We start from the raw sequence: 72,089 nt of genomic DNA, 5'->3' as shown, positions 1-72,089 counted from the left end.
AAGAATATTAATCAGGAAATTGTTGTTCCTTCATTGTGTCCCAAACCTTCTTCTCAGAAGCGTCTGTTGCATAACTTGGACGTGGTCCGTGCCCTGAAGTGTTACTTGCAGGCAACTAAAGAATTTCATCAATCTTCATTATTGTTTTTTTTTTCTGGAAAACGTAGGGCCAGAAAGCTACGGCTACCTCTCTTTTTGGCTGAAGAGTATCATCCGTCTGGCATATTAGACTGCTGGACAGCAGCCTCCTGAAAGAATTACAGCTCATTCCACTAGGGCTGTGGCTTCTTCATGGGCATTTAAAAACAATGCTTCTGTTGAACAGATTTGCAAGGCTGCAACTTGGTCGTCTCTTCACACTTTTTCCAAATTTTCCAAATTTGATACTTTTGCCTCGTCTGAGGCTGTTTTTGGGAGAAAGGTTCTTCAAGCAGTGGTGCCTTCCGTTTAGGTTCCTGTCTTGTCCCTCCCTTTCATCCGTGTCCTATAGCTTTGGTATTGTATCCCATAAGTAAGGATGAAATCCGTGGACTCGTCATATCTTGTAAAAGAAAAGGAAATTTATGCTTACCTGATAAATTTATTTATTTTACGATATGACGGGTCCACGGCCCACCCAGTCATTTCTAAGACAGGTATGTACTTATTTTTGTTAAACTTCAGTCACCTCTGCACCTTTGGCTTGTCCTTTCTCTTCTTAACTTCGGTCGAATGACTGGAGTGGAGAAAGGACAAGCCAAAGGTGCAGAGGTGACTGATGTTTAACAAAAATAAGTACATACCCGTCTTAGAAATGACAGGGTGGGCCGTGGACTCGTCATATCGTAAAATAAATAAATTTATCAGGTAAGCATAAATTTCCTTTTACAAGATATGAGTCCACGGATTTCATCCTTACTTATAGGATACAATACCAAAGCTATAGGACACAGATGAAAGGGAGGGACAAGACAGGGACCTAAACAGAAGGCACCACTGCTTGAAGAACCTTTCTCCCAAAAACAGCCTCAGACGAGGCAAAAGTATCAAATTTGGAAAATTTGGAAAAGTATGAAGAGACGACCAAGTTGCAGCCTTGCAAATCTGTTCAACAGAAGCATCGTTTTTAAATGCCCATCAAGAAGCCACAGCCCTAGTGGAATGAGCCGTAATTCTTTCAGGAGGCTGCTGGCCAGCAGTCTCATATGCCAGACGGATCATACTCTTCAGCCAAAAAGAAAGAGGTAGCCGTAGCTTTCTGGCCCCTACGCTTTCCAGAAAAAACAATAAATAAAGAGGATGATTGACAAAATTCTTCAGTCGCCTGTAAGTAAAACTTCAGGGCACGGACCACGTCCAAGTTATGCAACAAACGCTCCTTCTTAGAAGGATTAGGACACAATGAAGGAACAACAATTTCCTGATTAATATTCTTATTAGAAACAACCTTAGGAAGAAAACCAGGTTTAGTACGTAAATGCACCTTATCAGAATGGAAAATAAGATGAGTCACATTGTAACGCTGAAAGCTCAGAAACTCTACGAGCAGAAGAAATAGCAACCAAAAATAAAACCTTCCAAGATAACAACTTAATATCTATGGAATGCATAGGTTCAAACGGAACCCCTTGAAGAGCATTAAGAACTAAATTCAAACTCCAGGGTGGAGCAATTGGTCTAAACACAGGCTTGATTCTAGTCAGAGCCTGACAAAAAGACTGAACGTCTGGAACATCTGCCAAACGCTTGTGTAGTAAAATCGACAGCAGAAATTTGTCCTTTAAAGGAACTTGCTGACAACCCTTTCTCCAATACTTCTTGGAGAAAAGATAAAATCCTATGAATCCTAACTACTCCATGAGTAGCCCTTGGATTTGCACCAAAAAAGATATTTACGCCATATCTTATGGTAGATCTTTCTAGGGACAGGCTTATATGCCTGAATCAAAGTATCAATGACCGAATCAGAGAACCCCCGCTTAGATAAAATCAAGCGTTCAATCTCCAAGCAGTCAGCTGCAGAGAAATTAAATTCTGATGATGGAAGAGTCCCTGAATGAGAAGGTCCTGCCTCAATGGAAGCTTCCACGGCGACAGAGAGGACATGTCCACCAGATCGGCATACCAAGTCCTGCGAGGCCACGAAGGCGCGATTAAAATTACCGAAGCCCTCTCCTGTTTGACACCTGCAATCACCCGGGGAAGGAGAGCAAACGGTGGAAACGCATAAGCTAGGTTGAACGACCAAGGCATCTATCAGTTCGGCCTGAGGATCCCTTGACCTGGATCCGTATCTTGGGAGCTTGGCATTCTGACGAGACGCCATCAGATCCAATTCCGGTATGCCCCATCTGAGAATCAGGGTGGCAAAGACCTCCGGATGTTGTCCGACTGAAATCTGATAAATTTGGCCGAGGCCAAGCCTGAAGCACATTGAATATTGCGCTCAATTCCAGAATATTGATTGAAAGTAGAGACTCCGACCAAGTCCACACCTCCTGAGCCTTCAGGGAATTCCAGACCACACCCCAGCCTAGTAGACTGGCGTCCGTTGTCACTATCGCCGAAAAGGGTATGCGGAAGCACGTCCCTTGGGACAGATGATCCGGCGACAACCACCAAAGAAGAGTCTCTTGTCTCCTGATCCAGACTTATCGGAGGAGACAAATTTGCATAATCTCCATTCCACTGCTCGAGCATGCACAGTTGTAGCTGTCTGAGATGAAATTGAGCAAACGGAATGATGTCCATTGCCGCCACCATCAATCCAATCACCTCCATGCACTGAGCCACTGATGGTCGAGGATTGGACTGAAGGGCTCGGCATGTATTGAGTATCTGACTTTCTGACCTCTGTCGAGAAAATTTTCATGGATATAGAATCTATTAGAGTTCCCAAGAAGGGAACCCTTGTCTGTGGAATTATTGAACTCTTTTCTAGATTCACCTTCCACCCGTGAGTCCTCAGAAAAGACAGAACCATGTCTGTATGAGATTTTGTCAGATGGTAAGACGCCTGGATCAGAATATCATCCATATAAGGCGCCATTGCAATGCCCCACGGCCTGAGAACCGCCAGAAGGGACCCTAGAACCTTCGTGAAGATCCTGGGTGCTGTGGCCAACCCGAAGGGAAAGGCCACGAACTGAAAAGGTTTGTCCAGGAAGGCAAACCTTAGGAATTGGTGATGATCCTTGTGGATAGGAATATGAAGATATGCATCCTTCAAGTCCACGGTAGTCATATATTGACCATCCTGGATCAATGGCAGAATTGTTCGAATAGTCTCCATCTTGAAGGATGGGACTCAGAAACTTGTTTAGACTTTTTAGATATAAAATAGGTCGAAACGTGCCCTCTTTTTTGGGGACCACGAAAAGATTTGAGTAAAACCCCTGTCCCAGTATTGGAACAGGACGAATTACTCCCATAGTAGAGAGGTCTTTTACACAGTGTAAGAACGCCTCTTTATCTTGTCTACAGACAATCGTGAAAGAAGAAACCTCCCCCTTGGGAGAGAATTTTTGAATTCCAGTTGATACCCTTGGGACACGATTTCCAGTGTCCAGGGGTCCTGAACATATCTTACCCAAGCCTGGGTAAAGAGAGTAAGTCTGCCCCCTACTAGATCCGGTCCCAGATCAGGGGCCGCCCCTTCATGCCGTCTTGGTAGCAGCAGCGGGCTTCTTGGGTTGTTTACCCTTGTTCCAAGCCTGGTTGGGTCTCCAGACGGACTTGGCCTGAGCAAAATTCCCTTCCTGTTTAGCAGAAGAAGAAGAAGAAGAAGAAGAGGGGACTCCTTTGAAGTTCCGAAAGGAACGAAAATTATTTTGTTTACCCCTCAGTTTAGCTGTTCTATCCTGAGGTAGAATATGACCCTTACCTCCCGTAATGTCAGAAATGATTTCTTTCAAGTCAGGCCCGAATAGGGTTTTTCCTTTGAAAGGAATAGCCAAAAGCTTTGACTTAGATGACACATCAGCAGACCAAGATTTTAACCATAACACTCTACGCTCTAAAATGGCAAATCCGGCAATCTTAGCCGCCAATTTGGCAATCTGAAAGGCGGCATCCGTAATAAAATAATTAGCCAGCTTAAGAGCCTTAATTCTATCTAAGATTTCCTCTAAAGGAGTCAGTCTTAAGAGACTCTTCTAAGGCGTCAAACCAGAAGGCCGCCGCAGTTGTAACTGGTACAATGCAGGCCGCTGGTTGTAAAAGGAAACCCTGATGAATAAATAACTTTTTTAGAAGACCCTCCAATTTCTTATACATAGGGTCTTTGAAAGCACAACTGTCCTCAATAGGAATAGTTGTACGCTTAGCCAGGGTAGATATAGCTCCCTCCACCTTAGGGACTGTTTGCCAAGAGTCCCAGACAGTGTCAGATATGGGATACATTTTCTTAAAATTAGGAGAAGGTGAGAACAGGATACCCGTCTTTCCCATTCCCGCGTAATAATTTCTGAGATTCTCTTAGGAACCGGAAAAACAGAGTAAGTAAGAACCTCTAAGTATTTGTCCATCTTACACAATTTCTCTGGTGGTACCACAATAGAGTCACAGTCATCCAGTCGCTAAAACCTCCCGAAGTAACAGGCAGAGGTGTTCAAGCTTAAATCTAAAGGACATGGATGTCCGAGTCCGTCTGAGGTAACACTTCCTGAGTCGGAAAGTTCTCCCTCAGACAGAAGTTCCCTGACCCCCAATTCAGATCCCTGTGAGGGTACATCGGAAATAGCTAACAAAGAATCAGAGGTTGCAGGATTCGAATTGGCTTCTGTCCTGCTGCGTTTGCCCTGCAACACTGGCAACTTGGATAAAACCTCTAAGAGTGGATGACATAACTGCAGCCATATCCTGCAGAGCAAATGAAGTAGACGCGGTTGAAGAACCCGGCGTCGCTTGGGTGGGCGTTAAAGGTTGTGACACTTGGGGAGAAATTAGTGGCTGAGAAGCATCCTTAGACACACTTTCCTTAAAGAAAATCTGTTCTTTACATTGTAAGATCCTTTCAATACATGAGGGACATAAAGTAAGAGGTGGTTCCACAATAGCATCTAAACACAGAAGTACTTTCCTCAAGTTCAGACATGTTAAACAGACTAGCAATAGCAATAATAGTCCTTTACTTGATATATTGAGCTCTGAAGTCTAATCATATATTCAAAAAAAATTTAACTAAAAAGTGTACTGCGCCTTTAAATAATAAAAGCGCAACAATTTTTCTGCTATCAGTCAAAACAACGTTTGTAGCAATAAAAAAAAGTGCCCTTATGTTCCAAAGAAACTTAATATTGCTCCGTTTGTGTGTTATGCTATATTACAATTTTTGTCACACTTCGGGCCCCTGCACCTCGCCACAGCATTTCTGCGGCGCCTACCTGCCCCCAGATCACACTGATCCTCCTTGAGTAGCGCTCCTAAGTCTCTCTGTACCCTTTGTGTACAAACTGACTTAAGCCACACCGGAGCCCAGGACCTTGCTGCCGATCCGGATGAATACTGCACGGCTGAGCGCGCAAAATTAGGCCCCGCCCACCGTGGGCGTAACTCGAGCTGTACTGAGACCTGCATGGGAAGAAAAAACAACAATGTCGATTTCCCAACTTAACTCACTATGCAACGCCTCTGATACACACTTTAATAAAAGCGCAACAAACATTGAAATAGCTCTCTGCCAAGCCAGTTATGACATAACGACAGCCCTTAAGCAGCAACCACATCTCCCAGCATCAGCCCACACAGTATAATGCAAAAGTGAAACACCAAACACACTGATATTCTGCAGTAATCAAAATAAAAAGGGAATTCCAGATACACCATTTCCTTAAATATAGTGCATACTGATTACCCCTCCACAGTTAGGGAATAATGTCTGTCTGTTCTGATGCATCTAGTTTCCCCAGAAACAAATGACTGAACATACCTCAATGCTGCTTGTAGCATGACACGGTTCTCCACACTGAAGATGTTTCTTTACACTACCTTCAACCACTCTGTGGGAACCAGCAAGATCTTGGATGTTTGCTGAGATCATCAACATCAGGGCAGAAAATAAGATGTCTCCACTCCTCTTGAGATGTTATTGACTGACTATTTCTCCCTGAGAAAAATAGTACTCACTGGCACCATTTTAAAATAAAAAAACTTCTTGATTGAAGAATCTAAACTAACACCTCACTTTACCTCTTCCTATCACCAACACAGGCAAAGAGAATGACTTAAGTGGGAGGGAAGGGAGGAGATATAGATATAGATATAGATATAGATATCTCTGCTGTGGTGCTCTTTGCCACTTCCTGCTGACCAGCAGGAGTTATTCCCATAAGTAAGGATGAAATCCGTGGACTCATCATATCTTGTAAAAGAAAAGGAAATTTATGCTTACCTGATAAATGTATTTATTTTATGATATGACGAGTCCACAGCCCACCCTGTCATTTCTCAGACAGGTATTTATTTTTCTTAAACTTCAGTCACCTCTGCACCTTTGGCTTTTCCTTTCTCTAACTTCGGTCGAATGACTGGAGTGGGAGGGAAGGGAGAAAAAACCGTGGGCTCATCATATCATAAAAGAAATACATTTATCAGGTAAGCATAAATTTCCTTTTTATTGCTGGAGGTACTCCATCTTCACCTACCTGAAAGGAACAGACAGTAGATGTGTTATTACACACAGATTGTAAGACTGATCAGAATGCAATAACAAATCTAAACAACTACATTAATGAGCTGAAGAATTTAAAAATTGGTAGAAAGTTATTCAGGAGGCTAAGTTCCTTTGGTAACTTTAGGGACAGATTGGTGCTGCACCATTATGGCAAAAAAAAAAAAATGGAGGCAATAAGCACTATATATTAAGCACTTAAGGCAAGCTGAGGAAAGGAAAAAAATATGCCCCCTTTTTATAGCGTTGCATGGATATTAAAGAGCTAAGCAAACGCAGCCTAGGTAAGCATCAACTGTCAGCGCGCGCAAAATAGTTACCCATTTTATAGTGATAAAACAGCGTGCCATTAGAGATGTGCACGAATCCCACTTGCCTATGTACAGGGAGTGCAGAATTATTAGGCAAGTTGTATTTTTGAGGATTAATTTTATTATTGAACAACAACCATGTTCTTAATGAACCCAAAAAACTCATTAATATCAAAGCTGAATATTTTTGGAAGTAGTTTTTAGTTTGTTTTTAGTTTTAGCTATTTTAGGGGGATATCTGTGTGTGCAGGTGACTATTACTGTGCATAATTATTAGGCAACTTAACAAAAAACAAATATATACCCATTTCAATTATTTATTTTTACCAGTGAAACCAATATAACATCTCAACATTCACAAATATACATTTCTGACATTCAAAAACAAAACAAAAACAAATCAGTGACCAATATAGCCACCTTTCTTTGCAAGGACACGCAAAAGCCTGCCATCCATGGATTCTGTCAGTGTTTTGATCTGTTCACCATCAACATTGCGTGCAGCAGCAACCACAGCCTCCCAGACACTGTTCAGAGAGGTGTACTGTTTTCCCTCCTTGTAAATCTCACATTTGATGATGGACCACAGGTTCTCAATGGGGTTCAGATCAGGTGAACAAGGAGGCCATGTCATTAGATTTTCTTCTTTTATACCCTTTCTTGCCAGCCACGCTGTGGAGTACTTGGACACGTGTGATGGAGCATTGTCCTGCATGAAAATCATGTTTTTCTTGAAGGATGCAGACTTCTTCCTGTACCACTGCTTGAAGGTGTCTTCCAGAAACTGGCAGTAGGACTGGGAGTTGAGCTTGACTCCATCCTCAACCCGAAAAGGCCCCACAAGCTCATCTTTGATGATACCAGCCCAAACCAGTACTCCACCTCCACCTTGCTGGCGTCTGAGTCGGACTGGAGCTCTCTGCCCTTTACCAATCCAGCCACGGGCCCATCAAGACTCACTCTCATTTCATCAGTCCATAAAACCTTAGAAAAATCAGTCTTGAGATATTTCTTGGCCCAGTCTTGACGTTTCAGCTTGTGTGTCTTGTTCAGTGGTGGTCATCTTTCAGCCTTTCTTACCTTGGCCATGTCTGAGTATTGCGCACCTTGTGCTTTTGGGAACTCCAGTGATGTTGCAGCTCTGAAATATGGCCAAACTGGTGGCAAGTGGCATCTTGGCAGCTGCACGCTTGACTTCTCAGTTCATGGGCAGTTATTTTGCTCCTTGGTTTTTCCACACGCTTCTTGCGACCCTGTTGACTATTTTGAATGAAACGCTTGATTGTTCAATGATCACGCTTCAGAAGCTTTGCAATTTTAAGAGTGCTGCATCCCTCTGCAAGATATCTCACTATTTTTTACTTTTCTGAGCCTGTCAAGTCCTTCTTTTGACCCATTTTGCCAAAGGAAAGGAAGTTGCCTAATAATTATGCACACCTGATATAGGGTGTTGATGTCATTAGACCACACCCCTTCTCATTACAGAGATGCACATCACCTAATATGCTTAATTGGTAGTAGGCTTTCGAGCCTATACAGCTTGGAGTAAGACAACATGCATAAAGAGGATGATGTGGTCAAAATACTCATTTGCCTAATAATTCTGCACTCCCTGTATAAAGTGGACTGTGCTAACCGGGAGTGCGAGTAAACCAATGCACCGACATGCGCTAGTCCAACGGATCAACTAACCTGTATCTATGGGGCTATAACTAGATGTGTGCTAATCAGACGTGCGTTTTACTAGGACGCACTTACCCGACAAGCGTATTTAAGCATTTGGAACCGGCACAAGCAAAACTAAAATGCAACAAAATTTTGCATGCAAAAAGAGCAAGGGGAAGAGTGATTATCTGCCCCAGCGAACAAACATGCATACACTGCTTTTTTGTGGCGGTACTCACCGGTACTGAGTACCCCCACCTCTGCCAAAACAAAGGCAATATTTGTTATCATGTAAATACTTTAGTTTTACATTTAGTTTTTAGTAGGTATCTTTAGCGCTTGGTTTACTATATCCATTATATAAATACTTTAGTTTGCACAAGAGGGGGCTGGAAAATACAAACATTGAGAAAAGCAAAAGGGAAAAAAAATAATTTACAAAGTTACCGAGCAGAATATATCAATTAGTACTGAACCTTTGTTTCACATTCAAAAATACCCATAACATAGCTGTGAGTGTCATATATATCTCTATATCTATCTAAAAAAAAACACAATTTATGCTTACCTGATAAATTTATTTCTCTTGTGGTGTATCCAGTCCACGGATCATCCATTACTTGTGGGATATTCTCCTTCCCAACAGGAAGTTGCAAGAGGACACCCACAGCAGAGCTGCTATATAGCTCCTCCCCTAACTGCCATATCCAGTCATTCGACCGAAACAAGCCGAGAAAGGAGAAACCATAAGGTGCAGTGGTGACTGTAGTTTAATCTAAAATTTTGACCTGCCTTAAAATGACAGGGCGGGCTGTGGACTGGATACACCACAAGAGAAATACATTTATCAGGTAAGCATACATTGTGTTTTCTCTTGTAAGGTGTATCCAGTCCACGGATCATCCATTACTTATGGGATACCAATACCAAAGCTAAAGTACACGGATGAAGGGAGGGACAAGGCAGATACTTAAACGGAAGGTACCACTGCCTGTAAAACCTTTCTCCCAAAAATAACCTCCAAAGAAGCAAAAGTATCAAATTTGTAGAATTTGGAAAAAGTATGAAGCGAAGACCAAGTCGCCGCCTTGCAAATCTGTTCAACAGAAGCCTCATTTTTAAAAGCCCAAGTGGAAGCCACAGCTCTAGTAGAATGAGCTGTAATCCTTTCAGGAGGCTGCTGTCCAGCAGTCTCATAGGCTAAGCGGATTATGCTTCTTAGCCAAAAAGAAAGAGGTTGCCGAAGCCTTTTGACCTCTCCTCTGTCCAGAGTAAATCACAAAGCAAGCAGATGTTTGACGAAAATCTTTAGTAGCTTTTAAGTAAAACTTTAAAGCACAAACCACGTCCAGATTATGTAAAAGACGTTCCTTCTTTGAAGAAGGATTAGGACACAATGATGGAACAACAATCTCTTGATTGATATTCTTAGTAGATACCACCTTAGACAAAAACCCAGGTTTTGTACGCAGAACTACCTTATCTGTATGGAAGATCAGATAAGGAGAATCACATTGTAAAGCAGATAACTCGGAAACTCTACGAGCCAAGGAAATAGCCATCAAAAAAAGAACTTTCCAAGATAAAAGTTTGATATCTATGGAATGAAGAGGTTCAAACGGAACCCCTTGAAGAACTTTAAGAACCAAATTTAAGCTCCATGGGGGAGCAACAGGTTTAAACACAGGCTTGATTCTAATCAACGCCTGACAAAACGCCTGAACGTCTGGAACATCCGCCAGACGCTTGTGTAAAAGAAGACAGTGCAGAAATCTGTCCCTTCAAAGAACTAGCTGATAATCCTTTTTGCAAACCCTCTTGGAGAAAAGATAATATCCTGGGAATCCTAACCTTACTCCATGAGTAACTTTTGGATTCACACCAATAAAGATATTTACGCCATATCTTATGGTAGATTTTCCTGGTGACAGGCTTTTGTGCCTGTATTAAGGTATCAATAACTGACTCTGAGAAGCCACGCTTTGATAAAATCAAGCGTTCAATCTCCAGGCAGTCAGTCTCAGAGAAATTAGATTTGGATGATTGAAAGGACCTTGTAGTAGAAGGTCTCGTCTCAAAGGCAGAGTCCAAGGTGGAAAGGATGACATGTCCACTAGGTCTGCATACCAGGTCATGCGTGGCCACGCAGGCGCTATCAAGATCACCGATGCTCTCTCCTGCTTGATTTTGGCAATCAGTCGAGGGAGCAGAGGAAACTGTGGAAACACGCAAGCCAGGTTGAAAGACCAAGGCGCTGCTAGAGCATCTATCAGCGTCACTTCCGGGTCCCTGGACCTGGATCCGTAATAAGGAAGCTTGGCGTTCTGGCGAGACGCAATGAGATCCAGTTCTGGTTTGCCCCAACGATGAATCAATTGAGCAAACACCTCCGGATGGAGTTCCCACTCCCCCGGATGAAAGTCTTAGAAAATCCGCCTCCCAGTTCTCTACACCTGGGATATGGATCGCTGATAGGTGGCAAGAGTGTCTCTGCCCAGCGAATTATTTTGGAGACTTCTAACATCGCTAGGGAACTCCTTGTTCCCCCTTGATGGTTGATGTAAGCCACAGTCGTGATGTTGTCCGACTGAAATCTAATGAACCTCAGGGTTGTCAACTGAGGCCTTACAATTGTCCAATCTGGCCTGCGAAAGGTCATACCTTTGGACAGATGAACCCGAGATAGCCACCAAAGAAGAGAATCTCTGGTCTCTTGATCCAGATTTAGTAGAGGGGACAAATCTGTGTAATCCCCATTCTACTGACTGAGCATGCACAGTTGAAGCGGTCTGAGATGTAGGCGTGCAAACGGTACTATGTCCATTGCCGCTACCATTAAGCCGATTACTTCCATGCACTGAGCCACCGAAGGGCGTGGAATAGAATGGAGAACACGGCAAGAATTTAGAAGTTTTGATAACTCAGTCAGGTAAATTTTCATTTCTACAGAATCTATCAGAGTCACTAGGAAGGAGACTTGTGAGTGGGGACAGAGAACTCTTTTCCTCGTTCACTTTCCACCCATGCGACCTCAGAAATGCCAGAACTATGTCCGTATGGGACTTGGCAATTTGGAAGTTTGGCGCCTGTATCAGGATGTCGTCTAGAAAAGGGGCCACTGCTATGCCCCGCGGCCTTTGGACTGCCAGAAGCGACCCCAGAACCTTTGTAAAAATTCTTGGGGCTGTAGCTAACCCGAAGGGAAGAGCCACAAACTGGTAATGCCTGTTCAGAAAGTCAAACCTTAGGAACCGATGATGATCCTTGTGTATCGGAATGTGAAGGTAAGCATCCTTTAAATCCACGGTAGTCATATATTGACCCTCCTGGATCATAGGTAGGATGGTCCGAATACTTTCCATTTTGAATGATGGAACTCTGAGGAATTTGTTTAAGATCTTTAGATCCGAGATTGGTCTGAAGGTTCCCTCTTTTTTGGGAACCACAAACAGATTTGAGTAAAATCCCTGTCCCTCCTTTGGAACTGGATTGATCACTCCCATAACTAGAAGGTCTTGCACACAGTGTAAGAATGATTCTTTATCTGGTTCACAGATAATTGTGAAAGGTGAAATCTCCCTTGTGGAGGGGAAGCCTTGAAGTCCAGAAGATATCCCTGGGATATAATTTCCAACGCCCAGGGATCCTGAACATCTCTTGCCCACGCCTGGGCGAAGAGAGAAAGTCTGTCCCCTACTAGATCTGTTATCGGATAGGGGGCCGTTCCTTCATGCTGTCTTAGAGGCAGCAGCAGGCTTTTTGGCCTGCTTAGGTTTCCAGGCCGTCTTGGACTGAGCAAAAGTTCCCTCTTGTTTTGTAGCAGAGGAAGTTGATGCTGCACTTGCCTTGAAGTTTCGAAAGGCACGAAAATTAGACTGTTTGGCCCTTGATTTGGACCTGTCCTGAGGAAGGGCATGACCTTTACCTCCAGTAATGTCAGCAATAATTTCCTTCAAACCAGGCCAGAATAGGGTCTGTCCCTTGAAAGGAATGTTGAGTAATTTAGACTTTGAAGTCACGTCAGCTGACCAAGATTTAAGCCATAGCGCCCTGCGCGCCTGGATGGCAAATCCAGAATTCTTAGCCGTTAGTTTAGTCAAATGAACAATGGCATCAGAAACAAAAGAATTAGCTAGCTTAAGTGCTCTAAGCTTGTTAAGTATGTCCTCCAATGGAGTCGTTGTCTGTAAAGCCTCTGCCAGAGACTCAAACCAGAACGCCGCAGCAGCAGTGACAGGAGCAATGCATGCAAGGGGCTGCAGGATAAAACCTTGTTGAATAAACATTTTCTTATGGTAACCCTCTAATTTTTTATCCATAGGATCTGAAAAAGCACAACTGTCCTCGACAGGGATAGTAGTACGCTTTACTAAAGTAGAAACTGCTCCCTCCACCTTAGGGACCGTCTGCCATAAGTCCCGTGTCGTGGCGTCTATGGGAAACATTTTTCTAAAAATAGGAGGGGGAAAACAGCACACCGGGTCTATCCCACTCTTTATTAATAATTTCTGTAAACCTTTTAGGTATTGGAAAAACCTCAGTACACACCGGCACTGCAAAGTATTTATCCAGTCTACACAATTTCTCTGGCACTGCAATTGTGTCACAGTCATTCAGAGCAGCTAAAACCTCCCTAAGCAGTACACGGAGGTTCTCAAGCTTAAATTTAAAAGTAGAAATATCAGAATCAGGTTTCCCTGAGTCAGAGATATCACCCACAGACTGAAGCTCTCCTTTCTCAGCTTCTGCATATTGTGAGGCAGTATCAGACATGGACCTTAAAGCGTCTGTATGCTCTGTATTACGCCTAACACCAGAGCTATCACGCTTTCCTCTAAATTCAGGCAGCCTGGCTAATACCGCTGACAGTGTATTATCCATGAATGCCATGTCTTGTAAAGTAATCGCTATGGGCACCCTTGATGTACTTGGTGCCATTTGAGCGTGAGTCCCTTGAGCGGGAGTCAAAGGGTCTGACACGTGGGGAGAGTTAGTCGGCATATCTTCCCCCTCGACAGAATCCTCTGGTGATAAATTTTTTAAAGACAAAAGCTGATCTTTATTGTTTAAAGTGAAATCAATACATTTAGTACACATTCTCATATGGGGTTCCACCATGGCTTTTAAACATAATGAACAAGGAGTTTCCTCTATGTCAGACATGTTTGTACAGACTAGCAAGCTTGGAAAACACTTTAAATCAAGTTAACAAGCCTATATAAAAAAAACACAATTTATGCTTACCTGATAAATTTATTTCTCTTGTGGTGTATCCAGTCCACGGATCATCCATTACTTGTGGGATATTCTCATTCCCAACAGGAAGTTGCAAGAGGACACCCACAGCAGAGCTGTAATATAGCTCCTCCCCTAACTGTCATAGCCAGTCATTCGACCGAAAACAAGCCGAGAAAGGAGGAACCATAGGGTGTAGTGGTTATGTAGTTTAAATTTAAAAATTACCTGCCTTAAAATGACAGGGTGGGCCGTGGACTGGATACACCACAAGAGAAATAAATTTATCAGGTAAGCATAAATTGTGTTCTCTTGTAAGGTGTATCCAGTCCACGGATCATCCATTACTTGTGGGATACCAATACCAAAGCTAAAGTACACGGATGAAGGGAGGGACAAGGCAGATACTTAAACGGAAGGTACCACTGCCTGTAAAACCTTTCTCCCAAAAATAGCCTCCAAAGAAGCAAAAGTATCAAATTTGTAGAATTTGGAAAAAGTATGAAGCGAAGACCAAGTCGCCGCCTTGCAAATCTGTTCAACAGAAGCCTAATTTTTAAAGGCCCAAGTGGAAGCCACAGCTCTAGTGGAATGAGCTGTAATCCTTTCAGGAGGCTGCTGTCCAGCAGTCTCATAGGCTAAGCGGATTAAGCTTCTTAGCCAAAAAGAAAGAGGTTGCCAAAGCCTTTTGACCTCTCCTCTGTCCAGAGTAGACAACAAACAAAGCAGATGTTTGACGAAAATCTTTAGTAGCTTGTAAGTAAAACTTTAAAGCACAGACCACGTCCAGATTGTGTAACACAAGGATGGAACCACAATCTCTTGATTGATATTCTTGTTAGATACCACCTTAGGTAAGAACCCAGGTTTGGTACGCAGGACTACCTTATCCGTATGAAAAATCAGATAAGGAGAATCACATTGTAAGGCAGATAGCTCAGAGACTCTACGAGCCGAGGAAATAGCTACCACAAAAAAAAAAAAAAAAAAAAAAAAAAAAAAAAGAACTTTCCAAGATAAAAGTTTGATCCTTTAGAACCAAGTTTAAGCTCCATGGTGGAGCAACAGGTGTAAACACAGGCTTGATTCAAACTAAAGCCTGACAAAATGCCTGAACGTCTGGAACATCTGCCAGACGCTAGTGCAAAAGAATAGACAGAGCAACAATCTGTCCCTTTAAGAAACTAGCTGACAATCCTTTTTCCAAACCTTCTTGGAGAAAAGATAAAATCCTAGGAATCCTGACCTTACTCCATGAGTAACCCTTGGATTCACACCAATAAAGATATCTATGCCATACCTTATGGTAAATTTTCCTGGTGACAGGCTTTCGTGCCTGTATTAAGGTATCAATAACTGACTCGGAGAAGCCACGCTTTGATAAAATCAAGCATTCAATCTCCAGGAAGTCAGCCTCAGAGAAATTAGATTTGGATGGTTGAAAGGACCCTGAAGTAGAAGGTCCTGTCTCAGAGGCAGAGACCATGGTGGAAAGGATGACATGTCCACTAGATCTGCATACAAGGTCCTGCATGGCCACGCAGGTGCTATCAGAATCACTGATGCTCTCTCCTGCTTGATCTTGGCAATCAGTCGAGGGAGCAGAGGAAACTGTGGAAACACATAAGCCAGGTTGAAAGACCAGTGCGCTGCTAGAGTATCTATCAGTGTCGCCTTGGGATCCCTGGACCTGGATCCGTAACACGGAAGCTTGGCGTTCTGGCGAGACGCCATGAGATCCAGTTCTGGTTTGCCCCAACGGAGAATCAGTTGTGCAAATACCTCCGGATGGAGTTCCCACTCTCCCGGATGACAAGTCTGACGACTTAGAAAATCCGCCTCCCAGTGCTCTACACCTGGGATATGGATAGCTGATAGGTGGCAAGAGTGAATCTCTGCCCAGTGAATTATTTTTGAAACTTCTAACATCTCTAGGGAACTTCTTGTTCCCCCTCGATGGTTGATGTAAGCTACAGTCGTGATGTTGAACGACTGAAATCTGATGTACCTCAGAGTTGCTAACTGAGGCCAAACCTGAAGAGCCTTGAATATCGCTCTTAGTTCCAGAATATTTATTGGAAGGAGAGACTCCTCCTGAGTCCACGATCCATGAGCCTTCAGGGAGTTCCAGACTGCACCCCAACCTAGAAGGCTGGCATTTGTTGTTACAATAGTCCAATCTGGCCTGCGAAGGTCATACCTTTGGACAGATGGACCCGAGATAGCCACCAGGGAAGAGGATCCCTGGTCTCTTGGTCCAGATTCAGTTGAGGGGCCAAATCTGTGTAATCCCCGCTCCACTGACTGAGCCTGCATAGTTGCAGCGGTCTGAGATGTAAGCGTGCAAACGGCACTATGTCCATTGCCGCTACCATTAAGCCGATTACTTCCATACACTGAGCCACCAAAGGGCGCGGAATGGAATGAAGAACCCGACAGGAATTTAGAAGCTTTGATAACCTGGACTCCGTCAAGGTAAATTTTCATTTCTACAGAATCTATCAGAGTCCCTAGAAAGGAAACTCTTGTGAGTGGGGATAGAGAACACTTTTCCTCGTTCACTTTCCACCCATGTGACCTCAGAAATGCCAGTACTACGTCCATATGAGACTTGGCAATTTGGAAGTTTGACGCCTGTATCAGGATGTCGTCTAAATAAGGGGCTACTGCTATGCCCCGCGGCCTCAGGACCGCCAAAAGCGACCCTAGAACCTTTGTAATGATTCTTGGGGCTGTAACTAATCCAAAGGGAAGAGCTACAACTGGTAATGCCTGTCTTGAAAGGCAAACCTGAGAAACCGATGATGATCTTTGTGTATCGGAATGTGAAGATAAGCATCCTTTAGATCCACTGTAGTCATATATTGACCCTCCTGGATCAGTGGTAGGATGGTGCGAATAGTTTCCATCTTGAACGACGGAACTTTGAGGAATTTGTTTAAGATCTTTAGATCCAAAATCGATCTGAAGGTTCCCTCTTTTTTGGGAACCACAAACAGATTTGAGTAAAAACCCTGTCCCTCCTTTGGAACTGGATGGATCACTCCCATAACTAGGAAGTCTCGTACACAGTGTAAGAATGCCTCACTCTTTATCTGGTTTGCAGATAATTGTGAAAGGTGAAATCTCCCTTTAGCTTTGAAGTCCAGAAGATATCCCTGGGATATAATTTCCAACGCCCAGGGATCCTGAACATCTCTTGCCCACGCCTGGGCGAAGAGTGAAAGTCTGCCCCCTACTAGATCCGTTACCGGATAGGGGGTCGTTCCTTCATGCTGTCTTAGAGGCAGCAGCAGGCTTTTTGACCTGCTTACCTTTTTTCCAGGTCTGGTTTGGTCTCCAGACCGTCTTTGATTGAGCAAAAGTTCCCTCTTGTTTATTATTAGAGGAAGTTGATGCCGCACCTGCCTTGAAGTTTCGAAAGGCACGAAAATTAGACTGTTTGGCCCTAGATTTGGACCTGTCCTGAGGAAGGGCACAACCTTTTCCTCCCGTGATATCAGCAATAATCTCCTTCAAACCAGGCCCGAATAGGGTCTGCCCCTTGAAGGGAATGTTAAGTAGCTTAGATTTTAAAGTCACGTCAGCTGACCATGATTTAAGCCATAGCGCTCTGCACGCCTGTATAGCAAAACCAGAATTCTTAGCCGTTACTTTATTCAAATGAACCATGGCATCAGAAATAAAATTGGCTAGCTTAAGTGCTCTAAGTTTGCCAAGTATGTCATCCAATGGAGTCTCTACCTGTAAAGCCTCTTCCAGAGACTTAAACCAGTACGCCGCAGCAGCAGTGACAGGGGCAATGCATGCAATGGGCTGTAGGATAAAACCTTGTTGAATAAATATTTTCTTAAGGTAACCTAATTTTTTATCCATTGGCTCTAAAAAAGCACAACTGTCCTCGACAGGGATAGTAGTACGCTTTGCTAGAGTAGAAACTGCTCCCTCCACCTTAGGGACTGTCTGCCATAAGTCCCGTGTGGTGGCGTCTATTGGAAAACATTTTTCTAAAATAGGAGGGGAAGAGAACGGCACACCTGGTCTATCCCATTCCTTATTAATAATTTCTGTAAACCTTTTAGGTATTGGAAAAACATCAGTACACACCGGCACTGCAAAGCATTTATCCAGTCTACAAAATTTCTCTGGCACTGCAATGGTATCACAGTCATTCAGAGCAGCTAAAACCTCCCTAAGTAACACGCGGAGGTGTTCAAGCTTAAATTTAAATGTAGAAATATTAGAATCAGGTATCTTTCCTGAGTCATTAACATCACCCACTGACTGAAGCTCTCCTTCCTCAGCTTCTGCATATTGTGAGGCAGTATCAGACATGGTTCTTAAAGAGTCAGTATGCTCTGCATTTTGTCTCACCCCAGAGCTATCTCGCTAACCTCTAAGTTCAGGTAGTCTGGCTAATACCACTGACAGTGTATTATCCATGACTGCCGCCATGTCTTGTAAAGTAAACGCTATGGGCGCCCTAGATGTACTTGGCGCCATTTGAGAGTGAGTCCCTTGGGCGGGAGTCAAAGGGTCTGACACATGGGGAGAGTTAGTCGGCATAACTTTCCCCTCGTCAGATTCCTCTGGTGATAATTTTTTTTAAAACAGAATATGATCTTTATTGCATAAAATGAAATCAGTACATTTGGTACACATTCTAAGAGGGGGTTCCACCATGGCTTTTAAACATAATGAACAAGGAGTTTCTTCTATGTCAGACATGTTTATACAGACTAGCAATGAGACTAGCAAGCTTGGAAAACACTTTAAATCAAGTTAACAAGCAAATATAAAAAACGGTACTGTGCCTTTAAGAGAAACAAATTTTGTCAATTTGAAAAACAGTGAAAAAATGCAGTAAATCAAACGAAATTTTTACAGTGTATGTAATAGGCTAGCAGAGCATTGCATCCACTTGCAAATGGATGATTAACCCCTTAGTTCAAAAAAACGGATCAAAAAAACGAAATAAACTTTTTTTTTGTTTTTTTCTTTGTTTTTTTTTTTTTGTTTTTTTAACAGTCACAACCAACTGCCACAGCAAGCTGTGGTCCTACCTTCCCCAATAAACGACTTTGGAAAGCCTTTGAGCCCTTTAGAGATGTCCTATAGCATACAGGGGACTCCTGAGGGAAGCTGGATGTCACAGTTTGTAATTTTAACTGCACCAACTGTAACTATTATACTATAACAGTGGAAAGCCTCAGTAAAACTGTTTCTAGTCAAAATTTAAGCCAGCCATGTGGAAAAAACTAGGCCCCAATAAAGTTTTATCACCAATGCATATATAAAAACGATTAAACATGCCAGCAAACGTTTATATTGCAATATCATAAGGGTATTACCCCTGGGAGTAAGCATGATACCAGTCGTTCTTAAATCACTGTATTTAGGCTTAACTTACATTAATCCGGTATCAGCAGCATTTTCTAGTGTTTTCCATCTCTAGAAAAAATTATAACTGCACATACCTGATAGCAGAATAAACTGCACGCCATTCTCTCGCTGAAGTTACCTCATCTGTGTAATCCCCTCAGACATATGTGAGAATAGCAATGGATCTTAGTTACAACCTGCTAAGATCATAGAAACCTCAGGCAGATTCTTCTTCTATTTACTGACTGAGATAAAATAGCACAACTCCGGTACTATTTAAAAATAACAAACTTTTGATTGAAGAAAATAAACTAGCTATATTTAACCACTCTCTCCTACAATGTCCTTGCTTGTTGAGAGTTGCAAGAGAATGACTGGCTATGACAGTTAGGGGAGGAGCTATATTACAGCTCTGCTGTGGGTGTCCTCTTGCCACTTCCTGTTGGGAATGAGAATATCCCACAAGTAATGGATGATCCGTGGACTGGATACACCTTACAAGAGAAAACGGTACTGTGCCTTTAAGAGAAACAAATTGTCAAAATTTGAAAAACAGTGAAAAAAGGCAGTAAATCAAACTAAATTTTTACAGTGTATGTAATAGGTTGGCAGAGCATTGCACCCACTTGCAAATGGATGATTAACCCCTTAATGCAAAAAACGGATAAAAAAAAAACAAAATAAACGTTTTTTAAAGTCACAACTGCCACAGCTCTACTGTGGCCCTACCTTCCTCAATAAACGACTTTTGAAGCCTTTAGAGCCCTTCAGAGATGTCCTATAGCATGCAGGGGACTGCTGAGGGAAGCTGAATTTTAACTGCGTAATTTTAACTGCGCAAAAAAGCGCTAAAATAGGCCGCTCCCACTCATACTACAACAGTGGAAAGCCCCAGGAAACTGTTTCTAGGCAAAAATCAAGCCAGCCATGTGGAATAAACTAGGCCCCAATAAAGTTTTATCACCAAAGCATATATACAAATGATTAAAACATGCCAGCAAACGTTTTATATTGCCATTTTATAAGAGTATATATCTCTGATAGTAAGCCTGATACAAGTTGCTATTAAATCACTGTATTTAGGCTTAACATACATTAATCCGGTATCAGCAGCATTTTCTAGTCCCTAGAAAAACTTAAAACTGCACATACCTTATAGCAGGATAACCTGCATGCCATTCTCCCTCTGTTACCTCACTCCTCAGACTTATGTGAGGAGAACAGCAGTGGATCTTAGTTACAAGCTGCTAAGATCATAGAAAACGCAGGCAGATTCTTCTTCTAAATACTGCCTGAGATAAAATAGTACAACTCCGGTACTATTTGAAAATAAACTTTTGATTGAAGAAAAAAAACTAACTATATTTTACCACTCTCCTCTTACTACCTCCATCTTTGTTGAGAGTTGCAAGAGAATGACTGGATATGGCAGTTAGGGGAGAAACTATATAGCAGCTCTGCTGTGGGTGTCTTCTTGCAACTTCCTGTTGGGAAAGAGAATATCCCATAAGAAATGGATGATCCGTGGACTGGATACACCTTACAAGAGAAAAAAACAAACAAAAAAAAAACAAAAAACTTTCCCATAGACACTTGTCCACTATCATTAAGTAGCAGACAGCCAAACCAGTACTTAAACATCTAAAAGCTGAGGTAATGCAATAGGAGTAGAACATTGATTTGTAAAGGGAGGAAGAAAAACTAGTCCCTGCAACTAATTTACAGAGAGCCCATAAAGAATTTCCCATGGGGCAAAGTCATTGTATCACAAGACAATAGCACAAATACTTCCCTCTGACAACCACTGTACTCTAAAGGGGAACTGGGCTTCAATATGCTCGGAAAGCCCCTTTCACTGAAGAAATCAAGCACATTATGCTCAACCAGCTCCAATGGAGGCAAAGTAAAAACTGAGGTGTGTGGGAGGGGTTTATAGGCTTTTGGGAAAAGTGGCCTCCTCCTGGCAGGAATGTATATCCCATATGGTGACTGATCGTGGACTCGCCACCTATATGAAAGAAATAGATTTTTTGTAATATTATTGTGATGGATAAGATAAATAGGGACATGCATTCAGATCTCTTAAGGATATTTTTGTAGCAAGATTGATTCCTGTAAAAAGATCCTCACTCAAAGATCTGTGCAAATACAGATTTTAAAAGTGGGGATCTTTCAGAAGATTCAATCTGGCATCACAAAGTTCCGAAGGGCAATTAGCCGCTACTTTCTTCCACATTCAGATCTTCAAGAAAGTTCTGAATGCATATCCCTAATAGATAATCCCTTAATTACCCATTCCCCAGTTTTGCATGACCAACACTGTTATAATATACTTTTTACCTCTGTAATTACCTTGTATCTAAGCCTCTGCAGACTACCCCCTTATTTAATTTATTTTGACAGACTTGCATTTTAGCCAATCAGCGTTGACTCCATGGGATTGAGCACAAAGTTATCTATATGGCACAAATGAACTAGCACTGTCTAGCTGTGAAAAACTGTCAAAATGCACTGAGATAAGAGGCAGAAATTAGTATACATAGGTTTAGCTTTTGAAAAAATGAATACCAAGACAAAGCAAATATGATAAATTTGGAAAGTTGTTCAAAAATTACATGCCCTATCTGAATCATGAATGTTTAATTTTGACTAGAATGTCCCTTTAAGCCTGCCTTCCAGTGAGTCACCAACCAGGGTGCTACCGGTAATGTAAAATCCAGAAAATAGCAAAGCACTTTCAGGATTTGTGAAGCAACTCAATCTTTTTAATGTGATGTATTGAAGATATAACAGATCCCCTTCCTCAGACAGTCTGACCAATGGGGGGGAAGGGGGTCTAATATCCCACAAATCATCACATTAAAAAAAGATTGAAACAGATACTTGCTCCATTTATGCTATAGTTGTCTAATTATTGTTGCTGGGCAATGTTGAAATAGGTCTTAAAAAAAGGAAATAACCACAAAACGATTTTTAAAATAACTTTAATTAAAGACTTTTGCAAAGGTAAAATATTAAAACTTAAGAGATCAAATAACAGTTGTCTAATCAAATCCTAAGCGTGGTATTTAAAACAATATTCAGTAAGACAAAAAAGCAACCTTCATCTGCAGTTGTACAGAATAAATTTTACAAACATAATAAATAGATTCACCCTCCCTTCTATAGAACTGTATATGTACAACAGCAGTTGACAATAGTAGCTCAAAGTTCCCTCAATCCCATATAAAAACAAATCTAGGAACACCCTGATTCACACAAGAGCAGCAGAAAGTCTTTCACATTTAACAAAATTAAAGCTGCTCTATTCTCTCTCCCAGACAGGATTTCTAAAATTTAAAAAAAAAAAAAGAAAAAAAAAAAAAGAAAAATATATAAAATACAACAAACTGCAAAGAAAGTCTTTGGGTATCAATGGGGCAAATACTAGAGCTGCGAGATACAAGAAAGCTTCACCCTGTACCATGAAAGTCAGGAGCAGAGTTTCTTACTTGTGATAGAAGAAGTTCAATGTTCTGAGCGCTATGTCCTTAACAGTTATATGGCAGGATTCACTAGGCGCTATGCAGCTGTTGGAAACCTACCTAGGTAAGGCACAGTAAGAGATGCACCTTTGGTCCCATTTTGCAGCACAGTGGCATTGTTTTTCACAACTCTAACTGCCTTCCAAGTATCCTGTACAGAAGAGTGTCGTAACCGCCAAGCAGTATATAAAAAGGTGTCTCCCCGCCTTGATAAAATCGACAGTATTAGCCCCCGTAAACTGAGGGTCACTGCTTCTGAAAACTGAGCAGTGAACAGGGGAGACGATGAACAATGTCATGCAGCCAATCGCCACTTGCTTCCAATGAGTCACTTGCATATTATTAGGCACTAGTCAGAAGGCAGGTTTGAGCACTCCTCATTAAAGTTGTGGACCTCACACAAGCGTCATCATAGGTGAAGCTCACTAGGGTTGTAATGCACTACAGGAGAAAGGCAGCCATCACTGCAAATGGGCACAGTGTTTTTCAACAGTGTATGATCCACATGGGCAAATTTGGGATAATTAAAAACAAAAAAACAGCACTTTAAAGCAGATAATCCAAGACTGCAATAGCAAGTGGGCAGCCACAGTGAGCAGGAAATATACCGTTTATATTGCACTTGAATTCCACTGATTGTAGATTAAGCTGGGGGTTAAAACACAATCCATAAAAACAGAGCTTGTGGGATTTGCAGTAGGGAGTTTTCGTACAAGTGCAGAGACAATGCATTTAGAAGAAACAAGTATTTTGGTCAGTGCTAAAAAAAGCTTTGAAATATAAATCATAAAAAGTTTAAAATTAGATTGGAAATTTGTTGCAAAGCTCAAAACAAAAAAGATAAATACAAGAAACAGGGGAGGGTGGTTATCCATAAAAAAAGGCTCGATTTCAACGTTCCACAAAAGGGTAAATTTCCATATCGCGTGTAACACTAGCCTCTATTGATGTTGCCTGGTACAGATCACAACTTATTTTACCGTTAAATGATTGCAGGGCATTGCCGCCCTACCTGTACCAACACTAGTTTTCTGACACCCATGAGGTAACTGTCTTGGATAATACGTAACCTCTTTAAAGGCTGGAAACCTGTGGCACATATAGCTTCAGTCAAAATCAAAAAGAACCTGCTAAGTTCTGAGAATATGAATGTGTGTATATATATCTCCATCTTATATGGCTGATAACTCACAATAAATATTTTTTAATTAAAAATGCTTAACACTCGATGAGCAAGTAAGCAAAAAGGATTCAAAAGCACATAAAAAAATAAATAAAAAAAACACACAACTAGTATAGTGGATATGAACTTAGGTCTACAATCTTCAAAGCAAGGCTGCTAAATGCCCTATTTGCAATTTGTTTGAGAAAGATCATTTGCAATTGTTTCATTTAGAACAGCTACAGGCCAACTTAAAAACCAAAAACCTCTGTAGCCTACTACTGTGATTGGTTGACAAATGTCAGTTGACAGGTCCGGTTGGTGGCATTTTTGGGTCAGTGTCAGTGACTTCCAGATGCGCCAGCATAGGTTGAATGTAAGAGGGGGGCACTTATGCATGTTCTCGCCATTGCTTTTATGAGTGTCACTGTGTCCTGTAAGTCATCCTCTTATGTTCATTCCACTAATGCACTCAATGTCTAACGAGGCAAAGTGGGTGGCAATAGGAGCTGGGGTTCTCACCACTCCGCATCCCCAATGGCTTTGGAGAAAACAAAATCCCTTCCATTCAGATTCATGATTCCATCTTTGAGATGAAATTTCCATTTGTTTTTACTTCTGTGGATCTAAAAAAACAAAAATAAAAAAAAAAATATATAGAATTAACACGGAAAAGTTAAATATGAGCAAGTTTCATTGCTTAAAGGGACAGTAAAGTTAAAAAAAAAAATCTCATGAATTAAATAGGGCATGCAATTTTAAACAACTTTCAAATTTACTTTTATTACCGATTTTGCTTTGTTCTCTTGGTATTAGTTGAAAGCTAAATCTAGGATGTTCATATGCTAATTTTAGACCTTGAAGGCTGCCTCTAATCTGAAAGCATTTTGACAGTTTTTCACCACTGGAGGGCGTTAGAGTTCATGTGTTTCATATAGATAACATTGAGCTCAAGCACGTGAAGCTCCTAGGAGTCAGCACTGATTGGCTAAAAATGCAAGTCTGTAAAAAGAACTGAAATAAGGGGCAGTTTGCAGAAGCATAGATACAAGGTAATCACAGAGGTAAAAAGTGTATTAATAAACTGATGGGTATGCAAAATTGAGGAATGGGTAATAAAGGGATTATCTACCCTTTTAAACAAAAAAAATATTCTGGTGTTTACTGTCTCTATAAGTGTAATCTTGGATTATATTAAACCTTCAGTATATAGTTCTTAAAAAAAAGTTAAGATCTAATTTTTGTGCACACAGCGAGGCTCCGTGTGCACACAGCGAGGCTCCGTGTGCACACTGCGAGGCTCCGTGTGCACACTGCGAGGCTCCGTGTGCACACTAAGCACACAGCGAGGCTCCATGTCCCTTTATAAACAACTTTCTAATTTACTTCTAATACTTTGTTGAAAGGCATACAAGCAGCAAAGGATACCAAGAGTACAAAGCAAAGCACTACTGGGAGCTAGCAGCACACATTTGTCTAATGCAATCTGCTTACTAGATGTGTTCAGCTAACTCCCAGTTGTGCACTACTGCTCCATCAAAAGATACCAAGAGAGATAAGCAAATTTGGTAGTAGAGGTAAAACGGAAAAGTTGTTTAAACTGCTGTTTGAATCATGAAACACATTTTGGGTTTCATGCCTCAACATATTGGAACTGTGGGTATTAAATGGACACTGAACCCAATTTTTTTTCTTTCGGGATTCAGATTTTCTAATTTACTCCTATTATCAATTTCTTCGTTTTCTTTATCTTTATTTGAAAAAGAAGTCATCTAAGCTAAGGAGCCAGACAATTTTTGGTTCAGACCTGGACAGCACTTTATTGGTGGATGAATTTATCCACCAATCAGCAAGAACCCAGGTTGTTCACCAAAAATGGGCCGGCATCTAAACTTACATTCTTGCTTTTCAAATAAAGAAAAATGTGATAATAGGAGTAAATTAGAAAGTTGCTTAAAATTGCATGCTCTGAATCACGAAAGAAATACATTTGGGTTCAGTGTCCCTTTAAGCTACAACCCACTGGATACAGGGATTGTCTGTACTGTTTCTTAACGTCAGCCTTCAAGATACAGACTTTTAGATTACTTGAACAAAAGTGGTCGATCCGCTAATATAATCCAACCTGAAGCAGGGTGATCCTAAAATTCTGTCTGTGTCCTGAAGGCTAAGAAGTACTGCCTTATAGATTTCCCCTTGTCTTTCACACAAACAGCCAATGCAGGAAATATGTGGACACAACTGAAAACGTACTACCATACCAAAAAAAGCCAAATCCACCAGCAGCATTCTTCTTCTGCATTTGGATCCTAATGAAGGATACGAATCCTCTTGTGTAACTAATATTTTGGTCAGTAGATAAAACATAAAAACCAACATGCCAAATATGAATGCAAACTCTTGCTAGTCGCAAGCACGGCTGCATTGTGCAGGGTTAACATTTCTTTACAGGTTCGTAGAACAAGGTTACCTGCCCAATGCATAGAAGGAATCTTCACAGATCAGTAATCTGAGGTTAGTTTATTGCTATGACAAAAACACAGGCGGGACTACATTTAGTTAATGACCCAGGGACACTAAGTGATGGTAAATTCCAAGCATATAACAAACGCTAGGATTTACCATCACTAAAAATCAAGTGGAGTTTAAGTTATCGGAAAAGTAAAAGGTGCTAAACTCACCCTTTGTGCTGTTGCAGCGCTAAACACATCGTCTCTTGTCGCCCACAGCACATCGATCTTCTACCAATGAGGTGCCTCATTGGTAGAAGATCGATGCACCGTGAGCGGCCGGAGCCGCTGAGTTTAGCGCTGTGCAATAGCACAGAAAGGATGAGTTTTAGCACCTTTTACTTGATTTTTAGTGATGGTAAATGCTAGCGTATGACAAACAAATAACATTTTAGGAATCAAAAGGTGCAGCTCACATACAAGGAGGGAAAAAACAAACAAAAACGTATCACCTGTAGACAAATGATCTGGGCATAGTTTGCTGTTAAAAGTCTAATAATTTTTGACAGGCTTTAGAATAAACAGAATCCAGGTATTTGGCATGTTCTGGTGCCTGGGCACAAAATATTGCAGTTTTACACTGGTCTCTACTGCCATCTGCTGGCAGATTAGCTAATAGCACAATGCAAGAAAAAAAAGTCACCAATTCTGCCTAAACAAGTGCAATAGTTATAAAGAACACACTATACGATTTTATTTGGTGTTTGAGGACTGGGTAATATATTGATAACGGATACTTGAACAGAAATTTAGAAGACTGTAAACCTGAAGGAGTGAGGCTATGACAAGCAACCAGTTGCCTTACCTTGTCATACTGGCACACCACAACATTTTCTGTGTCAAACAGCTCCTGTCCCTCCTCATCACTCACATCATCCTCACTGTTCAGAGGTTCCTGGAAAAGACAAATTAAAAACAAAACTTGATAACTACAACACTTGTTTTCTAGTCTTGCAATAAATACCAACCAAGTGTGAAAATGTTCTGAATACATTAACACCATGTTAACTACACTCCTCCCACCCCTTGCCTTATTTGGAGAAGCTGTTCACACTTATTACTGGAGTAAACAAGGCCTGCCACTCAATTTGTAGTGTGCGATTCCAGTTCTCAGAACTGGAAAACTTGACTATTTACCAAATTAAACTACAGACGGGGAGGGCAAATACAATTACTATGCATTCAACATTTTAGATTAATCTCAATGCTTCATATGCCTTAAAAAAAGGGAGCATTAAAGAGATATTAAGCCCAATTTTTTTTTTTTTAATTACCATTTTTTGGATCAGCACATTGGTTGCGTTTGCCGATTGGTGGCTAAATGTATTCCGTTTTAGGAGAATCTCTGTGTTGAATGTTTCAGACATTACCTCTTCCACTTGGCCATCCTCCCCTTCCTTTTCTTTGTCCTCTTCCTCGTCATCATCATAATCTTCATCCTCCTCTTCATCCTCCTCAGAAGAGGTGTCTCCTGCCCCATCGACCTGCAGAACAAGTGGCGCCTGATGCTGCCCCTGTTGCTGCTGCTGTTGCTGACTTGCCATAGTCATTTGCCCCTGTGCCTGGGCCTGAGCGGCAGACATGGTTGTAGGGATGACCTGTGCCTTGTTCCCTGTGAACAGGATCTGTTGGGGTTGGATAATCACACCAGTTTGCTGAGAGAGGCCTCCAGGCATTGGGGCCAAAACCTACAAAACAGTAGAACAAGTTAGACACCCTGCAGGCTGATGTCTTGGATCTGTACTTATGCAAATGATTCCTGTGTCTATTGCGCACCAATTTTAGGTTAACCCCCCATATTCTGGATTTGCTATTAGGGAAGACACTGATCTGCAGCTTTATTAAAGTGATGGTAAACCAACATTTATAGTAACAATATTTGTAATCAAAGTAAAGGATGGGCACTTTCAATCATAAAATGCATTGTAAACGCTTTTAATTACCCTTTCATGTTTTTCATATATTGCGCTGGTCCTCTGCCCTTAAGATACTCTGTCTTTACTGACGATTCATGCTGTAGCCAATTGTATTGCACCCCTTTGGTGTCCAACAAGGTAATAACAGCCCTGGTTTTGTTTGCACTTGCGTTATTAACTTGCTTGACGCCAAAGCGGATGCAATATGATTGGCTATGCTGCAGCATTTCATCGCACTATTAATGATTAATACAAATATTTGTAAATTTAAAATGTTGTTTGTTCGCTATGAAAGGGGTGGTAAGGTGAGAAAGTTAGGGAGCCTGTTAATAAAATGGCGTGTGCAGTTTATCACTCCGTAAGCCGGCGGAGAGATCAGGAAGATCTCCCTGTGACCAGCCTAGTAGAGTCTTTGTGCAACAGCCGGACCTCAATGACGGGCATCGATTATCACATACATAAATGTGTGTTTTGCATACACACCATAATGAAATTAGTGTGCACATGCCTATGCTTATCCCCAATTTATTTTTTTTTCGCCCCATATAGGACACTTTGTTCCCGTGTATAGGAGTATCCTGCATGGACTTTCCCCCTGTAGCTACAAAAGGACCTTCAACAAGCATAGATAATCATTTTTTTCAATTTTATTGTAATGGCAACGATCTAGCTTTTTAACTCTAAGAAGCTTAAAAGGACAGGATACCCAAATGTTGAAGCACTTGAAAGTTATGCAGCAAATAGACGAATCAACTGAATATCTCAAAGTTTAAAAAAAAAAAAAAAAAAAAAAAAGGGGAAGATATTTATCTCAAAATATCTTATGTATTGACAACCCAATGTAAAGAGACTTTAAACAGCCAATAAGAATGCTAGTCCCAGGACTTGCAAGAGAGCATGCATCTGGCATGTGCAGGCAGTGTCATGTTAGTAACATTTCTTAAACTGAAAAGGAAAATATGAAATCTCACAATTTTAGTGAATTCTCATGAGATCACAGCAAAGCATGACATTAACATTGCTGATGCCGATTGGCTCCCCACACCACCAACTTGGAACTGAAGTATAACTGTTCACAGAGTACTTATCCTGGTGAGCTGAAGAGAGAGGTAAAATATTCCATTTTTACATCGAGCTGCTCAGGTGGTGATATTTTCCGGTCAGCTTTTTACAGTTATGCTGCATTATTTTCAAGTGATTTAGCTTATGAGTATTATATCCCTTTAAGAAAACACATATCGGACTGCTTATTAATTGTGCTAACAAACGGTGAGACCATGCCTTTAATTTAGCACTCTCCAAATTTAAATGTGGACTTTAGGTAACATCCCCTTGCCCATATGGTAAATTCCTCAATTTGCCCCATTTATCTTGGTACCCTTTGTTAAAATTTAATTGCCCCCCCCCCCCCCGAAAACATACTGAGGTAGCAACAAAGTTCTCCCACCCGAGTATGCTCCCATAGCAAGGAAACACATTTAGATAGGACGTACTGGTTAAAAACGTAAGGTTTTAATTCCCATGTCCCATTAATAAGATGGTGTTGTGTAGTCATACATAGTCAATGAAGGTTTATCTAAAGTTCTCTCAGGCAATACTTTCTGACTTCCTTTTCTCCATTAAAACATGTAAAGAGTTAATGCAACGTTCATTTATTTAGGCTTTTACTCTCATATTTACTCTGGTGATGAACTGAAAACCAAAGCTTTATACAAAAGTATGTTTATAGGACAGTGGAAAGTCTAATCTACTAAACAGACAAGGTTGTGTTATCCAATGTGTATGTGGCTTTTTTTCATAATCATATAATTACCCCATAAGTAGGGAAAAAGGGGAGGAATCAGGATGGGCCCTATTAAAAACAGGCTGCCAATGAGATGATTCAGCACACGCTCACAAATGTTATTACATAAATAGAATGTGGTTTTGTTCTCAAAATTGTGTATTTGCATTTAGCACCGGTAGCAGGAAATACCCTGTGTCACCTGCAGTAACAAATCAGTAAAATGCTTACACTTAGAGCGTATTCCAATGACTGCTGTTAATGAGATGTTCCTGTGCTCTCAGGTTTAGTGGTACCACAGCACTGATAAGTGCATTAGCGGAACTGCTACAGATTTAGTACGAAGCATGACTGATAGGAAATGGCTTTCCGCATCCCTGCATTACATGGTCAGCAGATCTCAGACTTGTTATAAATAGGCGATGATACACAGGCTACATTAACTTCCAGGAAATAGAAAAATTCTGCTGTGGGTGCAGCCTGAGCTTGTGGTTTTCTACACCGCTGAAATTAAACCCAGTCTAGCCTATTCCAAGAAATCTCACAGCTGTTTAAAAGTAAAAAAGAGGGAAAGTCGTGAACAACCTAGTGTTGATTCTGAGAATGTTTGCGTGAACCAGCCAAGCAGGTTCCAATTGTAACAGATACTATAGTAAAATCTTGTATTTTTAAGAATTTAGTATAGATTGTGCGTTTTATATGGCTTCAGAGGCATTAAGCACTAAATACATTTCATAAGCATAGTATTGGGGTTATTCCCTGCCTCTGTAGTCATAGGTGCAGCCATGCTGAAATCTATCTTTCGCTACTTTCCAGTGTTGACCTGTTTGCAACGTGTGCATCAACTCTACTTCACAAGAGACTGAATCCAATAGCGTAAATAGATGGACTACGGTCCCACATAAGAATTTTGCTGTAAATGTAAGTAAAAAAAAAAATAAAAAAAAATGGTGATCATAAGAAAGGAAATACTTTTAAAAGATTAAGATTTGCAGAAACAGATTATGGAGGTTGAAACATCTGATCATGATTCTTCTGAGGAAGTCCTACAAGTACAGGGGGCTTTAGTATTAGATAATCCTGAGACTTTAGTTGCAGGGTCTTCAAAAAACGAGGAAGGTTTAGTTACCCCCAAAAAAATAAACAAAAACACAAAAAACACAGTAGGGTCAGGAAAAGAAAAAAAAGGACAGAAAACAGTATCATAGCAGGGCCAATCGGACACAAGTCCACAAATATGTTTGAAAAGTGTAGTTAAATCTATCCCAATATACATTGTCTAGCTCTGAAAGTTGAGCATGGGTTTAAACTATCCCCCACTACCCATTTTAACCTTTGACACATTTGTAAGAAAATGAACACTTAAAAAACATAATGATGTCGAGGAATGTTCAATTCAGGGGGATACCCATACTAACAGGTCTGAACAGAACCTGTTAGATTTCAGGGATCAATGTGTGGTACTAGATTTGTTATCACTAGAGGAAAATAATTTGGACATAGGAACTGATGTCAATTTCTTACCTACTCAAACTGTTTCTAAAGGTAGAAATAACTTCTATCCGGTACACACTAGGGGTAAAAGCATAGACATATTCCAGAGAACAATTGAACAGAAATTAGAATCTGACTAAAAAAACTGAATCGAAACAGAGAACTTAAATAAAGTATCGCAATAACCTCACTGGAAATTAATTCAAAGCTCTTACCACTCTCAAAGAGAATCACAACATTGTGATTAAAGCATCCGATAAGGGTGGCAATGTAATTATGGACAAAGAATATTACCAGTTTGAGGCTACACGACAGTTGAGACCGACATGTATGAAAAATTGGGAGAAAATCCAACTAAAAAAAGTTCAGATCCACTTTGGAAAGAATTTTAAATCTAGCTTGTCAGATTGGTGTCTTAACAGAGGAAGGAACAATTTTTGCCAATAGCGCCTAATATCCCTATTTTCTATTTCCTTCCTAAACTACATAAAGATCCTGTACACCGCCCCAGGTAGGCCGATCATATCGGGGGTTGACTCCCTTTTGGAGCCGATTGACACTTTTTTACAACCTCTAGTGGCAGACCTTTTAAGCTACATACGGGATTCTACCCAAGTACTAAATTGTATGCAGAATCAACAGTGGAAGTCTACATATAGATTTGTCACAGTTGATGTGACATCCTTGTACACCTCCATCCCTCACCACAGGGGGTTACAAGCCATTTCAAATATATTGGATAAAAGGTCTATCTATTCTGAAGATATTTAACATAATTATTTTATTTCGGCAGAGACATGGGCAAAATTTGCCCCCAGTTACGCCAACCTGTACATGGGTTGGTGGGAGATGCTCCATGTCTTTGCAGATAGTAGCCCCTTCAGAGACCATATTTATTTTGGCCGGTATATCAATGACCTCCTGTTGGTGTGGGATGGAGATGAACAATCTGTTTTCCTTTTTTGAATATTTGAATCATAATTATTTCAATCTAGGTTTTGTTGGTACCCAGCATAATTCCAAAATAAAAAAATTTTAGATATTGAATTATCTGTGAATTTTGAGAATTATACCTGACTTGCACAGAAAACCTACAGGGGGGAAACACGATACTTAACAAATCGTGTCACCCCAGACATATTGTAAGGGCGATCCCCAAGGGTCAATATATCCACACTAAACGGATTTGTTCAACTAATGCTTTATATGAACAACAATGTGATACATTAAAGGAGAGATTACTAGCGAGGGGTTACAATGAGACTTATGTACAACTAAAACATTAATAGATGATATCCCACGTAACTCACTCCTATCTTACAAAAATCATAAGGATAAGAGAGGGAAGAAAGATGTAAAAAAAAAAAAACAGATTAACCCCTTAACGACCGACGACGTATGCCATACGTCCTCAAAAAAAAAGCACTTAACGACCGAGGACGTATGGCATACGTCGTCGGTTTAACAGAGCACTGGAAGCGATCGAAATCGCTTCCAGCTGCTCTAACAGTATTGCAGGCTTGCCTTGAGGTCTAGGCATCCTGCAATACTGTTCCCGAGTGCCGGGACCGGATTGATCACTCCCCCACGAGTGATCACTTCCGGTTTCGCTCCACGTGGAGCCCGGCAGTGTTTCAGAGCATCGGAAGCGATCGGACACGCTTCCGATGCTCTGCTTGTTTGCTAAGTGCCTCGGTGGGTCGAGGCACTTAGTTAGTTATAAATTAAAATAAAAATAATAAAAAAAAAAAAAAAACGAATAAAAAAAAAAAAAGCCCTAAATAGCCCCCCCCCTCCCCCTTCACTAGGCATCCAAGATGGCGATGCCCAGTGCATCATGGGGCCTCTGGGGGTGTCCCTAGCCTGCATCATCATAGGGGCAAGCTAGGGTCACCCAATCTGAGCCTCCCACCCTAAAAAAAAAAATAATAATAAAATACCCCATTTGTCTGATCATGTCAATATTTGTAAATATTGACTATGATCAGTGTGGATCTCCCTCCCTCTCCTCACTTGCCATTTTGTTGGAGAGAGAGAGAGAGACCTGTATTTAGCAGAGAGAGAGATTTATTTCTTTTATTTGTCAAAAAATATAGAACCAAAGGCTCTTTTCAGAGCCATTAACCCCTAGCTTGCCAGTGATCACTATATATCACTGGCAGTAACATAGGTGCACTTTTTTTTTGCTGCATTTTGCTGTCTGTGCGTTTTTTTAGGGGTTAATTTTGTTGTTGTAATTTTTAAAAAACCCAAAGGCTCTTTTCAGAAACATTTAGTTAATTTAATTTAATTTTCAGAGCCATTAACCCCTAGCTTGCCAGTGATCGCTATATATCACTGGCAGTAGCAAAGGTGCACTTTTTTTTTTTGCTGCATTTTGCTGTCTGCATTTTTTTAGGGGTTAATTTTGTTGTTGTAATTTTTTAAAAACCCAAAGGCTCTTTTCAGAAACATTTAGTTAATTTAATTTTCAGAGCCATTAACCCCTAGCTTGCCAGTGATCGCTATATATCACTGGCAGTAGCAAAGGTGCACTTTTTTGCTAGTTAATTTAGTTAATTAATTTAGTTAATTTAATTTAATTTTCAGAGCCATTAACCTCTAGCTTGCCAGTGATCGCTATAAATCACTGGCAGTAGCATAGCTGTACTTTTTTGCTAGTTAATTTAGTTAATTAATTTAGTTAATTTAATTTTTTTTAGTAATTGTTTTCTGTGATACAAAAATGTCACAGAAAAGATATAGTGCTGAGGAGGCGTATGCCATCCTTGCGTCAGAGTCAGATGCCTCTATTTCTGACTCAGACCCCAATTTTGACCCTGCCATGTGCTCAGATACATCACTAGATGCAGTCTCAACTGATAGTGATGTATCTGTGGCTGCTAGCCCCCCTGCCAGCCCCCCTGCCAGAAGGAGGCGTGTTGCTGCCATTGCTGCTGAAGAGTGGGTAACGCCTCATCTCCAGAGGCCAGATATCCCACCCTTCACAGCAAATGCTGGCATAAATATAGATGTGGCAGGTTTTAGCCCCCAGCAGTTTCTGGAAGTGTTTCTGGGCGATGATATATTGGGGAACATTGTCGCCCAAACTAATTTATATGCCCATCAGTTCCGTGCTGCAAAGCCTGGAACATATTTGGCAAAGCAGCAATGGGCCCCCATCAATGTGCCAGAATTCAAAAAATTCTGGGCATTGACTATGCTGATGGGCATCATAAAGAAACCCTCCATTCGCTCCTACTGGAGTACTAGCCCCATCTGCTCTACCCCCATTTTCTCCCAGACTATGTCGAGGAAGAGGTATGAAATGATTCTGCATTTCATGCACTTCAGCGACAACAGCCTGTGCCCCCCTAGGGAGCATCCCCAATTTGACAGGCTGTATAAAATCCGCCCCCTGATAACCCACTTTTCTGCCAGGTTTGCAGAGGCTTATACACCTGGAAGGAATATATGCGTTGATGAATCCCTAATGAAGTATAAGGGAAGGCTGGGATTCAAGCAGTATATTCCTTCCAAACGCTCCAGATATGGGGTAAAGGTGTATAAGCTCTGTGACAGCGAGACTGGGTATACTCAGGACTTCCGGGTGTATGAGGGAAAGGATAGCCACCTTGACCCTCCAGGTTGCCCAGAACATATGGGAACCACTGGCAAGATTGTCTGGGACCTGATATTACCCCTAATGAACAAAGGGTATCACTTGTACTTAGACAATTTTTATACAAGTGTCCTTTTGTTCAAGCTACTGTATTGCTTTGATACAGTAGCTTGCGGTACAATTAAAAAGAACCGCGCAGGTTTCCCAGGACAGCTTGTACGCACCCGGCTACGAAGGGGGGAGACCTCAGCTCTGCGCCAAGAGGAGCTGTTGGCACTGAAGTACAGAGACAAGAAGGATGTATACCTTCTTACCACCATCCACACAGAGAGGACGGTGGCGGTTTCTGTACGTGGCAGAGCTGAGATCATAAGGAAGCCAGTGTGCATCAAGTCTTATAACCGGCATATGGGTGGGGTTGATCTGGCTGATCAGCTGCTGCAGCCCTATCTAATTATGCGGAAGACAAGGGCCTGGTACAAAAAGGTTGCAATTTACCTAATGCAGATTGCAACCCACAACGCTTTTTTGTTGTTCAAAAAAGCAAACCCCAGAGTTAAAAAGACTTTTTTACAGTTTCAGCTCCAGATTATTACAGGGATTTTGTACCATGATGCACCTGCTCCCCGGGCGGTGATGGGAGAGAGCAGAGTTGGGGCTACCCATTTTATTTTTAAAATCCCCCCTAATGCCACAAAGCAGAAACCACAAAAAAAATGCAGAGTCTGTACCAAGAGGGGGAAGAGAAGGGACACCATATATTACTGTCCTGATTGCCCTGGACAGCCTGCACTCTGCATTGGGGACTGCTTCAAGCGGTACCATACAATGGTCAATTTTTAAAAAAAATAAATACATTTGCTGTTACATATATATATATTTTTTTTGGTTATGTTTATAGTTAGATGTTTTTTTTACTTTTACTGTGCCAGATTTTTACATTTCACTACTCTATTTTTTTCTAAAATTGGGCCTGTTTTTTTTTTAACCAAAACCCCTGTCAAACCTATGCATGGGGGACATAGGTGTTCTCAGGGTGCCTTGCAGAAAACAACCTGAAGTATGTTTTTGTAATAACTTACAACAGTCTCTCCTAAATTATAGTCAAAAAGCAATGTGTCTGTAAAAATGAAAATTGAAAAATTACCACCATACACTTTCTCCAATTTTTTGGGCTAAAACGGTTGCTTCAAAGGCATCAAAGCACACCATATACAATACCTTGGGGTGTCAACATTTAAAAAATATACACTTTGAATGCAATAAATAAAAGTGGGGTATGCGATAGGCCCCAAACTAAAGATAGGCCTATCAGAAGAAATACTCTCATTTTTAATAACTAAAATCACAAGTCATAAAATTGTAACATAACCTTCCCAAAATCCTGGCAAACCTATGCATGGGGGGCATAAGTGTACTCAGGGTGCCTTGCAGAAAACAACCTGAAGTATTATTTTGCAATAACTTACAACAATCTCTCCTAAATCATAGTCAAAAAGCAATGTGTCTGTAAAAATGAAAATTGAAAAATTACCACCATATACTTTCTCCAATTTTTTGGGCTAAAACGGTTGCTTCAAAGGCATCAAAGCACACCATATACAATACCTTGGGGTGTCAACATTTAAAAAATATACACTTTGAATGCAATAAATAAAAGTGGGGTATGCGATAGGCCCCAAACTAAAGATAGGCCTATCAGAAGAAATACTCTCATTTTTAATAACTAAAATCACAAGTCATAAAATTGTAACATAACCTTCCCAAAATCCTGGCAAACCTATGCATGGGGGGCATAGGTGTACTCAGGGTGCCTTGCAGAAAACAACCTGAAGTATTATTTTGCAATAACTTACAACAATCTCTCCTAAATCATAGTCAAAAAGCAATGTGTCTGTAAAAATGAAAATTGAAAAATTACCACCATATACTTTCTCCAATTTTTTGGGCTAAAACGGTTGCTTCAAAGGCATCAAAGCACACCATATACAATACCTTGGGGTGTCAACATTTAAAAAATATACACTTTGAATGCAATAAATAAAAGTGGGGTATGTGATAGGCCCCAAACTAAAGATAGGCCTATCAGTCTCATTTTTAATAACTAAAATCATGTAACATAACCTTCCCAAAATCCTGGCAAACCTATGCATGGGGGGCATAGGTGTACTCAGGGTGCCTTGCAGAAAACAACCTGAAGTATTCTTTTGCAATAACTTACAACAGTCTCTCCTAAATCATAGTAAAAAAGCAATGTGTCTGTAACAATGAAAATTGAAAAATTACCACCATATACTTTCTCCAATTTTTTGGGCTAAAACGGTTGCTTCAAAGGCATCAAACCACTCCATGTATAATACCTTGGGGGGTCAACTTTTTAAATATAATCACATTTATGGAAAACAAATAAATTGGGGTATGTTAAAAGACCCCCAAAAAAAGACGATAGGCAAAGAAAATATGTTAAATGTGAAAAAAAATCACAAACACATGTCAGACATTTGGCATTGCACCGCCCAAACAAGCCACCAAACCTATGCATAGGTGGTATCACTGAACTCAGGAGATGTTGGTGACCACATATTGGTGTCTTCTTTGGTAGTAACACATAACAGGAGCTGTGAATCCATGTCTAAAGTACAATGTATGTGAAAAATAACACAAAGAAATGAATGCCCAATAGTTTGACAAAGACTAGTGGTTGAATTAGTGTATGGAAAGTGTTAAAACACCTGCATTTGAAATACCCTAGGATGTCTACTTTTCAAAAATATATGGTTTTATGGGGGTAAATTACATTGGCCGGCTTCAGAAATGTCTTAAATAGAACATGGGTGCATGGGATGTGAAAATGGGAAGTGTAAAAAATGGAATGTGCTTCCTAAAAATAAGGCCTTCTAGCCCCCAGAGAACCCAACACACCTATACATGGGTGGTATCACTGTACTCAGGAGATGTTGTTGAACACATATTGAGGTGTTTTTTGGCAGTAAACACATAACAGGAACTGAGAATCCATGCCTAAAGTACAATGTGTGTGAAAAATAACACAAAATAATGACTACCCAAAAGTTTGACAAAGACTGGTGGTTGAATTAGTGCATGGAAAGTGTTAAAATACAAGCATTTGAAATACCCTAGGGTGTCTACTTTTCAAAAATATATGGTTTGATGGGGGTAAATTCCATTGACCAGCTTCAGAAATGCCCCAAATAGGACATGGGTGCATGATGACCGATGTGAAAATTCCAAGTTGAAAAACTGGAATGCGCTTCCTAAAATTAAGGCCTTTTAGCCCCCAGAGAACCCGACACACCTATACATGGGTGGTATCACTGTACTCAGGAGATGTTGTTGAACACATATTGAGGTTTTTTTTGGTAGTAACACATAACAGGAACTGAGAATCCATGCCTAAAGTACAATGTGTGTGAAAAATAACACAAAATAATGACTACCCAAAAGTTTGACAAAGACTGGTGGTTGAATTAGTGCATGGAAAGTGTTAAAATACAAGCATTTGAAATACCCTAGGGTGTCTACTTTTCAAAAATATATGGTTTGATGGGGGTAAATTCCATTGACCAGCTTCAGAAATGTCCCAAATAGGACATGGGTGCATGATGACCGATGTGAAAATTCCAAGTTGAAAAACTGGAATGCGCTTCCTAAAAATAAGGCCTTCTAGCCCCCAGAGAACCCAACACACCTATACATAGGTGGTATCGCTGTACTCAGGAGATGTTGTTGAACACATATTGAGGTGCTTTTTGGCAGTAACACATAACAGGAACTGAGAATCCATGCCTAAAATACAATGTGTGTGAAAAATAACACAAAAAAAATGACTACCCAAAAGTTTGACAAAGACTGGTGGTTGAATTAGTGCATGGAAAGTGTTAAAATACAAGCATTTGAAATACCCTAGGGTGTCTACTTTTCAAAAATATATGGTTTGATGGGGGTAAATTCCATTGAACAGCTTCAGAAATGTCCCAAATAGGACATGGGTGCATGATGACCGATGTGAAAATTCCAAGTTGAAAAACTGGAATGCGCTCCCTAAAAATAAGAGCTTTTAGCCCCCCGAGAACCCGACACACCTATACATGGGTGGTATCACTGTACCCAGGAGATGCTGCTGAAGACATATGAGGGTGTTATTTGGCAGTAACCCTTAATATTATCAGTAAATGTATTCTTAAATTGCTATTTTTTCAAAAAATCAAATTATTTTTCCCCCCCCCCCCCAAACTTTGGCATAGATTGGTGGTAAAATGGTTGCATGAAAAAAGTCAAAATACCCCAAGTTTAATACCTTAGGTTGTCTTCTTTTAAAAAATATATACATTTGAAGGGTTATTCAGGGATTCATGACAGATATTGGTGTTACAATGTAACTATCGCCAATTTTGAAAAAACATGGTTTTGAAATAGCAAAGTGCTACTTGTACTTATTGCCCTATAACTTGCAAAAAAAGCAAAGAACATGTAAACATTGGGTATTTATAAACTCAGGACAAAATTTAGAAACTGTTTAGCATTGGTATTTTATGGTGGTTGTAGATGTGTAAGAGATTTTGGGGCTCAAAGTTAGAAAAAGTGCATTTTTTTTCATTTTTTCCTCATATTTTATATTTTTTTTTATAGTAAATTATAAGATATGATGAAAAAAATGGTATCTTTAGAAAGTCCATTTAATGGCGAGAAAAACAGTATATAATATGCGTGGGTACAGTAAATGAGTAAGAGGAAAATTACAGTTAAATACAAACATCGCAGAAATGCAAAAATAGCCTTGGTCCCAGATGGTCAACAAATTGAAAAGTGGTCTGGTCACTAAGGGGTTAATGGTGTGTGCTAGTAAATGAATATCAAACACCTCCCTATAAGACAATATCCCTAAAAATTGTCCAAAACCATACAATATTAAGTAAAAAACATATATAGATATAGATATAAAGAGAGGGCGCCTGTAGGCCAAAGATAACACTTCACGGTATAATAAATATTTATTTTAAAAAAATATATTAAAAAGTACTAAGGGACGTTTCCCTGTAAAATACAGTTGAAATCTATAATCAAGATAAATAAAACACCTGTATGGCATCCATATTATATATACATATACACACACCAGATTGATATCCTGAGAGAGTTCAGAAATGTTCGTTCTGGTAATTAGTATAATCAATATCAAACACAATGTGGATGCGTAGACTTTAAATGTATACCCCAAATGCGGATAGTTGCAAAAAAATATATAGCACAATGTCTCTCCAATATTGGTCAATTGTTATATGTGTAGACACAATCTTGCTTTAACACATGTAAATCTCTGTCCGAGCAGAGCGGCTTTTCCCAAAACACACAAACACACTGTGTGTTGTACTCTGTAGGAGGGATTATACCTGTACTTTTGTAGATGTTCCAGCCAAACACTTTGTATTCTACTTTGTAAAAAAGATTGTACCTGTGTTTTCGTCGGAATTCAGGACCAATAGGTAGGTATATTACCCTTGCATGTAGCGGGTATTTTACCCGATCTTGCAGCGGTGGTGCTCTTGCTCTAACTCAGAATCACTCTTCGAGCGGGCAGTGTCGCGTGTGTGACAGCGTCTGACGTCACCGGTTGTTCTTCGTTGCGGTAGAGCAGACAGATGGTGATTCTCAAAGGTGATCAACTGTTCCCAGCTGCTGTAATGGTTTGCTACAAACGTAAAACCTGCACTTAGTGTTACGCATGCAGGAAAGGAATGTGTATAGGGTGTATGTTAACCCTTCCAACTTCAACTTGGATTGTGCAAAATGGATAAAGTAAATAACCCAGGTTATATTAAAAAGTCATTAAACCATATGAGGTGTATAAAGAATAATATCAGTATACCACCGTGCAACACAACGCGTTTCGCCCTTCTCTGGGCTTTATCAAGACTTTATCAAGGGTTAACATACACCCTATACAAATTCCTTTCCTGCGTGCATGACACTAAGTGCAGGTTTTACGTTTGTAGCAAACCATTACAGCAGTTGGGAACAGCTGATCACCTTTGAGAATCACCATCCGTCTGCTCTACCGCAACGAAGAACAACCGGTGACGCCAGACACTGTCAAAGGTGATCAGCTGTTCCCAGCTGCTGTAATGGTTTGCTACAAAACGTAAAACTTGCACTTAGTGTTATGCACACACAGTATATATATATATATAGTCAGTCATTTTGTATGTATTATTGTGTGATTCGACATTGATATATATTCTCTTAAAGGGTTAATTTAAGTACATATGTTTTCAATTATCGAATTGACCATTTCCCTTTAAGTAATACTGCAGACAGACTAACTACTGTAGCAGTGATCAAGTGCGGTAGCCCCGCATGAAACGCGTATGCTGATCGTTTGCCATCTTCCTGGTCTTCCCTGTGCTTGAATGACCAGGTTCTGTTTACCCTTTGTTTGCTACTTTTTTGTTTTTAGTGCACTGTATCGAACAAACACTTGCTTCTATAGACATCGCTTAATGGATTTCTTCCAGGGTAGCCGAACACTTTGCTCGTAGCTTGCTGTACGGCTCGCAGCCGTTTTCTGTGTCCTGGGCAGAGACACTTCCTTCTTTGGCTTCTGGGCGTCGTTTGATGTTTTGGTTTGGGGGCGTGACATGGTGCACACGCTGAAGACACACTGGTCACTATACTATGAACGCCGTGGCTGGTAAGCACTGCATAGAATCTTGTTTGCTGTATAACTCTACTTCACTTGCCTGCAATGAAACCTAGGTTCTAAAATGGTGGCTCCCACAATTAGAGGGAGGTGCATGAAATTTAGTTTTTAATGTCCTTTTAAGTTTGTCATATCTTGTCCTGTTTGTTTGCTGCAGAACAGAGATATAGATATAGATATATATCTCTTCAGTACTGTAGCTTCCCACTTCATTCAAAATTCTCAATGTATTGCCATGGACCTAAATCCCCACCAATGAGTCCAGCAGCACACATTCTTCTAGGGATGCAAAAGCATCCTCCAAAAACATAAGCTTATGTCATGGTGCTGGTGAAAATGCTGCTAGGTGTGAAGGTTGCAGACAAGTATTCTTTATATCTACAAAGATGTCTCACTTTAACACTGCCCCATGAAGGATGCCACATTTCCCCATTTGACCCTTTTTGAAGGTATCACCTGCTAAAAGGTGTGCATGGTAATCATCTCCTACAAGTGGTAGAAGATGGGAAGGTCCTAGACACGTCCATAAAAGTCACAGCTGCAAGTTGCAAACGCCAACTACTGATGTTGGCGTAAATCTGCCTGCTCTACGTAGCTAAACCGCTGTCTGAAACATGGCTCTCAGGGATATTATCCTTAACGGTGTCTGTAGCATCTGCTACAATTTGAAATCAAAGCTTCCAGTGTACTGTAACTGCTGGCCATCTCCAGAATGTTTGACCTGTTGGTCATTATCAGACTCTTTGGCTATTACACAACAGTTTCTTAACATGAAATCACATACAAGCACACCTATTTAGTGTAATGGATAACAGGCAGCAGGAACAGGCAACCCACTATCATGATCTCCATGGGACATATACCATAAACTTGCCATTAGCCATTTCCTGCATCTAGCTTTCCTATGAGGCTTGCTGATGTCCAGTGCAGAAGCATACATTGTATATAGATTGCTACAATAAGCTCTAGAAAGCTACTTATGACCTGTTGGCTTCACTGAAGGAAGAAGAGAGCCAACATATGCACAACATATGGGTGATGCAAATATTTCTTAGAGAGCTTTACATTTTTGAACCAAAAAGTCTGTTGGCAGCCTAGGGACACACAAACAGATACACCGTCTTATAGTCATTAACTAGATCTTTGTAGTACCATGATACAAAACCCCTTAACTCAATCTCGTATTGCTTTAAATAGCTTTGAGCTGTCAGTGAGTTTCTCTATTAAAAGCTAGACTGTGAGTAAACCAAGCAGTACCTGCTGTATCACTGGAGCCTGTACCCCTCCCGGCTGCATCTGATTAATGACTTGCTGCTGCAAAACCATGTGCCCCTGGGGCTGGATAATGTACTGGGCTCCATTAGCTGCTCGGACCACTTGCAAGAGCTGACCTGTAAAGAGAGAACAAGCTGGAATGAAGTGGGATTCTGGGGACCTATTGCAAGACACTTAAGGGGCACGAAAACACAAAACCATACAATAAAAAAAATCCAGTTTTGTTAGATACAGCTAGATAGGTAGCGTGCACGTGTGATGCAATCCAAGAAACACTGCTACATTTGAGATTCATGACCAATTTTATTTTGCAAAATCTTAAGGAAAGCATAAAAATATACCATTTACTGTAAAGCATGAGCAAGCAACTTTATCACATTTACCAATATTCGTTTTCCAGTTAACCAAAAGGATTAATGCAGGACAAAATCTTGATATTGGAGGGGAGAAAAAAAATAAATTAGTGACTATAAAGGGTTCAATTTTATTTAGTTTTTGACATTGATATTTTCACTATACAAATATATATGTATCTATTTATGTTGATTGGTCACAATGAGGGGTGTGTTCATTATTTGGTCAATCTTGAGGGGAGTGTTATCTGGAGCCTATTTAAAGGGAAATTAAACCCACATTTGTTCTTTCATGATTCAGATAGAGAATACCATTTTAAACAACTTTCTAATTTACTTCTGTTATCCAATTTGCTTCATTCTCTTGATATTCCATCCTGAAAAGCATATCTAGATAGGCTCAGTAGCTTCTGATTGGTGGTTGCACATATTTGCCTCATGTGATTGGCCCACCCATGTGCATTGCTATGTATTTAACAAAGGATATCTACAGAGTGAAGCAAATTAGATAATAGAAGTAAATTGGAATGTTGTTTAAAATGCTATTCTCTGTCTGAATCATGAAAGACATTTTTTGGGTTTAATGTCCCTTTAAAGGCTGTTTTTACACATTGTTAATTGGTCAGAGGAAGGGACTGTTGCTGTCCCGAAAACGTCACTAAAACTTCATTAAACTTATTTGTCACCGTTGGAGAATGCTCAGTGAATGCTTCTTTTCTACATTGCTACTAATTACCTTCATAGCACCCTGACAAGTTGCAAGTGTTGGTGAGAGTGCATTTACACACACCCTGTATTGGGTGTGGTGGTACCATGGAAGGCAGTCTATCACAGGGAGGGTTCCCTACGCTACAGAAATGGGGAAAACTAGACAGTCGCTACAGTGAGATTGGTTGAATTGGGCCTGGGATCCCTACAATACAGAAAATGTAAAAAAAAATCCTGACTGTCTGACAGTACCTAAGATGGTGGAAGTTGGTGACCAGTGGGAGGTTAATCTTTGCAATACAATACATTTTACCCATAACAGACAACTCATTAACCTCTTCACTGCCAGGAATTCCAGGTGTTGTGCACAGGTGCAATAAGTGGCCTAATCACCAAAAATCGATGCAAAGGGATGGAAACCATTTCTAAGCAAAGGGTATCCTAAAGAAATTCTTATAACAATTTACCTTATGACTTTTATATGATCGCATTTGACAGTGAAATGGTGGCATGAGATAACAAAAATGGGCCGAGATCAATATCTTAGGTTTTGTAGCAGACCTCAGACAAGACCCATGCAATGTAATTTTGCAGAACATGGTCGGCTGACGCACAGTAACCATGGATGGAGAAAATTACCGCTGCACACCAAACCAGTGGCTTGAGCCAACTTGGGGTACATAAATGCAGATACATGCATTAAACAGCAAAATGCCATGGTGCTATAAATTACTGCCAAAAAGGATCATCCTCAGAAGCCTTGTTTGTGAAGTTTCCTAGCCCTGTCAGCCTTGTGGCTGGACAGGACTAAGAAGAGGAAAGGGAGGTCCCTGAGGATTACCTTTATAGGTAAATCAGGGGAGTGGTAGTTATGTCCACGCCCCTTCGGGAGGGGTTCTTCAGGGAAGGCCAAGATATAGTTTGAGAATTTGGGCAGTTCTGCTATACCAAAATGAGTTACTTCATTGCATCATTTTAAACATAGCTGCAGATAGACTTTAAAAGTATTTTTTTTAAAATAAATACAAATGTACACACACTTGGTCTTAGCCGAATCAGTGGATACCAATAAACCAATTAAGTGTTTTTGTTGTTTTTTCTTTTAGAGTTTGAACACTACAGGTCTTTGTGGAATATGTTGATTTTTTTTGGTAATTTTACAATAATTTCTTGATTCTGAGAATAGCTGGTTGTAACCCACTGAAAGCTTTTTTTTTTTTTTTAAAGACATTTTGTTAATCTACCTAACCTCAGCAACTAAACCACTAGGTTTTGTGTTTTTTTTAATTTCACATATATGCATTTACATATACACACACTTCTCTGCTCATTGTCCTTCTGGTTGACCTACAATTCATTTGGGCCTTTGTGCCCAGGCTGTCAAACAGAATCGCACCTTTGTGACCGATTTCACAAAGAACGTCACCTTCAGTTGCAAACAGAATTATGCCTTAATGGCTGTACAGGCAAAACTCATCTGCGACATTATGGTTTCCAATGATTGAAATCCCGGTCATGATTATGTGGTTCCTTGTGAAATCAGTCACGGTTATGACGGCACCAGTACTGAAAGTGACAATTATGACAACGCGTGTGTGAAACAAAAATGTACAGAAAGTGATGGCTCAAAGCGACCTCTAGATGTTGGGGTCCTGATCTCACCTTTCCTTAAGATCCCCTGAGCTGTACAGGATATGACACAAGTAAATGTGTGCCCTACCCACTACAGACAATAGTGATAAACAGAACTGAGTCCTCTGCACAAAATATTGCTAGCTGGCATTATAAATTAGTCAGATGAGGGCAGTAATATTTTGCAGCAAAAAAAAATAAAAAAAAATTATATATATATATATATATATATATAGTATTAGAAGAAAGAAAAACGAGGAAATGCAGACTCTATTCCAAAGTGGTTAGTTTAATGAGCAGACAAGTGAAAGACACAGTCACAGTGTGCAGGGCTGGATCTGACGCGTTTCCCGCATGCTCACATGCGCTTCATCAGAGATATATACATACATATACACACAAATTTCTTTCATGATTCAGATAGAGAATACCATAGATACACCTCTAAAATATTGCCTATAGTTATTTAAAAGTATTGCACATGTGCAAAGATTATTGCAATGGAGTGTTTATTTCAGATTTATATCTCAAAAAAACAAAAAACAACTTTTAAAAAATGAAAAGTTGCAATTTAACCATCGAGTAAACATGCCCAGTATTCCCAGCATGCCTATAAATAAATGGCATTCATATTGTTTATCAGCGATAATGATGTATAACCTCACCTGGAAATGAGTATTTCCCTTAAACACTTAAAGGGATTAATTCAAAAGGACTAAAGTAGGGATGCACAGATACTAGTATCGGTACTGATACTACATACTTTCACCAGTACATGCCCCCATTTCATTTTAAGCTAGAGTAGAGACTTAAATAAAAATTGTTCACATTTGTTCTGCCAATAAAAATTGCTGTTATTTGTATTATTGTAAGTCTGAGAGCAGTGCTCCAAAAGCTGCTGCTATACAGCAGGAAGCCTACCTTGGAGAGATCACTGTACCTCATTCAGACAAACCCCTGAAGTACTGGGCAGTTAAATAAATTGAGATTTAATGGCCCAAAAATATCTTTCCTGTGCAGTAATGTGGAAAGTGAAAGACTGTTCAGCTTAGCGTCAAACATCCATACTGATAAAAAACACTTATAGCTGAACATGCAGAGATGCTTCTGTTCCTTAATATGAACTTGCCACTAAGTTTTGAAAAAAATATTCTAATTGCTAGATTGCCTGTTATACTGCTAGTTGCACAATTATGCTCAAAACACACTGTACTCTGAGGAACATCCGTATCTTATAATTGCAGGAAGAGTATTTAAAAAGGACATATTAAGTCAATTCCTATGAACACATCCTACAATTATAGGACTAGATTTAGATTACATTTGATAAGTAAGCTTTACCAATTGCTCTGTTTACATTTCCAACTCCATAGACTTTAATGGCATTGGACATGTAATGAGCATTGGTAAAGCTTACCAGTCAATATAATCTATCCCATAGTGTTGTTCCCAATGACATGCATGTTCTGTGAAATGTCTTCGACTTTTTACAACTTTGAGACAACAAACAAATAGAACCGTTTTATGCCATAATTTCTTATAGTTCTTCATAATCTTGAAGAAGCCATCTTAAATCATTAGTCTTTATTGTGCTTGGGAAACTGTCACATGACCAAAAAAAAAAAAAAGTATCAGTAATTTTACTCAGTCTTAAAAAAAAAATGGTATCGATGCAGCCCTGGACTAAAGTAATCTAAATGGGTATAAAGGACCATTGTATGCGTCAGTTTTAGATGGTACCAAAACCACCAAACACATTTTTGGAACTTTTTTTGAGCAGCCAAATCCATTTTGTATTGTGGCCCCCTGAAAACCATGCTTTCCCTATCTGCAGAAACCAAGTTACTGGGAGCCAATATCAGAGAGACTTTCTATGTTAGTCTAATCTAAATCTAGAACATGTTTTGGGCATGTCTTGATTGAGAGAAGGCCATTTAAAGAGGGTATATGTCTGCTTACCTGAATTTGTGAGTAATTGCTGGACTGGAGTGACACCTGCAGGGAGTGCTAGGGTGGCCGCTGTGGCTGCAGCACTCTGAAAAGAAATAAAATATTAAAACTATTTATTTTTAACAGCACATAAGGTGGAAGTGTTAGAATACCTCTGATCTGGCACCATATATTCTTTAGTTTACATTTTTGTGCACTGGTATTTTGACATTTAACAAGGGACAGACTTAGGTATTGGGAGAGGGGTCACCATGGCTATAAGTTTGCATGCCCTAAAGTTTGAGCTATTGTACATATGCACAGTAAACGCAAATGACCAGTGATCTGTGCATATTCAACAATGGCAAGATACTTATTTATTAAAAAAGTGCCAGATCAGAAGGATTTTAACCTACTTATTTTGAATGAATCTTTCAGGATTAGGGAGATAATTTTAGAGTACACTGCAGTTCTGAAAAAAGGAGGGACGGAGCGGGTGCTGCACGACAATATAAAAAAAAAAATCTTAAGTACCTAAGAAGGTGGTGAGGAGTGTCAGGTGGGAGGATAATAACTACATTACAATACTATTACCCGTACCAGCTAATTAACCCCTTCACACCCGGGAATTTCAGAAGTGTGGTGCTCAGCTGCAATTAGCGGCCTTCAAAAACCAATGGCAAAGACACGCTTGCCTGCTATTTCTAAATAAAAGGGATCCTTTACAACAGTTTGTGTTAGGACTTCACAAGCAGTATGTAAATAATTCCAGTAATGCGATTTTTTTTTTTTTTTTTTTTTTTTAATATACGATTACATTTGATAACAAAATGGTGGCATGAAGTCTATCAAAATGGGCCTAGATCAATACCTTGGGTTGTCTATATATTAAAAACAACCCACAAAATTCAAGGCTCTATTTCTGTTTAGCAGAGTGATAGCAAAAATGCTAAAAATTCTCCGGTACTTTGGGCACGTTTTTCTCTGAAATTCACATTAGTGAAGGGGTTAAACATTATTGGGTAAATGATGATGATTGATATGCACGAAAGTACAGTAGAGATTGTCCCTTTTGCAATGGCTGCTTTACCCTTACGTTGGCTGTTGCAAGGCTGTAGAAACACGGTCTGACAGAGGCAAGACCACACTATTGCCGCACGCCTAAGGCATATGCAGAAATAGCATATACTTCACTGTTAGAGAAACCCCCTTGTTCCAACTGCCCTGGAAGCCCTTGTGACAACTGACACACAGGCTACAGCAGCTATTGCAAATAGGTTAAACTAATGCGGTACTGATTGGCACCAGATTTATTCCTAAAGAAAGTTGTGCATTGAAAGTATTATCTATTGCATTGAGTACACAAATGCTAAAATCAGAACAAAAACGAATTTTTAAATGATAATACATGTCCAGCATAAAAACAGCTTTCAAACCAATTTCTGCAAACAGATTGCTAGGTTCACCATGAGCAGCACATACCATTCCTTGTGCAGTCATGTGCTGAATCAACTTGGGGTCTTGTACAAGGACCTGTTGCTGATGGGCTGCAGAAAAGAAAGAACTATTAAGGCTCATTGATACACACGCTGCTTTCTAAAATAAGGCACACCTGGCTCCAAAGTATGTTTTAATAATACCCCCGAAGTAATCATGTGACCAAACCTACTTACATTTTGCACCAGTAGGGGTCTATGGCTTGTACCAGCCAACAAGTCCTTTGAAAAAGGACAATTAAATACAGTACACTTGCTTAAAAGGGACAGTCTACTCCAGAATTTGTATTTAAAAAGATAGTGTAATAGATTACCCACTCCCCTGTTTTGCATAACCAACACTGTTATATTAATATACTTTTTAGCTCTGTGATTATCTTTTATATAAGACTCTGTAGACTGCCCCTTATTTTAGTTCTTTTGACAGACTTGTATTTTAGCCAATCAGTGCCGACTCCTAGGTAACTCCACGTTCATGAGCACAATGTTATCTATAAGGCACACATGAACTAATGCCCTGTAGTTGTAAAAAAAACTGTTAAAATGCCCTGAGATAAGAGGCAGCTTTCAAGGGCTTAGAAATTAGCATGAGCCTACCTAGGTTTAGCTTTCAACGAAGAATATCAAGAAAATAAAGAAAATTTGATGAAAGTTGTTTAAAATTACATGCCCTATATCAATCATGAAATGTTAATTTTGACTAGACTGTCCCTTTAATCCACTAATGTACAATAAAACACACAAATCACACTTACTATGAATTTTTATTTCCATGCACCTGTATCAAAGAGTTCAAAGAAAAGGCAGCACCATCAAGTTCTTCAGCAAACTTTTTATTCCTTTTAACCAGGTACAAAATATCAGGACTACGTTTCGGGTTGTTAACCCTTAATCATGTCTCTACCCAAAACATAGTCCTGATATTTTGTACCTGGTTAAAAAAAGAATAAAATAAGTTTGCTGATGAACTAGATCGTGCTGCCTCTTTGAGCTGATATTTTGTACGGTATGCAGTAACCTTTTGACGTTCACACCTGTTCTGCTTTAGTGCTGGATCTCCCTTGGGATTATATCCTGTATCATGTGACCTCCATCAGAAAATCAGACATATGTAGACATTGAACTCTTGCACATGCTCAGAAGGAGCAGGTACAACAGAAAGTGTATACAAAGATACTGTGCACTATTTAAAAGGACAGTATAATCAAAATTTCATGATTCAGATAGAGCAGCAATTTTCTAATTTACTTCTATTAATTTTTCTTCGTTGTCTTGGTATTTTTATTTAAAAAAGCAAGAAGTATATGAGCCGGCCCATTTTTGGTTCAGCACCTGAATAGCACTTTCTGATTGGCGTATAAATGAAGCCACCAATCAGCAAGCGCTACCCAGGCTCCTAAGCTTACATTAAAATAAAGATAGCAAGAGAAAGAATAAAAATTGATAACAGGAGTAAATTAGAAAGTTGCTGCTCTCTGAATCATGAAAGTTTAAATTTTGACTAGACTATCCCTTTAATAATGGAAGTAAATTAGGAAGTTTAATTTGGACTTTCATGTCCCTCTCAAGCAAGAACACAAAATTGCAGAGTTACAAGGGTACTCCTGACCTTGGTGTGCAGCTGGTATGAGGACTTGCTGGGTCTGTGTATGGTGCGGCGCTGGGTGCTGTTGCTGGACATGCTGTTGCTGGACGTGATGTTGCTGGGGATGTTGTTGTGACTGCAGCAAAAGCTGCTGCTCCTCAGAGTGAAACCCGTCTACTGCTTTAGACTGCATCAGCTTGTTCTCCCACAGCTGAAAACAAAACAAGTTAATTCAGAGCACTCAGAGTTCAATCCCAAGCAGTGGTGCTGAAAAGATTATACAGACAGGCTTTAAAGAGACAGTGCACTATAAAATTTGTTTCTCCTTAATGTGTTCCAATGACTCATAAGTTGGAGTATGACAGCTATTTATTTTACAAAATGTTCCTAAATGAGCAATTTCTGTGAATTGAAATCAACAACTCAATGAAATGGGTTGAAATTGCAGGAAGAGTAGATCCCCATTACCCTATCTCTGGGTTTACACATAATCCTCATCTTATCTCATACACAGTGTGATCAAAACTAAGGCCCCAATATTCAAAGCATCGACATTCTATTAAAAGGGGCGAACCCGCAAAGGGCTGACGAGCGATATAAGTCAGCAAAACATTGCCACTTTTGTGGGTGGGGTGCGCATGTGTTCCTAAACAGCGCAGACAGTGCACTCACTGAAACCAAACACTTCAAATAATACCTGTGCAACCTAACCAATTACACCTACATTACCCGCCTCATTCTGCAAAGTCTTTCCACAGAAAAGGTGTAGAGTCTGTAGACAAACATGGCTGACACCAAACCCGCAAAACATTTCAGCCGACTTCAAATGTTAAACATTTTCACCATTCCTACTGCATGATATAGAAAAGGTGCAGAAGGTCATTTACAGCTTATTCTAAGGAGCACATCAGTTCGCAGTTATATGCTTGAAAACGGCTGAAACGTGTTTCATGTTTAACTACCATATAAAATAATTTTGGACTACTGGGACATCAGTCGTATCAGACCGCCGTAATCCGCTGTAGTTGTAACCCTTAGAAGGTGTCATCTGGCTTCAACCTTGGCAGTCAGGAGACTTCTCTACCTTGAGAGAAAGACCTTCAAAATGAGTAGGAATCATTTGATGCTATGAAGCAGTTACTCTGCCTGCCACAACGTTGTCTCTTTCCTCCATATAATTTTATATTCCTTGGGAATATGTTTACTATATACACAAAGGTGATGTTTCCAGAGTAAAGATTCCCTGCTATTTTATTCAATCTGGTTGGACATGATTTTTTGGGATCTCAATCATGACTTGGGATACAGTAATTTGAGAGTTTACCCCTAGATAATCCTTGGGACCTTGCTGTGTTTTGAGACATTTTCACATTCCTCTGTTATTTAACATGAGACAATTTATGATTTATTTTTTTTTATCATTCATTTTAATAATTGATTGGCCAATCTAAAAGTGTTCTGAGTATATACTTTTATATTTGTGAATATTTATATATATTTTGCTATTACATATTCTTTTTAAGTTCCACAGGTTGAGCTTTGCCAGCGCTCTCATTTACCCTATTTGAGTGTGTACTCCCTCTGGGACGCCTAGCTAACTCTCTAATACCGCCTACGTCATGTCAACTACACTGCCCTGAACACCCAGCTAACTCCTGCAGATGCATACACCTACGTAGTGTCTTCCCTATACTCCCCCCGGGAACACTCACGTCATACTTTAAAAACATAATACAGAATATAACTATATGGAAGAAAATGACCACCATGAAGAAAGGATGGGAGCACCACCGGAGTCAAGTTGGTGAGTACAAATTGAGGTTTAGCGTTCGGATTCTTTTGGGTAGGCTTTTTTTAATATTTAAGCTTTGAAAAGCCATATAATAAATATACCAAAAATCACAAACAAACAACAAAATAATGTAAAATAAATGTGATAATAAAATACACAAAGTGAATCGTGAAACAAAAAGTCCAAATATAAGGATATGTAACTCTTCTAAGAAAGGTCTCTTCGCTCTTCTGCTGTCCTCAGTGTGTTCTCAAAGAAAAGGAAACAAGATATGCAACATAGTGTAACTCTGTAGCCACTTATAGTGCAACAATTCTGCTTGTTTAACGAGCGATTACTCACATTTGTTGGAGCTTATGGACAAGCTCAGGGTAATGCGCACTCCCACTTTATACTGGTGGGAAAACAGTACTCAGGCAAATCTTATAAAAGCAAACATTTATTAAAATATATAAAAAGCGTCACAAATGCTTTTACAACACCTCTTACAAAGGAAAACTGAGTAATGATGGCTGTAAAATTACTCAAAAGAGTAGATGCTAGTCCTGGATGGAGATGGATGGACAAGCAGAATCTTAACCGCTTAGAACCACCACTTCCCAGTGCCAGAAAGAACGCTCCTCCCTCAGGTGAATAAGCAGATGTAAAGACGCAAGAGTGTCAATTCCGACGTACGTTTCGCTGAATCAGCTTTTTCAAGGAATAAAGTGCGCATGTCCATGAGTCCTTTTAAACCTCTAATTGATGACAGAAAATGGAAACTTGAAGTCTGTCCCTCCATCTTGAAAAAGGGCATCTCTTTCAGAGTGTTGGTACCATACTTATTCAACCAATTATAGGTCTTTTTGTTTGTCCAAATAGATAGATTAGATAGATTATATATATATATATATATATATATATATATATATATATATATATATATATATATATATATATATATATATATATATATATATATATATATATATATATATATATATATATATGTTAAGATAGCGGCGATAGGACACCAGATATTGCACCCAGTGGGAATTATATATAGGGAATTGTCCTATCGCCGCTACATAGATGACCTGTTTTTAATCTGGTCGGAGTGAGAGTCAGCTCTTAGAATTTATGGAATATCTAAAAAACAATGAATTCAAGGTAGCCCTGACCTGGAATTACAGTAAAACCAAGGTAGAATTCCTTGATCTTGAAATCTATATCGAAAATGATACACTAAAATCAAAAAATTATTTCAAAAGTATAGACGTAAATAATTATATCAGCCTGGATAGCTGCCATCAAAAACATTGGCTAAAAAAACGTACCAAAAGGTCAATTTGTTCGCTTAAGGCGTAATTGTAAAGATAAGGAGGTATTTAGGGCTCAATCAGCAATTCTAAAAGAACGATTCTTAGAAAAAGAATATTCAAATACATTTTTAGAAGAGAAAATAGAAGTAACAAATATGGACAGGACTGAGTTATTGCAATATAAAATGAAAGATAAAAACAATATGGGAGGGTCACATAATCTTGCCAATAGCTTGATTTTTCAACACAGTACACAAAGTAGTGAGTTGAGGAAGATAATTCAGAAGCATTGGGGTATACTCTCAAGGGATTCTAGTTTAGTTGAATTTTTAGGTGATGGTCCAAATGTGATGTTCAAAAAAGTTCCTAATTTGAAATTACAACTTTCCCATAGCAACAAAGAACTGGCCAAAAATAGTAACATGAAAAATTGGCTATTACCATCTCAAATAGGTTTTAGAAAATGCCAATACTGTAATGCATGTAAAATGATGAAAGACCGCAAAACTGTGTAATAAATTTTACTCAGCGGATCATAAGAAAGAATATGATATCAGTTTATTACATGTAACAGTAAAAATGTTATTTACCTTTTACGCTGTTCTTGTAATCTAATCTATATAGGACGTACCTCAAGACTTTTAAAAACAAGATTAAACGAACATATCTATAATATTGAGAAGGGATATCAAAACCACACCGTGTCTGCACACTTTGATAGAAAACACAACAGGAAGGTAGGTGATCTGGAATTCCTAGGTATCAGAAGACTAGAACACAATTGGAGGGGAGGAGATATTCAGAATATTTTGGGTCGGTTAGAAATGAAGTGGATACACACTATGGATAGCTTCATTCCTAATGGACTAAATAAGGATTTTGAAATCCATCACTTTCTGTGAAAGTTTTTTCTGTGAATGGTATATAAAAACCTCAATAAGTTGTAGCAATAAAAAGACACTAGAAATGTAATATATAATATATTGAAGCAGTCCAGTGCATACTCTGTATACAAAATAGGTATACGAATATAAATGTAAGAGTGTGTACATACAAAAGGGAGACTGTTATTACAATATAAGACCACTAGATGGAATACATTGTTTCCAATGGACCAAGTGGGTCTGAATATGTATATATACACAAATTGGTTACAAATATAATTATTAATCTAATATTATCGGAAACTATGGTATTAACCATTTAACATAAAAAGAAAAAATGTATACTTTGTAAATGAGTAAGGATTGGATGTCTTATTTTACATTTCAAAAATATTGCGATAGATGGTATTTCATAGTAACAAATCATTGTAACATGTTTCATAGCAACAAATCATTGTAACATGTTTTATCTTAATATATATATATATATATATATAAAAATCTATTTGGACAAACAAAAAGACCTATAATTGGTTGAATAAGTATGGTACCAACACTCTAAAAGAGATGCCCTTTTTCAAGATGGGACAGACTTCAAGTTTCCATTTTCTGTCATCAATTAGAGGTTTAAAAGGACTCATGGACATGCGCACTTTATTCCTTGAAAAAGCTGATTCAGCGAAACGTACGTCGGAATTGACACTCTTGCGTCTTTACATCTGCTTATTCACCTGAGGGAGGAGCGGTCTTTCTGGCACTGGGAAGTGGTGGTTCTAAGCGGTTAAGATTCTGCTTGTCCATCCATCTCCATCCAGGACTAGCATCTACTCTTTTGAGTAATTTTACAGCCATTATTACTCAGTTTCCCTTTCTAAGAGGTGTTGTAAAAGCATTTGTGATGCTTTTTATATATTTTAATAAATGTTTGCTTTTATAAGATTTGCCTGAGAGTACTGTTTTCCCACCAGTATAAAGTGGGAGTGCGCATTACCCTGAGCTTGTCCATAAGCTCCAACAAATGTGAGTAATCGCTCGTTAAACAAGCAGAATTGTTGCACTATAAGTGGCTACAGAGTTACACTATGTTGCATATCTTGTTTCCTTTTCTTTGAGAACACACGGAGGACAGCAGAAGAGCGAAGAGACCTTTCTTAGAAGAGTTACATATCCTTATATTTGGACTTTTTTGTTTCACGATTCACTTTGTGTATTTTATTATCACATTTATTTTACAAGCTTTGAAAAGCCAGCTATATCAAATAACAAAAACAATGGTAAAGAAGCCATCTATTCAGACAATTGCCTGAAGACTGGGATTATATCCCCGAAACGATACTAAAAGGGATTAAAGTAATTACCCCTGGTTAAATCCGGAGAGTGCCTTCCATTTCTTTATTTCATTGAAGTATTTGCAATGCACCCCGGTATTAATACGGCTGTCGAGAATGCTAGGCCATACCAGACACGCACACCATGTCACTGTACAGTGGGCCTTTAAATGCATCTAAAACATAGGGAACTTGTACTCACCGTTTTAAGTTCCATAAGGACTTGTTCATCAACACCTTCATCCAGAAAAAGTTCTCGTACATCATTAATGACATCTTCAATTACAGTCCTGTAAAGTTTAGGCTGGGGGAAAAAAAAAAAACACACACATGAGTCACACTGCAACATGCAAACTGAATAGAATCTCCTTAAATCGTGGTCACTATCACTATCCTGATATCTAGGTATGTTGCAAGGTATTAAACCCACAAAAATATTAGCATATAACTTGCCATAATAGAAAACTGTGCTGTATAAAAACTATTACAGATATCAGAGCTGGTTTAGCTACGGCAGGTGCCAATGTAAGGTTTTATTTAGAGCTGATAACATTCATTTTAAGTTTTTTTATTTTATTTTTTTATTTAAAGAAACACCTTCTCAAAAAAAAAAAAAGTGTACCTTAAAGGGACAAGTCTACTACAAATGTTTTATTGTTTAAAAGGATAATTTTATTACCCATTTATCAGCTTTGCATAACCAACAGGGTTATATTAATATACTTTCTACCTCTGATTACCTTGTATCTAAGCCTCTGCAGACTGACCCACTTATCACATGACTTTATTATCTATTGACTTGCATAATAGCCAATTAGTGCCGTGTCCTGCACAACTCCATGGGAGAGAGCACAATGTTATCTATATAGCACACATGAATTAGTCTTCTTGTAAAAAGCAAATAAAACAAGCATGTGATAAGAGGCTGTCTGTAGTGGCTTAAAAACAGGCAGAAATGTAGAGGTTTAAACATTACAAAGTATAATAATTTAACAATGTTTGTTGTGCAAAACTGGGGAATGAGTAGTAAAGGCGTTATCTATCTTTTTAAACAAAACAATGTTGGTGTAGACTGTCCCTTTAAACTTTGTTTACAGCAAGCTAAAACTACAAAATTTGCAAAGACGTCTGAAAACTGAGAAAGGATACTGAAACAAATGGGTTTATTTCTAAAGCAGATGGAAGATACACTACTACACTAAGAGCCTGAAAACATAACCGATTCAGTTAAGTGTTAAACATATTAAAAGGGACAGTGTACTGTGAAATTTGTTTCCAATGACTTGCTATGCAAGCTGCAGAGTATAAAATGTATGATAAATTGCTCATTAAGGTTTATTTATATTTATGAAATAAGACTTCCTTGACACCACAACCCATTAAAATGAGTTGAACTTACAGGGGAATCGGGTTTTATTTGATCCCATTCTATACACACACACTTCTTTATCCGATTTCTGTCTGTATACAAAGCCCAATCCATAGAGAACAGGATTTTTATTACCTATCTGGAAGTGTTATTTCTTCTTCTGGATATTATGTTTATATAGCTTTTTTTTTAAATAGCTAATAGTTAAAAGTATTGATATTATCAGTATAGCTGGGAATACCATAGGTAAAAGCAGATATTTCAAATGCCAAAATAAAAAGGATGTATTTGTAAAGCAATTGAATACACTCCTGCAGGTACACTGGGAACAAATACAAGAGCAGAACATTTTACAGCACACTGCCCCTTTAAGATTAAAGAAAAAAATAAAAAAAGATATGAAGGGAAAAAAAAGTGGCATCTTGACTGTTAAACATATTAAGCATAGCTCTGCAAGGCACAGAGTGAATAAAATACTAAATAAATAATAATAATAGCCCTCATTCATTGCCACTAAGTGCTATACCAGCCTGTCAAACAGCATCATATGTAGACAGCCCAAAACAGATATTCTACCTATACAATTATTTCCCATAACCATAAGACAGTTCAATATATTAATCTATATCTCATAAGGGGGCACTCTCTGGTCCTTTTAGTAAGTGTAGTTTAATTTATAAAGTGTGACGTTTCCGGGACACACTCCCCTTTCAGTGACCCACTGGCAGTTAAATACTAAGGTGAGAGAGTGTTCTCTCTGATATAGATATAATTTTGTATAATTCTGTACAAAGCCATATAACATAGAATTATTCTGCTCTACTTCAAAACGTGACCTGTAGAGTGTAAGCTCTTCCGAGCAAGGACCTTCGCTTCCTGTATTAATTTAGGTTTATGTATCTGATCGTAAACCTACACTTGTATTATCCAGCACTAAATAATTGATAGTTCTTTACAAATAAATACTTCTACTAGTCTATTAACCAAAAGTCATTTTACAAGCATGACTTGGAATTGTAACAGTATAACTATATATCTATCTATATCTATCATCAATAATTACTGCCAGTGGTTTAAAAACAAAACAAAAAAAAGCAAATAATTGTACATATTTACCAATCTGTAGCTTCATAAAAATGACAGGAGATGCAGAACGTTACTTCTGGACAATGCCAGCTTCTAAATAGGTATAGAGCTAGGGCACTATATGCCAAGCTCTCACAAGTAAATATTTGTATACATAACTTAAAAATTACATAGTTATGCTAAATCTCCTTGCATGACTAGTCATAATTATCTTTTACATTAGCAATGTATCTAGTATGCCATGCAAGCCTAATCACTAAACATAATTACAATAGGGACAAATGTCAAATTCCAACACATAAAATCAGCTGTCATAACCCAACAATATATTTAGAACCTAAATATTTAATTGTAACATTTTAAAATGAAACCGTAAACTCTTCTGGTGAATAGCTATGCACAAGACTTTATACAGAGCACAATAAATAAACACAATACTGGCAATAAATATTTTTTATACATCCTATAAAATATCCTTTTTATACAGGTGCCATAGAGCTGAGCCAGTTTGTGTGACATACAGGGACAGCCAGGCTGAATGTCTCCTCCTGGAGCTATGTGAGCCTCCTCCCAGCTGCAGCCTCCAATATAAACCTCCAGGAGGGGGAGCAGTGACGTCACCGGGACAAGCACCTACCCTCCTAGCAGAGTCTATATTAGAGAGGAGCCGCTAGGACTATATAACCAGGGCCGCCTGCAGGAGGCTGGGCAGAGCCAGGGAAGACAGTACAGGGAAGGCAGCCATGATGGAGAGACTGCTACATGTATTACACTATGGAGTCAGAGCTGCTTTTTATTTCTTGGCTTTAATGCAACAAAAGAGCCTAATATCTGCACAGGGGGGTTACCCCTTTTTCACACACCAGCTATTAACTGCCCCTAGCCTGGCATTTAACTGCTATATAGTAACCAGATGGTGTCCCAGAATGGGGTATAAGACTTGTAGTCACCAATATACCCCCCTGGACCACTAGATGGGGCAAAATATGCCAACGACTGTGAACACAATAGTAATGCCCTTGAAGGGAATACCCTAGTGGGGTAACATGGTGTCTACTGTATATAATACCCCATGTAATTCTGACCCCACAAGGTGTTGCTGCCCCAGACTGGGGTAATTAAACATTCTAACCATTCCCGCCAAGGTAATTAAACTGCTGCCCCTTAGAGTGGCGGATCTACCCCAGGGTGCTTACCACGGGGTTTGCGTTAGCCGAGTTCGCCATTTCCAAACAGTTAACTTGGCCCTAAATATCCCCTCTCCCTGCCTCAGAGAGGGCACCCACTGCCCTGGAACCCAGCACCCAAGGAGGGGAGTCTGTAGCACTGTACACGGGAATAAAAACAGCTGCCCGGGGGGGAAAACGGTTAAAAAAGGCGGGCAGACAATAAAAACAGCAGATACCCCACAGGGGCAAATACCAAGGGGTTATAGGGGGAAGATCCAATAAATAGAAAAAGGATTGGTGGTGGCTGCAGCACTGGGGGGTATTATTGGGGTATCTGGGTACAACTAGGGGGTATTAAGGACACAGGGAGGGTGATAAAATCCTCGGGGTATTAATCCTGCTGGGATGAGTGTTACTAGCCGCGCGGTGGCCGCTCCGGTATGGGTTAGATGGGGCCGCCGCCGCCAGCCGTCTGCTCTCAGTCGTCGCTCTCCTTTATATACCGACAGATCGAGCTGCCGAGACACGGCCACCAGGTCACGGGGGCGGATACCTCGCGAGAATGGTGCGTCAATAAGGGGCGGGGCGATGCATGCTGGGATTTGTAGTCCAAAAGGCGTTGACTGTACTGGTGCTGGCTCATCGTATGTGCATCGGTTACGGCCTAATTTTTGTGTACAGTAAATACTGGACTACCCTCCGTTTGATAGGCAGTGCACCATATGTCCTCATTAGACCTCCAATAAGACACCTTGAACTATTCTATTTGCGAGCTATATGCCTATAACAGACCTTTAATATTTGGATCTCCAGCCTTTTGCCTATATCAGATCAGATCTTTAGACCTGCATCCCCTCTTTTAGCTACATACAATTAATAATGTTATTTTATCACATTTGACTTCAGGCCCTGCAGGCTGGTACCCATATCAGACCAGAGCCCTTGCTCTGCAGCTACATGTCTACAGCAGATCTTTGGACCTGCATCCCCTATTTTAGCTGCATACCATTAATAATGGCATTATTACATTTTACCCCTTTCCCTGCAGGCTCTTTGACCCTGCATCCCCTCTTTCACCCACATACCATAGCCTACATTTCTTGGAGGCTTTTTGAGGTAGGAAGCTAACCTTTTTTGGGCAGGGCTCCAATGGGAGAGTCAAGGGAATCATCCATGTCTTGGGCAAAGTCCTTAAAGCCAGAAACATTTGCCCTGTTTAGAGGTGTTGTAGGTGGGAAAGAAATCCCAACCAGTAATATTTCCACACAATCCGGGGTGGTTGGGAGGTCTTGCACAAATATATAATAAGCACTCTGCCAGCATCAAGCTCATATCAGATTAGACTTCTGGCTCTGTCAACATGCCCAGACTCCTCATCCTGTAGCAGTCCTGTTAACCACATATTATTGTAATTATTATTATCATTTTTCAGAAGAAAAACAAATGTGCAGCTCATTATTTCATATACAGTGGGTATTTGCAGCCTGAAATAAAGACAGACAGATTTATTTGTTTATCCAGTTGTAAGTCTGTTTGAAAACGGGGATAACACCCCGAAACGTCAGATTAAGGGAATAAAAAGTTACCCTTGGTTAAATGCGGAGAGTGCCTTCCTCATTTGGTATTATTCTAATATTCTGCAGTGCACCCCGGTACACAACGGCGACCATGAGTGCTAGGCCATACTGGATATATGTATATAAAACTATTATTTTTTTACACTAAAGATTGTGGGACACATTGTAGCACTTGTCATGAGATGCAGGACATATGCAGGATACAGAAATGATGGTACAACTCTATTTTATTACAGAGCACAGAAACGTACATCTAGTCAGATTGATTCCACTAACTAACTGCGACACAGACTACCGGACCTAAGCCCCGCCCCCAAACTAGTGACATCACTTCCTGCTCTCATCACATCTTCCCCCTTTTCAAAGGGCGAAGCATACATTTAAATAAACAAAATTAAAACAAGAGTATACAAAGAGCATACAACAACATTTTTGAACAGTATATAGCAAATTGGTTACAGAAAAATAAACAACATTAATTACATCCTGACTTGGACATTGGGGTAGACTACCCTAGTCCACAGTGACCATGGGATTATTCTGCCCATACTTTCGGTCACTGTTCTAGCTAAAGTCAGTCCCTATATCGGGCCGGAAGTTTCACCACTCTTCCGCTTGATGTAACTTTGCATGAACTGTCCTCTGATACAGAAGAAGGTGAATAAGAGTCCGCTGGAGGCAAGGACATATCCCTGCTGTGATCTTGCTGAGGGGAAGGCACCTCTCTTAGAACAGGGGATCCCACCGGCGGTGGTACTGAGGCATCCAATTCCAGACTCTCAGGTACAGGCTGAAGATGTCTTCGGTTATGGCGTGTAACCGTCCCTCCATCAGTAAGGACTGCATAAGACCTTGGTTCTAGAGAGCGTCCAATTACCGTAGCAGGCGTCTTCCATTTCTTCTCATCATCCAGTTTAATTCTGACACTTTGCCCCGCATTTAGTTCCTGTAAAGGCCTGACAGAATGTCTCCTGTCATAGAAGAAACAATAGCCCTTTTTGGCCTTTTCATCCCTCCTAAGGACTTCGTCCCGAGGAACAGAGCCAGTCGGCTTGAAGACACCCACTGAGGGTGAAGTGGTGCGAATCTGGCGTCCTAGCATCAGCTGTGCCGGGTTAAACCCGGTGACTTGAATGGGCGTCGCCCTGTATGACAAGAGGGCTAGGTACGGCTCAGATTGCTTTAAAAGGAACTTTGTTGTTTGAACTGCCCTTTCAGCCATTCCGTTGGCCTGCGGGTAATGTGGAGTTGACGTGGAATGTACAAAAGTTCATATTTCCCTGCTGAAAGCACTGAACTCTGTAGAAGCGAACTGCATGCCATTATCACTCACCAGCTCCATTGGAATGCCCCACCCGGGGCGAACAAGCTCTTCAGACAAATGATAACGGCGTTGACTTGGATATCATTCAAAGTGCAATTTCCAATACCTGGAATAGTAGTCGATCACAACAAGGAACTTTTTCCCCGTGCAGTTTCACACAAATCAGCAGCTATTTTCTGCCATGGCCCCGCAGGCAGCGGAGTAGAAATCAAGGGCTCTCTTCTCTGAGTAGGCCGGTGTTCCCGGCAAAAGGCACATTTAGACACGTGATTTGCAATGTCGGAGCTGATCCCTGGCCACCACACAGCTGTAGCTGCCCTTTCTCTGCACTTTGTAATGCCTAAGTGGTCATCGTGAATCCTGTTTAACATCTCCTTCCTCATGCTGACAGGAATTACAATGCGTTCTTGGAACAGCACCAACCCCTCCAGCCCCTGTGAGCTGCGACCTCTCTGGCTGGTAAGAACTTAAAGACATCCAGGCTGCCCGGCTCTCGGGCCAGCCCTCTCTCATGTACTTTATAACCTCTTGCAGATCTGTGTCCAAATATGTCTCTTTCTTTATTTCTTCCAGTTTCCTTGAAGAAATGGACTTAGAGGCCAGAACTGAATCAACATACACTTTCACATCAGATTCGGTAGAGGATTCTTCAGCAGCAGCCAGCGGGAGCCTGGATAGTGTATCTGCCACAACCAGTTGTTTCCCTGGCACATGCACTGCCTGAACATTGAACCTGAGTAGTCTCATTAAAAGTCTCTGGCATCTTAAGGCTGTTTTGTCGATATAAGAGTTGATTAGAGGGACTAGAGGTTTGTGATCAGTCTCCAGACTAAATTTCTCTAAAATCACTAGATAACGCTGAAAGCTCTCACAGGCCCAAACTGCAGCCAGGCACTCTTTCTCAATTTGAGCGTATTTTGACTCAGCAGCCGTAGGCAATGGGCTGTAGTTTATTTTCATTTAACTGCAGGAGAGGAGCCCCCAACCCATAACTGCTTGCATCAGCACTAACCACAGTCTTTTTTGGAAGGGTCGTAGAACCCCAGCACCAGGGGCAGACCCCAGCAGGGACTTGGCCTGCATAAAAGATTTTTCTTGTGAAGGTCCCCAGACCCAGGCAACGTCTTTCTTTAGCAACTCTGTGATAGGGTGTAGAACTGTTGATAAATCTGGAAGAAACTTGCCCACATAATTTACAAGGCCCAATATCTGTCTCAGTTCATGTACATCAGAAGGACTTTTCATCTGTTCAATAGCACGCATTTTTTCGGGGTCTGGTTTGATGCCATCCCCATTGATAATATGCCCAAAGTAACATAATTCAGTTTTCCTAAAGTGACATTTTTCTTTATTTAACTTCAGCCCAGACTCTTTGATTGTCATGTTCTGTCTCAGGATATTTTGTGAGAGCCTCATTGTCTGGAACAGTTGCTTTAAAGGAAGATTAGTAGAAGCCATATAGATTGAAAATATATCAGATTTATTAAAATAACAAAATACTTTGATTAAGCAAATACTTGCAGGGTATATTTAAATGTGCTACTCAGGTATGTTAAGTTCACATACGGCAGGAGTGGAAATAAACAAAGTAAGCAGAGATTCAGATTCAAAAAGGAAAGTCTTTCTCCTAGTAATAACTGAAATGCAGGATTTGCACAAGGCAGGAAACAACTTGTAAACAGGTAGCATGTTTAAAGGTAAAGTCTTTCTCCTGGTAATAACTGAAGTGCAGGAATTGCATAAGGCAGGAAACAACTTGTAAACAGGTAGCAGGTTTAAAGGTAAAGTCTTCCTGCTGGTAATAACTGAAGTGCAGGATTTGCACAAGGCAGGGAACAAACTTGAAACAGGTAACAGGTTTAAAGGTAAAGTCTTTCTCCTGGTAATAGCTGAAGTGCAGGATTTGCACAAGGCAGGGAACAAACTTGTAAACAGGTAACAGGTTTAAAGGTAAAGTCTTTCTCCTGGTAATAGCTGAAGTGCAGGATTTGCACAAGGCAGGGAACAAACTTGTAAACAGGTTTAAAGGTAAAGTCTTTCTCCTGGTAATAGCTGAAGTGCAGGATTTGCACAAGACAGGGAACAAACTTGTAAACAGGTAACAGGTTTAAAGGTAAAGTCTTTCTCCTGGTAATGACTGAAGTGCAGGAATCGCACAAGGCAGGAAACAAACTTGTAAACAGGTTTAAAGGTAAAGTCTTTCTCCTGGTAATAGCTGAAGTGCAGGATTTGCACATGGCAGGGAACAAACTTGTAAACAGGTAACAGGTTTAAAGGTAAAGTCTTTCTCCTGGTAATACCTTGTAAACAGGTGCAAAGGTGAAGTCTTTCTCCAAATAAGTACAGGAAACAGATTCTGACTTGTGACAAAACAGATCCAATGTGAAGACAACATGCAGTCTAACAGCCAGCCTTAAATAGGGAGGATTTGCACAGGATTGGTTCTGAGAAAATCCAAAATTAAGAACACCTGTGTGTTGCACAGGTGTAATTACAAGTAGGCAAATCCTCATATAACAGATTTAGAAGTTGCCTGCTATTGCTAGAACTGGCTGTGGCTCAACAAGGAAGCAAACAGGAATAGTAACCACAGAGCCACAGGTTCAAATCCCTGCACAGCCCTTTTGAGCTGAATGCCTCCCAGACCTTTTCTTTTTAGTCTGGAGGCTTGGTTCATGACATTGATAGCCTGCAGCACACAACTTAAACACTGATCATGCTCCTCCACTGTAGACCCATACACTAGAATGTTGTCCATGACGACTGCCGTGCCCACGTGGTCGCTCAGGAGAGAACTCATTTCCCTTTGAAAGATTTCAGGAGCAGAGGATATCCCAAAGGGGAGTCTGCAGAAGCAAAATCGACCTACCGGTGTGATAAAGGTAGTCAGTTTGCGGCACTTTGGATCCAGGGGGATCTGCCAAAAGCCGCTAGAGGCGTTCAATGTAGAAAAGAACTTCGCCCCAGCCAACTTTGGATCTATATCTTCTAATGTCGGCAGCACAAATCTCTCTCTCTTCACTGCCTCATTCAACCTTTTCAGGTCCACACAGATGCGCACCTTTCTGTTTTTCTTTGCAACCGGAACAATGGGGGCACACCAATCACTTGCTTCAACAACCTCTTCAATAGCCCCCATAGACTTCATGCACATAAGCTCCTTCTCCACTTGAGGCATGAGCGGGAACGGAATTCTACGGGGAGTAGAAATACTGTATGGGACTGCGTCACTTTTAAGTGCTATACGGACTGGCTTGCAATTCAGTAGGCCCAATTCGCCAAACATATCTTCGGAGATCTCATTCACTCTGGCCACGAGGCCCAAGTCACAGGCTGCTTTTCTGCTCAATAAATTGCTAACACACTGACCTCGAATCACATGCACCCACATAGTGAATTTCCTTTGCTTGTACTCACAACTGGCAAGAAATTTCCCCGCACAATCAATGCGGCCACCGGGACTATGGACATTTCTAGTAACCTTCGCCAGCTGGAGCTGTCAAGGCAGTTTCATAAATGCAGCAAAAGAAATTACAGTGATATCTGCTCCTGTGTCAATCTTAAAATCAACTTTGGCTCCCATTACAGTAAAAGTAACCTTCCAATCTTCCTCTGAGCTTGGCCATTCCACAACAGACCCCACAAAAGACACTTCCTGACCCTCTTGGTCACTATCCACCTGCATCTCCTTAATGTAATCAGTTTTACACACCACTTCAAAATGGCCCATTCTGTTACATTTTCTGCATCTTTTATCTCTCTGGCCGGGCATATAGCACTCTGATCATGGGCACGGTTGCACCGTGTACATCGGGCATGCTGCGCCCATCCACCTCTAGGTCTATCCGTTATTTTAGATCTACCGCTCACACTGTGCCTTTCACTAGCAGTTTTCCTGAACTGTTGCACTTCATCCACAATACTCTCAGACCTCAGATCAGCACTTTGCTTTTTCACCAGTTCACTCTGGCGGGCCATCCTAATAGCCCCATCTAATGTTAAATCAGGCTCTAACTGCAGCTTCAGTGAGACTTCAGCATCTGCAATTCCTATGACTATTCTGTCTCTGATTTGCTCTTCTTTAGCAACATCAAACTCACAAAATTCAGCTACTTCATACAGGCTGCGCACAAATGACTCCACAGATTCTCCCACACGCTGATTACGTTTGTGAAAACAAGCTCTCTCATGAATCACATTTCTTTTGGGCACAAAGTGGGCACTGAGTTTATCCATAACTATATCAAAGTTAAATTCTTCCCCTTCTTGGAAAATAAAAGCATTGAATACTGGCTCCACATCCTTCCCCATAGAGTATAAAAGAGAATTAACTTGTTCTTCACCACTCTCCTTGTTCAGTTTAGAAGCGATCCTGAAGTGCTGAAACTGCTGACGCCATGTGGGCCAAGCTGCAGGCTGAGAGAAGTCAAAAGGCTCAGGTGGGGTAAACTTTGACATTGTCATCGATCAGGAACAGAAGCGCAGGCCAGAACTTCTGACACCATGTCATGAGATGCAGGACACAGAAATGATGGTACAACTCTATTTTATTACAGAGCACAGAAACATACATCTAGTCAGGTTGATTCCACTAACTAACTGCGACACAGACTACCGGACCTAAGCCCCGCCCCCAAACTAGTGACATCACTTCCTGCTCTCATCACAGCACTGATCTGTCTTCCTCTCTCCCTTATATCACAGTGAGGGAAGAGAGGAAGCAGATACAGTGCTAACAGCCAATTATTCCACTTATTGACTGTTACATTGTTTCAGTGACTGATCATCACTGCTCCTGAGTGCTGATTGGATCCTGGGGGACAGCCTGAGTTGCTAGGCCCACCTCCGAACTGGATCCAGTGCTGCTCTGAGGGTAATGGAAAGGACGCAGGATGAAAGAGCAGTTAGTATGTTCCATGCTGTCTTAAGGGCGTTAAAGCCCAGCGCTGTTAGCATGATATGGAACGTCCTAAGAGAGTGAAGGGTTTAAGCTCACGGTGTGCAGTGTTTACACACACACTTTCAGGTTTCCATTTTTTTTTCTTTTTCATTCAAGTGTTCCATTTCATTCATGGACTCCTGCACCAGTGTTTAAAGTTACACTGCACCCAAAAAAAATTATTTCGTGATTCAGATAGAGCAGCAATTTTAATCAACTTTCTAATTTACTCCTATTATCACATTTTCTTCATTCTCTTTGTATCTTTATTTGAAAAGCAAGAATGTAAGTTTAGATGCCGGCCCATTTTTGGTGAACAACCTGGGTTCTTGCTGATTGGTGGATAAATTCACCCACCAATAAACAAGTGCTGTCCAGGTCTGAACCAAAAATTGTCTGGATCCTTAGCTTAGATGCCCTCTTTTTCAAATAAAGATAGAAAGAGAACGACCTAATTGATAATAGGAGTAAATTAGAAAATCTGAATTACGAAAGAAAAAAATTGGGTTCAGTGTCCCTTTAATACCCACCAGTTCCAATATGTTGAGGCATGAAACCCAAAATGTTTTTCATGATTCAAACAGCAGTTTAAACAACTTTTCCGTTTTACCTCTACTACCAAATTTGCTTCACTCTCTTGGTATCTTTATTTGAAAAAGAAGGCATCTAAGCTAAGGAGCCAGACAATTTTTGGTTCAGGCCTGGACAGCACTTGTTTATTGGTGGGTGAATTTATCCACCAATCAGCAAGAACAACCCAGGTTGTTCACCAAAAATGGGCCGGCATCTAAACTTACATTCTTGCTGTTCAAATAAAGATACAAAGAGAATTAAGAAAAATTGATAACAGGAGTAAATTAGAAAGTTGCCTTAAATTTCATACTCTGTCTGAATCAAGAAAGGAAAAATTTGGGTTCTGTGTTCCTTTATTTATTATTTTGTAATAGTGCATACAGTGGGTATTGCACCCCCCCCCCCTTAAAAATAATCACATTTTGTTGCTTTGCAGCCTGAAATAAAGACAGACACATTTTTTTTTTGTTTATCCAGTTGTAATTACTCAGGGAAACTTATAACATCCAAATGAAATATATAACACCAACATGTCAGGCAAAAAAAAAGACAATTCAAAAAACAGAATCACTGAGTTGGAAAAAGAATCGCCCCCTTGTGTCAGTACTTTTTTGAACCACATTTTGCTTTAATTACAGGATTTAGTCTGTTGGGATATATCTCTACTAACTTTGCACATCTAGACTGTGCAATATTTGACCACTCTTCTTTGCAGAACTGTTCCAGTTCCATTTAATTTGATGGTGACCGTTTGGGGACTGCAGTCTTCAAGTCATGCCACAGATATTCAATGGGGTTTAAGTCTGGGCTCTGACTGGGCCATGCAAGGACATTCACCTTTTTCTCCTTCAACCACTGTGTGGTCATTTTTGCTGTGTGCTTTGGGTCATTGTCATGTTGGAAGGTAAACCTTCTTCCCATTGACAACTTCCTAGCAGAGGGCAGCAGATTTTCCTTCAGAATTTGACAGTATTTTGCCCCATCCATTATTCCTTCTATCCTGACAAGTGCTCCAGTGCCTGCTGTAGAGAAACAGCCCCATAACAGGATATTACCACCTCTATGCTTTACTGTAGGTATGGTGTTATTTGGATGGTGAGCTGTATTGGATTTCCTCCAGACATATTGTTTGGTGTTGAGGGGGGTGCAATACCCACTGTATGCAATATTACAAAATAATAAATAATTAAAAGGACACTGAATCCAAATTTTTTCTTTCGTGATTCAGATAGAGCATGCAATTTTAAGCAACTTTCTATTTTACTCCTATTATCAATTTTTATTCATTCTCTTGCTATCTTTATTTGAGAAAGAAGGCATCTAAGCTAAGGAGCCAGCCAATTTTTGGTTCAGCCACGGACAGCACTTGTTTATTGGTGGGTGAATTTATCCATCAATCAGCAAGAACAACCCAGGTTGTTCACCAAGAATGGGCCGGCATCTAAACTTTCATTCTTGCTTTTCTAATAAAGATACAAAGAGAATGAAGAAAATGTGATAATAGGAGTAAATTAGAAAGTTGCTTAAAATTGTATCCTCTATCTGAATCACGAAAGAAACATTTGGGTTCAGTGTCCCTTTAAACACTGATGCAGGAGTCCATGAATGAAATGGAACACTTGAATGAAAAAGAAAAAAAAAGGAAACCTGAAAGTATGTGTGTAAACACTGCACACCGTGAGCTTAAACCCTTCATTACAGTCCAATGATAAAATCGTCATTAGGGCTTCAGATAAGGGGGGCAACGTGGTCATTTTAGATAAGGACTACTATATAAACGAAGCTAAGCGCCAATTGTCAGATATTAAGACATACAGGAAACTAGACAGAAATCCCACCCAACTATTTAAATCGAAACTCCTTAATATTATTGAACAGGGCATAGCCTTGGGGATCTTTTCAGAAGATCAAGCTAAATCTTTGATTCCAACTTATCCACTGGTACCTATATTCCATCACGTACCAAAAACCTACAAAGATATTATTTCTCCTCCGGGTCGACCGATTATTTCAGGTATTGGCTCTATGTTTGAGCCGCTATCCGAATGGGTCGACTCGGTTCTTCAACCCTTAGTCAAAAACCTCAACAGTTATCTAAGGGACTCCACCCATCTTATTAATTATCTACAGAACACATTATGGTATGACAATTACAGATGGGTGGTTGTGGATGCAACAGCCCTTTATTCAAGCATTCCACATACATTGGGGATTAAAGCAATTTTTTATTTCTTGAACACAGCTACACAAAATTCAGTAGAATTTAAAATCTTTTTCTGTGAAATCATTTAATTTTTACTCAAACATAATTTTTTATGTTTGACAATGATTATTTCTTGCAAATTTGTGGCACAGCGATGGGGGAAAAATTTGCCCCCTCGTTTGCCAATTTATTTGTAGCTTGGTGGGAAGATATGTATCTATACACTATGCTTAATCCGTTTGCTAACTAGATTATAAAGTATATGAGATTCATAGATGATTTAATATTCATTGTACAAGACCCTTTTGATATGACTAAGTTTTTAGAATACTTGAATACCAATGAATTGAATTTAAGATTCACTGGGGAAATAATTTACACACAGCTTGTTTCTTGGATCTCACACTTACAGGCATTGCTGATACTGGTGTTATATTAACAGATACATATCGAAAGCCCACAGCAGGCAACACTATTTTGCATGCTAAATCTTGTCATCCCCCCATCTCATAGGTTCTATACCAAGGGCACAGTACATCCGCATGAGAAGGTGTCAGGGTGCCAGGAATCAGACTGAGATGAGAAGTGCAAAAATAATCACACCTTTATTAATAGCAAAAAATAATAAAAAGTCCACAAGTCAAATAACAAGCTAGGTGTCAAAATCAGAGTTGGTAGTCAGACGAGCCGAGTCAGGAGCCAAAGTGAATAGTCAGACGAGCTGGAATCAGCAACAAGGAAAACAGCAGAGTCAGGAACAAGCCAGGGATCAGGAACCAGGAAGGACGTCAGGCAGCCAGGTAATACACAGGAACTCTCACAAACAGGTCTGAGACAACGCAAAGACAAAGCATACTGAACAGAGGCCCTTTAAATAATAAGTGATGACATCACAATTCTGAGACTGCATCCTGTCTCACACGGATGATGCACACCAGTCTGGCCATAAAAAGAAGTGCAGGAAATGAGCAGCATCCCCCACAATGCACCATAGTCAGGAAGAGAGGTGAGTAAAATGGCTGCCAGCAGCACATGGCAAACAAAACAGGGAAAAAACCCTGACAGTACCCTCCCCTCAACGACCCCTGCCCCACGGGAGGACAAAAGGCTTATTGGGGAAATGGGCATGGAAGGCACGGAGGAGGACGGGAGCATGAACATCAGAGGAGAGAACCCAAGAATGCTCCTCCGGAACTTAGCCCCTCCAGTGAACCAAATTCTGTACACGGCTCCTGGACATATGAGAGTCAATAATGCTGCTGACCTCATACTCCTCATGGTTGTCAACAAAGATAGGACGGGGACGAGGCAACACAGTGGTAAACCAATTACAAACCAATGGTTTCAAGAGGGAGACATGAAAAACATTGGAGATGCGCATAGCAGGAGGAAGGTCAAGAGCGTAGGCCACAGGATTAACCCGTTGGAGTATTCGAAAAGGACCAACATAACGAGGAGCCAATTTATTGGAAGGCACACGAAGGTTCAAGTTGTGGGAGGACAGCCAAACTCTCTCACCAACCTGGTAGAATGGCGCAGACACACGCCTACGATCAGCCTGGAACTTTTGGCGCTGCATAGAACGATGAAGGCAATCCTGAATCTGCACCCACATG

At 40.2% G+C, this 72,089-nt stretch overlaps 1 protein-coding gene across 1 annotated transcript; it reads right to left on the bottom strand.

Moving 5' to 3' along the window:
* Window positions 1–22,210: 22,210 nt before the first annotated feature.
* GTF2A1 (general transcription factor IIA subunit 1) lies at window positions 22,211–60,392 on the bottom strand. The gene is made up of 9 exons (XM_053697349.1): window positions 59,885–60,392; window positions 56,436–56,537; window positions 50,953–51,139; window positions 49,330–49,394; window positions 47,878–47,953; window positions 43,208–43,341; window positions 27,809–28,126; window positions 27,244–27,333; window positions 22,211–24,554 (listed from the first exon to the last, which is right to left on the bottom strand). Exons 1-9 carry the CDS (start codon window positions 59,912–59,914, stop codon window positions 24,447–24,449), a joined length of 1,110 nt encoding a protein of 369 aa, XP_053553324.1. The 5' UTR covers window positions 59,915–60,392; the 3' UTR covers window positions 22,211–24,446.
* Between the last annotated feature and the right edge of the window lie 11,697 nt (window positions 60,393–72,089).

Source organism: Bombina bombina, chromosome 1 (genome assembly GCF_027579735.1).
Source record: "Bombina bombina isolate aBomBom1 chromosome 1, aBomBom1.pri, whole genome shotgun sequence".
Lineage (NCBI taxonomy): Eukaryota > Metazoa > Chordata > Amphibia > Anura > Bombinatoridae > Bombina > Bombina bombina.
Note: the sequence above shows the minus strand (reverse complement) of the source record. Positions and strands in the feature narration are given on the sequence as shown.

Bases quoted from the DNA above. Each gene is read 5' to 3' on its own strand.
- GTF2A1 (XM_053697349.1), bottom strand. From the start codon at position 59,914: ATGGCGAACTCGGCTAACGCAAACCCCGTG. The intron at 51,140-56,435 runs GTGAGTACAAGT...TTTTGTTTTCAG, and splicing joins TCCTTATGGAACTTAAAACG to CTGTGGGAGAACAAGCTGAT. The intron at 27,334-27,808 runs GTAATGTCTGAA...TGTCTTTTCCAG, and splicing joins AGGATGGCCAAGTGGAAGAG to GAACCTCTGAACAGTGAGGA.